The sequence below is a fragment of the Acinonyx jubatus genome, chromosome B2 (genome assembly GCF_027475565.1).
Source record: "Acinonyx jubatus isolate Ajub_Pintada_27869175 chromosome B2, VMU_Ajub_asm_v1.0, whole genome shotgun sequence".
In the NCBI taxonomy this organism is placed as follows: Eukaryota; Metazoa; Chordata; class Mammalia; order Carnivora; family Felidae; genus Acinonyx; species Acinonyx jubatus.
Window position 1 is genome coordinate 37,797,423 of NC_069385.1, and position 72,089 is coordinate 37,869,511.

The window sequence follows — 72,089 nt, forward strand, 5'->3', positions numbered from 1 at the left end:
ATTTTCACAATCTAGCCGTTGGTACTAGTGGCTGAAATAGAAGAAAGTAAAGCTCTCTAGTAGTGAAATCAAGGATGTTGTCATCCACACAATGATGACAGGCAGGAAAAATAGCTGGATATGAATTAAAAAGGAAGATTACAAGCTTTATGCTGAAAATTTTAATGAAATCTGTAAATGTTATCAATAGGTGACAATGTAGAAGCATAGAAGTCAGTATACCTGTATCACATGAATTTTAAGAAGATGAACTTTTATAGGATAAAAGAGCAACAAGTAGCTAAGAATATATATTTTCTTCCCAATCTCTTGGTATTTGGAAGTAGCTTCCACTTATCTTCACAATTCTCTTTTAAGCAGATACTTGTTAAGTGTTTGTTAAATGAATAAAGAATCATTACCGTCTCAATCCTAACCTCTTCCAGTCCCCCACACAGAAGTCCTCTGGATAATAGGAAGTAGCTAATGATACATTCCTAAATTCCTATTTTCTTAAGAAAGAGAGGAGCCTGCCATTTTAGAAGGACTTAAGACTGAAAAAAATGAATCTGGGCTTCCGCCATGGTGATGTGACCCTATTTTAATGCATTTTTCACTGATTAAGCATCTTTACCTTTGAAGGACCTATTTGACTGGGTGTTCTTTCCTTCAGTAGAAATAATTGTACTTCCCAGTTAGGCCTTGAAATGGAATTTCCTTCAAAGCTCTTTCCTGATGAGGACCTAGGTTTCCAGGGTGACCATTTCTCTCTCTCTCCCTCTCTTTTTTTTTAAAGAGAGAGAGTGAGTGGGGTGCCTGAGTGGCTCAGTAGGTTGAGCGTCCAACTTCGGCTCAGGTCATGATCTCAGGGTCTGTGAGTTCAAGCCCCGCGTCGCACTCTGTGCCGACAGCTCAGAGCCTGGAGCCTGTTTCGGATTCTGTGTCTCCCTCTCTCTCTGCCCCTCCCCGCTCATGCTCTGTCTCTCTCTCTGTCAAAAGTAAATAAACATTTTTAAAAATTTTAAAAAAAGAGAGAGAGAGAGAGAGAGAGTATGAGATGGGGGATGGGGCAGAGGGAGAGAGAGAATGTCAAGTAGGCTCCATGCTCAGCGGGCTCAATCCCACAACCCTGGGGTCATGACCTGAGCTAAAATCAAGAGTCAGACATTCAACCAACTGAGCCACTCAAGCACCTCCAGGGTGACCATTTCTAAAGTCAATTTCCTCTTTTTTAACTGACCCTTCAGTGAATCTTTGCAGATGATTTGGTCTACATTTTGCAACCCTACCACCAACCAACAGTTTTAATTTTCAGTCGCTATGCTACATGGGGCTACCTAACACATCCTTTTAACCCTATATATAAAGTTTATCTTTAGTAACTACTATTTCTCCCTTGAAATGTTGCTAAAGTACCAGGTGCAAAGATCTGTACTATTTGCTTACTGTTTGCTTATCTGTCTGCTTATCCTACTTTACTGAATCCTACATAATCAAGTTTCAACCTACCTCTCCCATCTCTATTCATACCACTTTCCTAGTAGGTAACTAAGGCCCAGCACACTGGCCTTCTTTATTTTCTTTGACAGCCAAACTTGCTTCTAGCTCTTTTACCTAGTCTAGTCTAGTGTTCTATGACTTGATCTTCCCAGGTTTGATTCCTTTTTATCACGAAGATCTCAGCTCAACTAACCCTGTTCAGAGAGACTTTCCTGATCACCTAAAGGAGCAAGTCAGCCACTTTTTATAGCACCATGAGGTTTAGATCTCTGTATCTCATTTATCACTACCTGTGGTGGGCTATGATTACCCTTCAAAAATGTTACCATCCTCATCCCCAAACCTGTGAATATGTTACCTTACAAGGCAAAAGAGACTCTACCTATGATTAAGAATAAGATGAGATTAAATTAAGAGATAGGGAGATTACCCTGGACTAAACAGGTGGGCCCAACACAATCACAAGGATCCTACAAGAGAGAAGCAGGAAGTTTAGGGTAAGAGATAGGAGATATTATGATGGGAGCAGAAATTAAAGTGTTACATTTTTGAAGATGGAGAAGGAGTCACAAGCCAAAGAATACAGGAGATATAGAGAAGCAGGAAAGGCTAAGGTATAGATTCTCTCCTAGATACCCCAGAGGAAACACAATGTAGTTGGTACCTTGATTTCAGCTCAAGGAAATCCATTTCAGACTTCTGACTTCTATAACTACAAGACAGTAAGTTTGTGTTGTTTTAAGTCACTAAGTTTGTGGTCATTTGATATACTGGCAATTGAAAACTAATACCCTGGGTTTTTCTTGTTTTATTCATTTGTTATTTGTTTATCATCTGTCTCCACTTTTTAGAATGTAAACCCTATAAGGACAAGAGCCCCATTATATATATATATATATTTATTTATTCCTGATCTGAGAGCAGTGTCTGGAATACAGGAAGAATTCATTAAAATTGAATTGAGTGAATAGTTGCTTTTTTGGTATACAAAAATTTGCAATTTGTGTACAAAAAAATTTTTTTCTTTCTCTAGATGTAAAAACTATGCTTTCTAAATGTGAAAGGAAAAAAAAAATCTTTAGCAGAGATAAAAGTGCATTGGCCATTCTAATCTCAATACCAGAGGACTCATACTTAAGAGTTTCCTACGGTAAGAATATGTTCCTTCTCATCCTGATTCAGCTTTCTTATAAAAAGGATGTCATCTACCTTGATATTTGTAATCCTTTGAAGGCACATGCTGTTGGATTTTGATTCAAGTCTTCAGATCTCCATGTAATTTATTAACTAAAGAGTTGACATATCTATCTTTAGAGCTATGAAGAGTGGTGGAACGTGAAAATTTCCTGGAAATACTGATTTTAAAATATGTTTCAACATTTCTGTTTCAGCATATATGTATAGGGACAATTTTGCTTTTATATTTGGGCTAATAGATTTATAGACTAACACACCACTTATGAACACCATTTATGGATTCATGAAATGAATCCTATTTATGAGATGGATTCATTAGACCATGTCAAAAACAATATTTCCAAGTATTCTTAACCACTGACATAATTTCCTCTAGGCCATATGTATCCAGAGCTTGGGCTGGTGGGTTACAGTGTTGAGAAGGCAGATATGACGTGAAGGACTCTAAGTTTAAAGGCTATCTTTTTTCATCTAGAAGATTTTCACTAGTTCTGTTCTCATAGATTCCTCTTATTTCTCACCAAAATCTTATTGTCATCAACTGATCTCAGTCTTGCCTATATGCAATGTTTATAACCTTCCCAATCCTGGTCAAGTAAGGATTATTGAGAAACAAAAACCTAATCTTAATTAGACTCTCAATGAGATATTCAAAATAGAACATAAAAAAGGCTATTTGGAAACTTATCAAACTTAAATATTATTAGAAACTGCATTCTGTTCCAAAAGCCTAAGTATAAGCAATACCTTTGGTAGACTTTAGGCTTAACTATAAAGAATCAATAACAAAGACATATTTGGGGGATACAATCATAATGTTATAGCTGTATTTTAAAAAAAATGATTGTGAAACAGGGGCACCCGACTCTTGATTTCAGCTTAGGTCATGATCCTATGGTAGGGGGATTGAGCCCCCTGTCGGGTCTGGGCTGAGTGTGGACCCTGTTTGGGATTCTCTCTCTCTCTCTGTCTCTGTCTCTCTCTTTCTGTTTCTCTTTCTCTCTCTCTCTCTCTCTCCTGCTGCCCCTCTCCCATGCTTGCATGCTCTCTCTCTTCAAAATAAAATTAATTTAAAAAAAGATTGTGAAACACAAATTTCAATCAACGACTATAAATACTAATTCTCTCTGATTTATCATTTCAGTCTATTATTTCATATTTGGTTAACTCGTCTATGGTCAAGATCTAGTTATTTACCCTTTTTTTTTCTACTTCTTATAGTTTAACTGAATAAAATCATAAGTAAAAAGAGAAGATATTTTGCACCACATTTGCTCAAAATCTATTCTAATTCATTAACTCCAATTTATCTTGGGGTAACACCTTTAATTTATCCTCTTAAGCCCAGGCCCATAAGCATCCTAACCTTTTACTCTCACAATCTCTGATCTTTATTGCTTTGGCTTCATACTAGGACTTTTTCCCTCTTTCTAGCCACTTCCCTTATGAACTCTGCCTGGCTCCCCCTCCTGCCTCTGCTTCTCTCTCTTTCTCCTTTTATTAATACCAGCTAAATCTCAATAAAGCAGTTACCAAAACAAACAAACAAAAACACAGTACTAGACAATTGTTTTCTTTCTTCTCAGGATCCAAATCTCAATAATTCAGCAGGCAAAAACTACAGTTGAATTCTCAGGATGATCCCAAAAGATGCTCCTCTTCAAGTCTCCCCATCTATTTTCACTGTGACACTGGCTCTTTCCTTTCAAAGAATGGTCAATTTATGACTTAAACTATCATAGTCACTCTCTTATGATTCAGAAACTTCTTGGCACATTATTTGATAACGTTTAATTCAAAATGCTTTCAGAGCACCTAGAAGGATTATTCACTTGCAAGTGGATGTATTAATTGGATTGTTTTAAAAAGAAAGTAAAGGGAAAAAGAGTGGAGCATGCACAGGCTTTGCTGGAATTTATGCTGGATTTTCAGGTAGTGTAAGGACTAAAAATGCCTGACAGAAATCTTTAGCTTTGTTGCATTCAATACAGACAAAAGAATTATTGCAGACAGTTAACTAATTAATTACTGTTACACTTTTTAATGGATTTATTGAGATAGAATTCATATACCATAAAACTTAACATTTTAAAGTGTATCAATGTTTTTTAGTATATACAGAATTGTGCAATCATCACCACAATCAAATTTAGAACATTTTTGTCACTCCAAAAAGAAACCCCATGCCCATTAACAATCATTCCCTATTTCCTCCCAACCACCCACCCCTCCTCCAAGTCTTGGCAACAACCAATTTAGTTCCTAGGCCTCTAGATTTGCCTATTCTAGACATTTCATACAAATGAACATATAATATGTGGTAGCCTTTATGACTGGCTCTTTTAACAGAGAATAATGTTTTCAAGGCTCATTCATATTATAGCATGTATCATTTCTTCATTCCTTTTCTTACAATTTATGTTCTCATACTAATTTTAGTTTCATAGAAAAATTGAATGGAAAGTACAGTGAGTTACCATACACTGCCTCTCTCACTCTCCAGTTTTCTCTATTACTAACAACTTGCATTAGTGTGGTACATTTGTTAAAATTCATACGTCATTATTGATACTTTTTTATTAACTAAAGTCCATAATTTACATTAGAGTTCACTCTTTGTAGTGTATATTCTATAAGTCTTGACAGATGTATAATGACATATATCCACCATTACATTATAATTCAGAAGTTTCATTGCCCTAAAAATTCACTGTGCTATACTTGTTCATACTTCCTTTGTTGTCACAAACCTTTGCCAACCTCTGATCTTTTTGTTCCCATAGTTTTGTCTCTTCCAGCAAAATATAAAAGTATTTGGCTGAAAATATTCCATGGGGTGATGGATATTTTCCATTGGTATGATATACTGCATTTCATTAATTAATTCATCGGTTGATTTATGTTTCCACTTTTTGGCTATTACAAATAATACCACTGTGAATAGTCATGTACAAGTATTTGTTTGAATGTATGCTTCTATTTGTCTTGACTGGAATGTTGGTTACATGGCAACTCTTTAATATTTTCAAAAACTGCTAGATAATTTTTCAAAGCAAATGTACCATTTTACAGTCCCACCAACAGTATACAAGAATCTTACTTTCTTCACATTCTCTCCAACACTTGATATTATTTTTTTTATTTAGCTATCTTAGTGGGTATGAAGTGATATTTCATTGTAGTTTTCATTTGCATTTTTCTAGTGGATAATAGTGTTGAGCATCTTTTCATGAGCTTCTAGGTCATTGTATATCTTCTTTAGAGAAATGTCGATTTGGATCCTTTGTTCATTGTTTACTTGGGTTATCCAACTTTATGTCATTGAACTGTAAGTATTATTTATGTATTCTTGATAAAAGCCTTATCAGATATACGATTTGCAAATATTTTTTCCCATTCTGTAGGTTGTCACTTCACTTTCTTGATGGTGTCCCTTGAGGCATAAATGTTTTTATTTTAATGATATCCGATTCATCTACTTATTATTATTATTATTATTATTATTATTATTATTATTATTGGTTGTGCTTTGGTAGTTAAAAGCCCAAAATTTGGAGTTAGACAAGTGTATTTCTCAATGTCAGGAACTTCACTTATTAGCTCTGTGAATTTGGGCATTTTACTTAACTTCCATAAGCCCCAATGTAATCCCCATCAAAATCCTGCCTAGTTTGTTGGGAAATAATCTGTCAGTGTAAGAGACAGTATCTATGGTTAATATGTGTGCTTAATGCTTCATGTTTTTGCTATTTTAAATGAGAAGCAATTTTTTTCTTTTTTCATTGTTACATTGTAGAACACTTTGTTGATCTACATTTGGCACTAATAGAAGAATGTAGAGGTCATACTGATAGAACAAGATAGAAGGAGGAAAGAGGATAAGGAGATAAATGAAGCAAAGGCCCTCAAATATAAATACTGTCGTCCTTTTTTTTTTTTACCCTATAAAGTACTGGACAATATATTTTTAGGTTAATTTATGGCAATCTCCTTAAGCATGGCAAACTGGAGATGATTATATAGTTGTAGAGGAAGCGGGAAGTTTATTATATGACAGACTAGAATATTTTGTTTAGTTAGGGACAAGGAGGACTAGTAAAGACCTTATTAGTCACTTTTATGATATCTCTGACTATTGACTGCCTTCATATATTAAACAAAAGATAATAACCAGTGTGTTTCATTTCCACTGAGGAAAAAAGCGGCAACAAGAATAGTATATTTCAAGAAAAAAAATTATTTTACATATTAAAAATAAATATTGATTATAAAATGATTAGAAATTAGAATAAATAATATAAAAGTTTTAAAATATTCTCTAATGAGGACTAAGATACCACAGTATGTAGAATCAGCTGCCTTTGTGGGTGGCTTAGGTACAGTGATAAGGCTGTGGCACCTTTTTCCATTGCTAAGGTTCCCCAACTCATTCACATTATAGTCAATGAAACTTCCGATAGTGGTTATATCTTTGAAGTGCAATAGTAACCCCAATTCAGTGACCAGAGCTGTTATCGCTAAATAAAAACAAAAGCAATTATACACACAAAAGCCTATATACATGTCATCTTATTTTCCATATTCTGTAATCCATTTACTTATAAAATATTCCTCATTGGAAAGCAGGTAAGAATAATTTTTTCATAATATATTTGTTAGGATCCCAAAAATATTTTTAATATAGAAATTCCTCCTGTGTCTAATGTATTTCGTTACAGTAGCCATGGAAAAACCTCCAAAAAGCGTTAGATTTTGTAGATTCAGCACATTTTAATTTTAGAATAAAAAAGACAGACAAGAACTTAATTTTTATCCATAGAACTTGGAGCTGAACATAGCATTTGGAGTTAAACAGCAGAAAAATCACTTCTCTAGAGTATGACTTCATAGCATTACTGTTTTATCCAGAAGAAGATAAATCATCTGTGTTATCTGATATTAACTGAATAGATGATTATTTTTGCTGCATAATTATACAAAGTAAAAGCACAAGTTTATAGCCACTGAATCTTTGTTGAGCTATTAGCCATTTTAGTGTATATGACTATTTAAGATGGCCATTATTGGGCAAAGCCATAATCTGTCTTCATTGCATAATAATCAGAAGAATTAATTAAGTTAAAATTTCAAACATAAAATATTTGACCTGAAACATTTAGGTGATTGATGAATGACATTTTTTTTCTCTTTAGATGAATTATCAGAATGTTCTTATATGTTTCTCATCTCATTAGCATTAATTTCATTTCTGATTGGCTTTCAGCATTCTTTTAAAAAAATGATGACACCTTTCATTTACAGTTACTTTTTTCCAGTAAAACTATAGCATACTCAGGACCTGTGGATTATAAATAATAGAAATAGAAACTTGTAGAACACTGTCTTCCCTTTCAATCTACATTATCTCCCTGGGAAAGGCAGGCTACCTGTATTTCTCAATCTCCTGCCTCCATGTTGCAGAAGCTAACTGCCAAGCAAATGCAGCTGAAAGGACAAGGACTCCCTTCTACACAACCCCAATTCATAGAGTGGAGATTCCACTCCAGGCATGGCAGACTAATAATAGTTTTCAATAGCTTTCATCCAGATCACTCACTGGGTAAAGGTTCCATGCCAGCAGATGCAAGTCCAAAAAACCAGAAGGTATCACTCTTTTCCAGAAAAGGGCTCTTAAAGCTGGGGTGTTACTATGAAGATCTCCACTCCTACCTCCCCACCTAACTTTCAGTGGTGCAGAAATTTTGCCTAGAGAGATAGGCAATCCACAAGAACAGAGAATTCTAAAGATCTGACCAAAGAACTAATTTTATTTGAAACATAGTATAAGGAAGTTCAAGCTTAATGGCACTCTCAAAAAGAATGGTGATTCTGGTGATAAGCAATTAAACAGAAGCTGAAAACTTCATGAAAACAAGACAAACTATGATCCAGATACTTTTCTCACACTGACATATCATATTCAAACTGTCAAAAATGAAAAAAACAGAGTATTTTTGAAAATGTCAACAGAGAAGCAATAGATCATATACAAGGGATCTTCAATGAAATTATCAACCTATGTCTCATTAAAAACCTTAGATGAGCAGGCAATGGGTTGATATATTCAAAGAGTTGAAAGAAAATCAACTCAGAATAAAATCTGTCCTTACAAATAAGGGAGAAATTAAGATATCCTCAGATAAACAAAAGTTGAGGGAGTTTGCTACCACTACACTTGCCCCACAGAAAAGGTTAAAGAACATGAAGATTAAAATGAAAGGAAAGTAATCAATTACTCAGAGCTATATAAAGAAATAAAATTTTTCAGTTAGGATAAATACATGCCTAATTATAAAAGCTAATATTATTGTAATTTATTTTGTAACTCTACTTTTAATTTTCTACATGAGTTAAAAGGTAAATTCACTAAAAAAATATGAATCTATGTTTTAGGGCCTACAGATATAACCTGTGGCATCAGTAATAAAAAGGGAAAACATGGAGCTATATAGAAACAGAGTATTTATATGCCCTTGAAGTTAAGTTGGTATAAATTCAAATTACAGTGTTATAACTAGGATGTTACATGTAATCTTCACGATAATGACAAAGAAAATATTTGTAGAATATACACAAAATGAAATAAAGGACTAGAAATATTTCAGCACCCAAAAAATGAAGTAAACACAAAATAAGTCAGTAATAGAGGAAATGACAGACCAAAAAAAAGCAATATGGCATATAGAACACAAATCGTAAAATGGCAGAAGTCCCTTCTTAGAACTGAGACCGCTATACTAATATCAGACAAATTAGACTTTTAAAAAAAGTTAAATAACAAAAAGAACATTATATACTAGCCTTTTAATAAAAGTTTTAATACAACAAGATATAACATAACTAATTAACATAACTCAAAATACACAAAGCAAAATTAACAGAATCAAAGGCAGAAATACTTCTAGAATAATAGTTGAATACCTTAATACTCCACTTTCAATAATGAATAGATCAACCAGACAGAAAATAAGTAAGGGAATAGAGAGTTTGAAAAACACAATAAGCCACATAGACCAAACATACATATAGAGAACACCCCATCCACCTACCACAAAATACACATACTTCTCAAGTGTACATGTGTATATTCTCCTGGAAAGACTATATATTAGGCAAAAACAAAAACAAAAACAAAAACCAAGTTTCAATAGATTTTAAAAGGTAAATATTATACAAAGTATTTTCTCTGCCCAAAAAAAGGATAAAGTTAGAAATAATAACAGAAGAAAAACTGAAAAAGTCACAAAAATTAAGGAATACACACTTAAACAACTGGTCAAAGAAGAAATCACAAGGGAATCAGAAAATACTTAGAGATGAATAAAAACAAAAATACAATATACTAAAACTTATGAGATATAGTAAAAGCAGTACCAGAGTAAAATTCCTAGCTGTAAATGCCTATGTTATAAAATAAGAAAGAAAGATGTCAAATTAGAAACCTAACTTTGCAACTTAAGGAACTAGGGAGGAAAAAAAAAAAGAGAGAGAGCAAACTGAGCCCAAAGATACCACAAGAAAGGAAATAAAGAATAGAAAAACTATAAAGAAAAATAATTAAAATAAAAAATTTGGTTCTTAAAAAAGATTAACAAAACTGACAAACCTTTAACTAGATAGACTAAAAGAAGAAGAGTCAAATTACAAAAATCAGAAATAAAATTCAGGACATTGTTATGAATTCTATAAACATAAAAATGTTTATAAGAGAGTACTATGAATAACTGAAACAAACAAAAAAAAAAAACACCTGGGTAACCCAGATGAAATGAAATTCCTACACACACAAAACATGCCAAGACTAAATCACAAAAAGTTAGAAAACCTAAATGGACCTATAACTAGTAAGAGGGTCAAATAAGTAATCAAAGTTTTCCAAAAAATCCAATCCCTGGACCTGATGGCTTCACTGGTGAGTTCTACCTAACATTTAAAGAAGTACTAACACCAATAATCCTCAAACTTTTTCAAAATATTAAAGAAGACAGAATACTTCCTAACTCATTCTATGAGATCAACATCACCCTGATACCAAAACCAGACAAAGACACCACAAGAAAACTGCAGATCAGTACCCCAAAAATCCTCAACATCATATTAGAAAACCAAATTCAGCAATATTAAAAGTATTATGCACTAGGGGCACCTGGGTGGCTCAGTTGGGTAACCATCCCACTCTTGATTTTGGCTCAGGTCACGATCTCATCGTTTGTAGGATCAAGCCCTGCATCGGGCTCTGCGCTCACAGTGCGAATGACAGAAAGAAAGAAAAAAAAAAGGGATGATCTTAATTGATGATGAAAAAGTATGTGATACAATTCAACAACTTTTCATGATAAAACATTCAACAAACTAGGAATAGAAGGGAAATACCTTAACATAATAAAAGCCATAAATGAACATTATACTCAGTGGTGAAAGATCAGAAATAAGACAAGGATGGAAAAAAAAGACAAGATGCCTGCACCTGCTTTTGCTACTTCTTTTCAACATAGTACTAGATGTTCTAGCCAAAGAAATTAGGCAAGAAATAGAATTAAAAGGCATACAAATTGAAAAAGAAAAAATAAAATTATCTTTACAGATATGATCTTATATCTAAAAAATCCTAAAGATGCCACCTCAAACCTGTTAGAACTAATAAATGAATTCAGAAAAATAGCAGGATACAAAGTCACATACAAAAATCAGTTACAATTCTATACGCTATCAATGAATAATCTGAAAAAGAAATTACAAAAACAATCATATTTATAATTGTATCAAAAAGAATACAATTGAACTTGACAAAGGAGGTGAAAAACTTGTGCACTGAAAACTGCAAAGCATTACTGAAGGAAATTAAAGAAAACATAAATAAATGGAAACACACCCCATGTTCATGGATTAAAATATTTAACGTTGTTACGATGTCAATACTACCCAAAGCAATCCACAGATTCAGTGCAATCCCTATCAAAATCCCAATGATGTTTTTTGCAGGAATAGAAAAACCCATCCTTAAATTCATATAGAATCTCAAGTGGCCCCAAGTAGCCAAAATGATATTGAAAAAGAACAAAGCTGGAAAACTCACACTAATTCAAAACTTAACACAAAACTGCAGTAAATAAAACAGTGTGGTACTAGCCTAAAGATAGACATATAGATTAATAAAACAGAATACAGCCCAGGAATAAACTCATATATGGTCAAATGATTTTCTTTTATGTTTAGTATTTTCACTAGTATTTTTCTTCTTTCAATTCCAGTCTAGTTAACGTACAGTGTTATATTAGTTTCAATTTTACACTATAGAGATTTAACAATTTTGTACATTATTCAGTGCTTATTATGATAAGTATACTCTTAATCCCCTTCACCTATTTCACCATCCCTCCACCCACCTCCTGTCTGGTAATCAGTTTGTTCTCTATAGTTAAGAATCTGTTCTTTGGTGTATCTTACTAACTTACTTAGTGTTATACCCTCTAGATCCATCCATGTTGTTGCAAACGGCAAGATTTCATTCTCTTTTATAGGCTGAGTAATATTCCATTATTATATATATATATATATATATATATATATATATATATATATATTTAATGGAATATATATATATTCAGATAATCACTTCATCTTCCTTATCAGTTCATCTATCAATAAATCTTTGGGCTGCTTCCAAAATTTGGCTATTGTAAATAATGCTGCAATAAACATACGGGTTCATATAACTTTTAGAATTAGTGTTTTCATATTCGTAAATACACAGTAGTGGAATTACTGGATCATATGGTAACTTTATTTTTTAATTTTTTGAGGAATCTCCATGCTGTTTTTCCATAGTGGCTGCATCAGTTTTCATTCCCACCAACAACACACAAGTGTTCTTTTTGCTCCATATCCTCATCAACACTTATTTTTTGTGTTTTTGATTTTAGCCATTCTGACAGATGTGAGACGATATCTCATTGTGTTTTTTTTTTTTCATTTCCCTGATGATTAGTGATGTTGAACATCTTTTTACATATCTGTTAGTCATCTGCCTGTCTTCTTTGGACAAATGACTGTTCGTGTTTTCTGCCCATTTTTAATTGGATTATTTGGATTTATTTATTTAATTTATTTTTTGGGTTGTGTTCTTTATATATTTTGGATGCTAACCTTTTATTGGTTATGTTATTTCCAAATAACTTCTCCCATATAGTTGGTTGTCTTTTAGTTTTGTTGTTTCCTTTGCTATGCAGAAGCTTTTTATTTTGATGTAGTCCCAATAGCTTATTTTTGCTTTTGTTTCCCTTGCCTCAGGAGACATCTAGAAACATGTTTCCATGGCCAATGACAGAGATATTACTTCCTGTGCTTTCATCTAGGATTTTTATGGTTTTAGGTCTCACACTTAGGTCTTTAATCCATTTCAAGTTCATTTTTGTGTACATTGTAAGAAAGTGGCCCAGTTTCATTCTTTTGCATGTACCTGTCTAGTTTTCCCAACACTACTTGTTGAAGAGACTGTCTTTTTCTATTGCATATTCTTGCCTCCTTTGTCACAGATTGACCATATTATTGTGGGTTCATTTCTGGGTTCTCTATTCTGTTCCATCGATCTATGTATTCATTTTTGGACCAGTACCATACTATTTTGATACTATACTTTGCAGTATATCTTGCATTTGGAATTGTGATACCTCCAGTTTTGTTCTTTCTCAAGATTTCTTTGGCTATTAGGTGTCTTTTGTGATTCCATACAGATTTTAGGATTATTTGTTCTAGTTCTGTGAAAAAAGGTGTTGGCATTTTGATAGGGATTGCATTAAATCTGTAGCTAGCTTTGGTTAGTACAAACATCTTAACAATATTTATTCTCCCAATCCAGGAACATGGAATATATTTCCATTTGTGTCATCTTCAATTTCTTTCATCAGTGTTTTATAGTTTTCAGATTATAGAGCTTTCACTTCTATGGTTAAGTTTATTCCCAGGCATTTTATTCTTTTTTGGTACAATTATAAATGGGACTGTTTTCTTACTTTTGCTTTCTGCTACGTCTTGATTTATAGAAATGCAATGGATTTCTGTATATTGATTTTGTATCCTGCAATGTGATTGAATTCATTTATAAATTCTAGTGGTTTTTTGAGGTCGTCTTCAGGGTTTTCTGTATATAGTATCATGTCACCTACAAATAGTGAAAATTTTACTTCTTCAATACTTATTTAGATAGTTTTTTATCTCTTTTTGTCTGAATGCTATGAATTGGATTTTCAGTACTGTTTATGTTGAGTAAAAATGATGAGAGTGGACATCCTTGTCTTGCTCCTGATTTTACGAGAAAAGTTCTCAGTTTCTCATAATTGAGTATGATGTTAGCTGTGGGTTTTTCATTTATGGTCTTTATTATGTTGAGATATGCTCCCTCTAAATCTAGTTTGTTGAGGGTTATTATCATAAGTGATGTTACACTTTGTCAAATGCTTTTTCTGCATCTATTGAGGTGATCATATGGCTTTTATCATTGTCTTGATGTGAATGTATCATGTTAATTGATTTGTGAATCTTGAACCACACTTGCATCCCATGAATAAATTCCACTTGATCCTGGTGAATGATTTTTTAAAAATATTTTTGGATTCAATTTGTTAATATTTTCTTGAGAACTTTAGCATCTACCTTTATCAGAGAGATTGGCCTGTAGTTATTTTTTTGTTTTGTCTTTATCTGGTTTTGGTATTATGGTAATGCTGGTCTCATAAAATGAATTTGGAAGCATTCCTTCCTCTTCTATTTTTTGAATAGTTTGAGAAGAATAGGTATTAACTCTTCTTAAACTGTTTGGTAAAATTCACCTGTGAAGTCGTCAGGTCCTGGACTTTTGTTGTTTAGAGTTTTTTTGGTTATGGATTCAATTTTATTGCTGGTAAGTGATCTGTTCATAATTTCAATTTCTTCCCATTGCAGTTTTGAGAGATTATATATTTCTAGCAATTTATCCATTTCTTCTAGGTTGTCCAATTTGTTGAAATATAGTTTTTCATAACATTCTTTTATAATCCTTTGTTATCTCTGTGGTATCAGTTTTTATTTATCTTTTCATTTTAGATTTTCAGTTCTCCTTCTCTCTCTCCCCAACCCTCTCTTTTGATGAGTTTGTCTAAAGGTCTATCAAATTTGTTGATCTTTACAAAAAGACAGCTTCTGAGGTGCCTGGGTTGCTGAGTTGGTTAAGTGTCTGACTCTTCGTTTCAGCTCAGGTCATGATCTCATGGTTTGTGATTTTGAGCCCCATGTTAGGTTCTGCACTGATAGTGCAGAGCCTGCTTGGGATTCTCTCTCTCCCCGCCCTCTCTGCTCCTCCTGCTGTCTCTCTCTCTCTCAAAATAAGTAAATGAACTTAAAAAAAAAAAAAAAACTCCTGATTTCATTGATCTGTTCTATTGTGGGGTTTTTACTGTTGTTGTTTAGTTTCTATTTCATTTCTTTCTGTTCTAATTGTTATTATTTCCTTCCTTAACTGGTTTTGGGTTTTGTTTTTTTTCTTTTTCTAGCTCCTGTAGGTGTAAGGTTAGGTTGTTTATTTGAGATTTTTCTTGCTTCTTGAGGCAGGACTGTAAACTTCCTTTAGTGTAAACTTGCCTCTTAGAACAGTTTTTATTGCATACCTAAGATTTTGGACTATTGTGTTTTCATTTTCATTTGTCTCCATGTATTTTTTTTTCATTTCTTCTTTGATTTCTTTGTTGACCCATTCACTCATTGTTTAGTAGCATGTTATTTAACCTCCATGTATTTGTGTTTTTTCCAGATTTTTTTCTTTTGGTTGATTTCTAGTTTATAGCACTGTGGTTGGAAAAGATGCATGGTATGACTTCAATCTTTTTAAATTCATTCATATTTGTTTTGTGGCATAACATATGATCTATTCTGGAGAATGTTCCATGTGCACTTGAAAAGAATGTATATTTTGCTGTTTTAGGATGGAATGTTCTGAATATATCTGCTAGATCCATCTGGTCCAATGTGTCATTCAAAGCCACTGTTTCCTTGTTGATTTTCTATTTGGATGATCTATCTATTGATGTAAGTGGAGAGTTAAAGTCCCCTACTATTATTGTATTACTATTAATTACTTCTTTAATGTTTGTTATTAGCTGCTTTACATATTTGGGTGCTTTCATGTTGGGTTCATAAATATTTATAATTGTTGCATTATCTCGTTGGTTTATTCTTCTTTGTCTCTTGTTACTCTTTGCTTTACAGTCTATTTTGCCCAATATAAATATTGACCCCCTAGCTTTCTTTCCACTGCCATTTGCATGATAAATTATTTTCCATCCTTTCACTTTCAATCTGCATGTGTCTTTAGGTGTGAAATGAGTTTCTTGTAGGCAACGTACAGATGGGTCTTGCTTTTCTATCTATTCCATCACCTTACGTCTTTTGAATGGAGCAGTTAGTCCATTTACATTCAAAGTCATTATTGATAGGTATATAGTTATTGCCATCTTTTTATTTGTTTTATGGTTGTTTTCATAGTTCTCTTTCTTTTATTGCTCTCTTCTCTCATGGCTTTCTGGCTTTCTTTACTGATATACTTGGGTTTCTTTCTCTTTATTTTTTGATATTTATTACTTGTTTTTGACTTGTGGTTACTATTAGATTTATGTATAACATCTTGTGCATAACCAATCTATACTAAATTGATGGGCATTAAGTTTGAACTGATTCTTTTCTCCTCTTCCCCAACCCCCACGTTTTAGGTTTATGGTGTCATAATTTACATCCTTTTATTTTGTAAATACCTTGACTCATCTTTATAGATATGCTTCATTTTACTGTTTTTGTGCTTCCAACTTTTCTTACTCCTACTTACAGTCTTTCCATTCCATTGAAAGAATCCCTTTTAACATTTCTTGTAGAGCTGGTTTAGTGGTCATGAATTCCTTTACCTTTTGTTTTTCTGGGCAATTCTTTATCTCTCCTTCTATTCTGAAAAATAGCCTTGCTGAATAGAGTATTCCTGGCTGTAGGGTTTTTTTTTCCTTCAGCACTTTGAATACATCATATGACTCCTTTCTGGCATGAAAAATTTCTGCTGAAAAATCAGCTGATAGCCTTATGGGGTTTCCCTTGTATGTAACTGCTTTATTTTCTCTTGATGCTTTAAAAATTCTCTTTCTCACTACATTTTCCCATTTGAATTACTATGTGTCTTGGTGTGGACCCCCTTGTTGGGGGCTCTCTTTGCCTGCTGGATCTGGATTTCTGTTTCATCCCCCAGATTCAGAAAGTTTTTAGGTATTATTTCTTCAAATAAAATTTTTGCCCCCCTTTCTCTTTTTTCCTTTTGGGATCCCTATAATGTAAATGCTATAACTCTTTATGATGTCACTGAGTTTCCTATGTTCGTTACTTATTATTTTTCCTATTGAGCTTGATTGCTTTCCATTACTCTGTCCTCTAGGTCGTTAAGCCATTCTTCTTCCTCTAGTCTACTATTTATTACCTCTAGTGTATATTTATTACACTAGTTATTGAGTTCTTCAAGTCTGATTGGTTCTTTTTCACGTTTTCTCGTTATTAAGGGTCTTACTGAGGTCCTGCACTCTTTTCTCAAGTTAAGTATCTTTATGACCATTGCTTAAAATTCTCCATGAGGCATAGTATTTATCTTTCTTTTATTTAGCTCTCTTCTATGAGTTTGTCCTGTTCTTTCATTTGGGACATACTCCTCTGTCTCATTTTGTGTAATTTTCTGTGTCTGTTACTATGTTTCCACATTTCTTTCTTAGGAAAGTCAGGTCTCTTGCTCTCGAAAGTAGTGGCTCTATGAACAAGAGATCCTGTGCTACCCTGAAGTGCAATGTCCCCTGTTCACCAGAAACTGGCACTGCAAGAGTGTCTCCTATGTGTCACCCTACTGTTGTGGCTGAAGCACATATGTCTTTAGTCCAGCTGTGTGCAATGATTCTCTTTGCCTCTTTTGTCCCTGTGTTGTTAATGGGCCAGTCCGGGGTCACTTTGGGCTTGAGGTGAGATCAGGCATTTGCCAGAGATGCAGTAGCACTGAACTACATGGCACTTTCTCTGTGTTGTCTCCTCAGAAGTTTTCACTGGTGGGTGGGGCTGCAGTCAGAACAGATGACTGCCCCCAGCTCACTGCTGGGGCCACAGTTGGTCTGGTGTGTGTGGTTATTTTCCCTTCTTCCTGGGGCAGGGGTCACTTCGGAGTGGTGCTGGCTCTTGTTAGGGTGCTGGCACACTGCCAGGCTTGTGGGACTTTGGATGAGCTCTAGCCAGGAGAGTATTAGAAGGAGCAGGTCTGTAGGGGAATGTGGAAGTAGGATGTGCATTGCTAGCAAGGTCAGAGCTGATCCTCTGTGTGAGGGAGCCTCTAGCTGCCTGGTAAAACTGTAGAGGTGGCTGGGTTGGAGGGGGTGGATCTGCAGAAGCACATGGGGGCAGAGCATGTTGTTAGCAAGCTAGGTGGAGAGTGTTCAAGTCATGCTGGGTCTCACAGGTGTCTGTGTATGTAGGTGGGAGGTGGCAGAGGGAAATGTCTCCTGCCAGCTCTTTTGTTCTTGAAGAAGTCTCCCAAGACTTTCTGCCCCTCCAGCACAAGCTCTGAGGTTAGTAAATAAATCTCCTTCCTATATACTCCAGGTGTTATCCAAATTGCTGACTCTATGCTGTATCCTAGCAGGGTTGTTGTTGTGCCATCTCTTTGTGCCTCAGTGCCTGGTGTGGGGGTCTGGTCCTCTCCCTTCTCCAACACCTTTCACGTACCTCCCTCTCATGGACTACCCCGTGGGTTCATTTGGCTCCCGACTGCAACTCTGCCCTTCCTATCCTCTTCAGTGTGGACTTTTCTCTACATCTACCTGTGAAGAATATGCTCTGCCAGTCTTCAGGTAATTTTCTGCATTATTTAACTGATGTGGGTGTTAACTAGTTGTATGCATGGGACAGGGGAGCTTGGGATCCTCCTACTCTGTTATCTTCTCTTGGTCAAATGATTTTTTACAGTGGTGCAAAAAGCATTCATTAGATAAAGGACAGTCTTTTCAACAAATGGTGTTTAGAAAACTGGATATCTACAGATAAAAGAATGAAGTTGAACCCTTAGCTAACACTATATACAAAAATTATTTTAAAATGATCAAGAACCTAAATGTAAGACCTAAACTATAAAACTCTTAGAAGAAAACATAGGGTATGGAGTTTTAGTTTTACAAGATGAAATTGTTATGAAGATGGATGGTGGTGATGGTTGTAGAACATTATGAATGTATTTAATACCACTGAACTCTCCACTTAAAAAGTGTTAAGATGGCAAGTTTTGTGTTATGTGTAGTTTGTAAAGACAAATTGAAAAAAATAATAAGTCCTTAATTTTTTTTTTAAAGAACAACTAGCTACATTGTAGATAATGGATCATAAGAAGGCAAGAACAGATATGGGAAACCAATTTTTATTTACTAGTGGGGTGTTACAGCACTCAAAAGGCTAAGCCATGAAGATGACTGTCCTATACACACAGAACTGTAATATATAGTTTTCATTGCCCTGACAATGTAAACTAGTTTGAATATGTTGGATATGGCTGGGTTTCAGAGAGCAAAAAGAAATGTACTCTCCTCTCAGTGGACTTAACTGGAGAAGGCAGTGGTAGACTAGAGAATCCCTATAGGTGGTTTTGGAAAATCTGTGCCTGGTTTCCTAAATGAAGCCCAAGGAGGTAGAAACCTCATGGAAAAGTCTCCCATTAAAAAAAGGGGGTGGGGGAGGGGGCAGAAACTATGGTTTCAGTAACATTTTAAAACACAACCAGCCCCACCTGCAAGTGTGGATAGCAATTGTTTCCCATATGGTCCCACATCATAATATCATGGCGCAGTAGAGATACCTGGAAATTATCCCGTGTTGGAAGGGAGATGGAGTCAGTCTTTGTGTTGGAAGGGATATGGAGTCAGTCTTGGCATCCATCAGTTAGGGAGTGATAGGTAAAATGTAGCAAATGTACATACAAAGAAACAGATCCTATAACAAGCAGAAACAAAGATGGATCTTAAAACGAGAGGGCTTAGAGAAAAATTAGGAAACACAGATCTACAATCTTACCATTCATATTCTACTCATCCTCTTCCTCCATAATTATCTACAGAAACTCTTTGAATGCTTGCTCTTTCATCTATTCATTCAAAAAATACTTAAGTCCCTACTGTGTACAGCCCTTGGGCTAATGTGCAGACTATTAAATGTTGAACAAGACATATTTTATTCCCGCAAGAAGCTTAAAATCTAGTAGGAGAGACAGAAAAGTATATAGACAATCACAATTAAATTGAGTAATTATTAGCATTTATTCATTCTTCTTCTTATCCTTTTCATCATCTCTCCAGGTGATATGTCAACTTAGTAACTGATACAAAGAAAAGACACACTTGGGAGGAACCATATTAGTGCCTAAGAACCCAGATGACTATAATGGCCTCTAAGTATGTCAACCAAGTGAGCAATGTCTTATACATTATCTCTTAGACAGCTGAAACTCATTAAATTTCTTGGGCAGTCCCATGAAATACGTCCTCCACCCAAACATGAACAACAGTAGGTCCTGACCTTAGTCAGAAAGCAGACAACCAAATGTCCTGTGTGCTATCCATCTGTGGTATTCACTAGGACAACAAGAACCACTTCAAAAAAACAATATGTGGCATTTGATAAAATAGAAGGTGCTGGAGGGAGAGGCGATCAGTTCGGTGAAATTAGATCCAGCTGTAAGCCACTCAGGCCAGGGCTATCTGTAAATCGGTTTTTTTTCCCTGCCCTGTACATTATAGCAATCTACTACAGATCACAAGAGCACAGGCAAAAGCCATATGTTTGGCATCATGTGAACAGCATCTGGTATTTTTTAAGATACAACTAAAAACGTTGAAAATACAATAAAACAACTGTCATTCACTTAATGCTTATGCTTATATCTTAGCTCACGGATAGTTTTATGACAAATAAACAGTTGTATGAAGTCTCAGTTTAGTCACCTTCCTTTATACATTTCTTTCCTGGGTGAATTACATTTTTGTCTCTTCTTTTGGCTTGGTCCAAGTGTAATTTGTATATGTGCATGTGTGCTACTGTAGATGGTGAAACATTGCTGTATAAGCAGAATGAAACTGTCTTTTAAGGTGGATTCGGCCAAGTAGTCTACGAAGTCATAAATATTATTTACACTCAATTCTGTTTACTAAAAGCCTGTAGGGGTCTGGCTAACATGTTTCATAATGTCTAGAATTCAGGCTTACATTGGAGTAGTAAGGGAAAAACACATGTGGTTGGCACTTGGGAAAGTGGACACGGGAAGTTTTGCTGGTCCTACTGAATTATATATGAACTATCATTCCAGATCAAATCTACTCATCTAGGCATTTCAACAAGTATACCTACTAAAAACTGATAGCCCCCAAAGCAGTTAATGTAAACCTCAAGAGTAGTTGGAAATCTCTTAATTATTGGTTTGGGAAGACTCTTAACCCCTTGCTAAAACAAATTAATGAAACTGACTAATTCACATCATCTTTGCAGTTGTCCATACAATAGTGCTGTTAGTCTTAAAATTCTCAGATAGAGACATGTTAACTTTTTAGATGCTGATTTAGAGAAGGATAAGTATACTAATCGTCTTTGAAAGCACTTAATATATTATTTTATATGGTGAAAATAGAAAAGTTGTAATAGGTTCTTCAGTGAGAAAACCAAGGTATAAATAAATAAATTAAATAAATAAATAGCTAGCAACTCTCCTATGTAGAATTTTCATATATTTTCCAAAATCAAGGCTACACTGAATATAAAACACCAAATTTGTATTTATTTGATTCCTCCAACTAGTTTTGCATACTTCAGAGTTCACTTTTTTTCACTGTGATTTACTTGGGAGAGTAGCCAGGATGTGGCCTGGTCTGGGATACATTGATTTCATATCTAAAAAAAGATGGGTACAGTTCACCAGGAGCTAGTACAAAAAAAAAAAAAAAAACACAAAGAAAGAAAGAAATTAGTTAGAATAGGTTCTCAATGGAAAGTAGAAAGAATTTATTTGTAAAGAAGAAAAAAATCAGAAAATCATTTTCTTAGTTTGTCTACTTCATAAGTAAAATTAAGGATAGTCTGGACTTAATCTTTCACTGGATACTAAATTCAGTTTATTTCTAAATAAATCACTTAGTCATTTGAAAAGATATAAATTATCTGTAGCAAATTATAAATAATTATTTTAAAAATAATGATTATAGTTAATATTACTAAATAGACTAAATTCCAAAAGGCCTATTCCATTCAAGTGGAGAATGTCATTTTTAATCTTGTTGGTTCCCACTTTTGTGCTCCATTTTATTTATACATAGCCATAATACTTACCGAGATGAAGTATAATTATTTCTAGACTATGAATTCTTTCAGTATCAAGGCCATGTTTTATTCATGTTTGTACTCCTAGTATCTACCTGGAAGAAGCCAAGGGTGGGGGAGGAAGGGGGGTATTGAAAGAATAAATTATTTTAAAACAAAAGGAAAAGCCAATTTGGAGACTTTTCTCTATGTAAACTATCCAATTGATTTAAAAATATAAATACTAGCCTGATTAAAAAAGTCTTGCCTATCTGGGAAGCATAAGCCCATTAAAACATCAGAAGCACAGTGTACAGGAATGTGTATACACTGACACAGTATACAGTATATAGTAATGGATCCAAAAAAACAGTGGAAATTGACTAAAGGAATTGATGACCATTATGTTCTGACCATTATGTTCTATACGGTCATATAGTACAAGGCCTATGCTGCTTTAACTCAAACATCCTCTGCTAGTCTGAGGAGAGGATGAGGCATTGCAATAGATTGATAACACTGACATCATTAACTTCAAGGGGATTTTCTCCTTCCATTGATATATACTGGATATTTATTTTATAGCTGGGAAAGAGTGAAACAACCTGATGGAAACAGATACCACAAGTAAGAAGGAAAATCTTTGTTTCTTATCCAGCCACACAAACTGAATTTGAGTGAGCTCTTATTATTAAAGGGTGTAAGACCAATCAAAAATAATTGAACTTAATGCAAATCATGTGTGTAGTAAAAAAAAAAAATCAAATTGTATAGAATGGTTTAAAATTATAAATTACTCCTTCTAATATTGAATCTCACTCGCAAGGTACAATCACTTTTATATTACTAAAACCCTGTATTTCGAAGAAATGCATTTATAAGGATTTTAGGAATTATCAATTGAATTTTGGTTATATGAAAGTTTAGCTTATTTACAAAACTATCTCTTCTCTTCATTCCCAGTATGGGAAGTGTGTGGGATGGCCACTGGGGAGCTAAGAAGGTCGGGGTGGGAAGGTGCCATGAGTGGAGTATGAAGGAGATGGCAGCAAATGCAACATTTTGAGGTGATGCCAAATTAGAAACTTGGCCAACTGCCCAAAGATATCAATACAAAGGGCAAATCAGAGGAAAAGATCTTGGAGCAAAATCAACAGAATGGAGGCAGTCAAGAGAAAAGAGATGCAATGGTGGGGAAGGGCAGAGAAGGATGCAGTTTTTGCACCCACTATATCTCCCTGGCAACTCTTAAAGAGCTCGTGCCACACAAGAAGCCTGCAGAGATGGTCTCCTGAATGGTGGCCATCAGAACTGGCATTTAGAAAGCCAGCTAAAAAAACTAAAGTAAGCCCTTAAAAGATATTTGTTTAAATCATTTCAATTTTGCAATAATCTGTAAAAAGTAAAATGTTGAAACATTGTGAAGTCTATACCAATTAATAAGCCATCCCAATGAAACTTAACATTTGAAAGCCCAGGGGCATGAATGCAAATGGAGGCAAACATACTAAATTCTGTATATTCACAAGTTACAAATCAAGGCAACTTTTAAATAAAATATATTCTATCTTCCTACTTTGACAAATATAACTTTGTAACAGAAAGATAAACGGATAAAGTTATGATTTTTTATATATGATTGAAATTCAGCAAAATAACAGAATTAAATTTAATAAGTATTATGTTGTGTCAGTGATCTGTAAATGTACTAATAAAACTGTATATTTCATAAACTATTTTTTTAAATCATTTTTTACCGTCATTTCAGCAAAATGCTACATTACTCTATTTGAGACTTTTAGTCTGTATTATTTTGAAAGTAATCACTTAAGAATTAAAAATAAGGTGCACCTGGGTCACTCAGTTATTTAAGCATCTGACTTCCACTCAGGGAGTTCGAGCCCTGCATTGGGCCTTGCATCTACAGCACAGAGCCTGCTTCAGATCCTCTGTCTTCCTCTTTTTCTGCCTCTCTCTCTCAAAACAAAACAAATATATTTTTTTAAATAAAATAAATTTTTAAATTTTTAAAAAGAATTAAAAATAAAATGCAATCATAAATGTGTACAAAATATGAATATTTTTAATAAAAATGTTAATCAAGGTAATTTAAAAAATAAAAATATTAAAATTATCATCCATGCACATTTTCAAAAAATATTCTTCTAAAGTATTCAACATCTACTGAATGTGAAGGGCAAGGTGCAAATTATATTTCATATGAAAATATTAAATATATTTAAATTATGCTGAAATTTTACTTTGGGAAATTATAATTAAATGCATTAAATATTTTAATAAAAATGAAACTATTAGCGATTCTAACACTCAGCATTAATCTAATTATATCTGACATCATGCTTTAGGGATATTACATGTATACCTACATGTATAGAAATTTAAGTGAAATATGAATTGTTAAATATTACATACTTCTGTTGCCTCATGCAAATGTTGTAAAATACCATGCTAATTTGTGAGTACCCCAGAATCAAACTGAAACACAAAAACAGCTAAAAGAAAATATATATGTATATATATAATTTTACAACTGGTAAATATATATATGTTTTGACAGCTAAAACAGCTAAAAGAAAAAAAATATATATATAATTTTACAACTGGTAAATATATATATGTTTTGTACTACTGGCTAACAAGAATTGATTTCATTCATGCCTTCTAAGAAAAGATTTAAGAAGTTAATTTATCTAATTACCTAAATGCTTTTTCCACTTGTATATGAGATAGAGGTATTAGCTAATGCTACTGTGATAATCATAATGCAATATATAAGTTCATCACTTATGGTATACACTGTATACCTTATAAATATTATATGTCAGTTATAGCTCAATAAAGCTGGAGAAAAAAACCTTTCCCACACAAATGAAGCCATATCCATCTCCAAAGAATAGAAGTACAATCCACAAACTCACCACATTTAGATTCAGTCACCTTTTGTTTCAGGAACACAGGGGATGGGGGGGAGTGGAAAAGCTCCTCCCTGTGGCCTGAAAGATAGTCTGGACAGTGGATGTTCTGGATGTTCAAAGTTCGTAAGGTTTCAGGTGCAGGATATTTAAGCTCTATCAGAGCTGGACACTGAATCATGAGTAACAGTGGTGCTCACATGTACTTTAATAAATTGTACCTGTGTGTTTGGGATATCTAGTCATCAACCAGATCTCTAAGGAAGTGTGAGACCCCTAAGGGTGGTGCTGCCAGCAACAGAAGTGACTTAAATGATACTAAAAAGTCCTAAGAGAACATATAGAGAATTAATATCTAGATCTACTAACAGTGACTCTTAAAGGTTTCGATGTTATTGTTATCATTATGTCAGAACAAACTAAAAAAACAAAAGTAAGTTTAGGAAATTAATAAATCCAACAAACCCTATACTTCAAATTCATGATACAGGCATCATGTCTGTGGAGGCCACTACTATATATATACCTGTATACAAAGTGCACCATACTTGGTGCATAACAGGAGCTTAATAAATATTTATTAACAAAATATTTTGTACCTAGTATGCATTATGTGATCAGGTAGATTTAAGACAGTGGGTGCCCACTGCTCATGTCCTCAAGGGGACACCTGAGACCAGATTCACATGCCAGAGTAGAATTTGCCAACTTTTTCATCAGTTCTTTCCATGACCTTTGTGACAGCCCAATCTAAAGCAACCTGCTGCCATGACCAACATTAGAGACAACAGCAGGGCCATTGCTCATCACCAAGATCATAAGTATGTTTCAGCATTAAATAAGTACCAGATCTGAGGTCTCATTACTTTTGAATTCAATACACAATTTGAGGACAGCCAGTGAATCTGGAGGATGTGTTTCAGTACTAGAACAGCCTTATTCCAGCTTCAGCTTAAACTTTGGCTCCTTCTCTGCCTCTATTCCCAAGCTTAAATCAACTGCCAGTCTCTGTTCCAAACTGGAGTTGTGCCATAGCCTTTCCCCTGATGATGAGTCATTTCACCAGTTACTTTAGGGGTTGGTGGCATAACCCATGAACTCAATCTAAAGGGTGGGTCATTTGGAATGGGTAATAAAACTAGGTTTAGTTCATCAGCTGCCAAGCTTTGACTAAAATATTTAAATACATCCATCCAAACTTTGGACAATTTATAGGGACTTTATAAAAAGAAAGTGAAATTTTTTTTAAGTTACAGTAAAATGAAACACATTTTTGAAAAATGTCTACTTTTATAACTGTCAAAGATGATAGTCTTCACAGAATTATACTTTAATTCTTTTGATTTTTCTTTCTCCAGAATAATCACACTTAAACAGATTCCCAGCCTAGGTAATTACATGAATATGTCGACTCAATGACAGCATGGAGTTTTTACCAATTATGAGTAAATAACGTATTTATACAACTGGAAGTGATTTACAACAAATTTGACTTATCAAGCAATACTGAGTTTAACGCTGATAAATATTACTAAAATGTTGGATGGAATTCAGACCACATTGGTTGGAATAAACCAGTGTAGGTTTCAGAGGAAGCAGAGCAGCATAATAAAAATCAAGAGCATTAAATTCACCTAAAAGGCCAACCTGACGGCACTCGGGGCCAGTCTCTTTCTTTTACTTCCAAAGCATGTATTATGTGGATCTCAGTCTCAAGTATTAGCAAAATCCCCTCTAGTGTTCTTCCAATAAACTTACTCATTTTCCATGAAGGACCACACTGTAAGAGAAAGGTAAGGTCTCCACCTCATAGTTTAAGATTTAATCTTAGGAGCACCTGGGTGGCTCAGTTGGTTAAGCGTCTGACTTTGGCTCAGGTCATGATCTTGCAGTCTGTGAGTCCGAGCCCCGCATCAGGCTCTGTGCTGGCAGCTCAGAACCTGGAACCTGCTTCAGATTGTGTCTCCCTCTCTCTCTGCCCCTCCCCTGCTCACACTCTCTCTCAAAAATAAATAAATATTTTTTTTAAAAAAAGATTTAATCTTAAAGTTTTCCAACAAAAAAAACTGTTTCCTGGAATTGTGGGAACCTGCACTGTGAGTTTCATGCATTTGGGGCTCCTCGGAGACAGAGGCTTTTACTTGTATAATCCATGTTCCGCACAGAGAGGAGTTGGTACAAAACTGGTGCTCTTGAGCTTGAGTGGATTTGTTACTATAACAGATTCATTTTCAGCATTAATTTTATTTTTTTATATCAGTAAGAGTTAACATGGGATGTGCAACCAGCATAAAAAGCCAAACACTTAAGTGCTAATTATTTTTCAAAGAAAAAATTTTTTTCATTGAGATACAACAAAATAATGTAAGATGTTTCTTCTGCACTTAATATAAAACCAACTTCTTTAAGTTTCTGTATACAATGTGTGTCCATTTATAATGTTAGTAGCTAACCTCTCCTGTTGTTTATTTATTCAGACTTATACAGATTCCCTTTTCCTCTGAGGAGTGTAATTATGAGAATCAGGAATAATATTTTCAAATTGTCACATAAATATTTCTGACATTCCACACTCTATGGATTTTGTACACACACAACTCTGACCTTCTTCTGGACTTTAGGATCATACTTCCAAGGTAAAATTAATTACTATTCCCTGTTTTATGCACCCAATGTGCATTGTGCAATATATCACGGCAAGGAATCCTTAAACACTATGATAAAATATCTCATCATTATAGCTTTATTTTATTCAAGGATAGTGTTTAAGACCAGTACATTTTTGTTGCTTTGTTTTCATCTATAGCAATTGAAGTAAATTTAATGTTAGAAAGAAACTCAAGGGACATTTTAACTTTAATGGTCCTTGCATGTGGGGTTATAGCTAAGTGTAAAACCACTAAAGTGAAGTTTGTGTACGATGGTTTTATGGCATCATAACAATGACTGTGAACTGTATCCATGCTGGAAAACTCCACAAGTGATCATTCATCTTGTGCTCTTCAGCAGGAAAGTACTAAATGGATACATAAGAGTTGTATCTAGGTATAGAATCACTAGCAACCCGCTGACAAATGCTTACACACCAAGAAATACAAAAGAACCAGAAACAAGCACCTATCATCTATGCATACCTATTCCTACCTTTTTTCCAACAGGTTAACAATTAGATGCATTTTGGGAGAAAAGTTAAATTTCTGTTTTCTTTGAACCAAAAGATGATATAATTTGCAGTGCTCAGACCTAAGGCTGCTGGGTACAGCCAAGACTATAGCTAATTTGGGGTTTCAAAGATGGGAGAGTATCCCTTGGTTTTCATACCACTTCCCCCTTTGAAAGAGTTGTTAAGCAAATGTTTACCTTGTCATCATGTATAACTTGGGCAATATGTTCTGAGTATTATGGGATTGTGTGCTCCCCACTGTGGGTTATTCACAAAATTTCCTGAAGTTATTGTGCAAAGCAAGTTACTGTGAAGGTTCTCCAAGGTTCTGGCTGACTTATGTTTGGAATAAGTCTTTTGTTGTTATTTGCTTTCTGACAGAGGGACTGGAAATTGTCTGGACTTTGGAACTGACTTTGTGATGTTTGGATAGTGCTCTAAAAGTGAGTGGTGTGTTAGCATGTGGTTTACTTATGCAAAACAAATCAAAACTTAAAGTACATTTCTTAAAATTATAAGTGTTTTTGAGAAGAATTCCTAGCAATCCCAATTTTGTGGTACAACAGACTCACTGGCTAAAATATCTGGCAAGGTACTTAACTGTAACCTTCTTCAACCTGAGTTTAGCAATGCTGCAGAAGCTCTTACTAGGTTTGTTTGTCCCTCCCTCCCTATCTCCACATATTACAAAAGAATGGTTTATTAAGAGCCACATCTTAAAACTTAAGTAGACAGTGATACCAATTGCCTACTAACAATGTTTTACCAAGGTTTAAAAAAGGTTTTTAAAAAGCTGCAACTCAAAACTAGTTCAATTCCATAGCAACTAACTGTGGACATTTTCTTTTACAATAGGAGGCTAGGGAGAAGATGAATTGATAAATATGTAAAGCAGTGAACAGTTCATTGGGGATGCACGTTTTCATAAAAGGACACATCCCTTCTCCTTACATTGTATTTCTGTAGCCATCTATATAACGTTAGTTGAAAAATAGCAATATAAATGGGAAACTATTTATTAATAGAAGTCTGGGTCAAAGGCTCTCCTCTCCCCAAGTCACATGTCCCCTCTTTCTGCACAGACCCTGCATCGTTTTTTTTTATCTTAGATTCTCTTCAAATCCTAGAATCTAAAGATAAAATAAAATTTAATTAATTTAATTGATATACTGCTGAGTTCCTTCACCTACAAAAACAGATCACCCTTACCTATGTGTGCACATAGGTTAAACTGTACATTTCGATTAATTAATCTCATGGGGGCTTTGTCAAAATAAGAACCAGTGCATCAAACCACAGCCCCATCCTAGACACACAGAAGTATCAGGGTGCTCCCATCAGCACGAGGCACTCTGTACTCTTCTATCAATCAGTGGCACTTTACTCATCATGTAAAATACTTCCCTACTGCCAATTCCTATGATTAAGTATTATGTGCCTTTAAAGTATTTTAATGAAGCTAAAAACATGATTTGTATGACAGAATTAGCCACAGAAATTTGGACAGTGGACATTCCCAAGAAATGCCCAGTTCCAAGACCTCAACTGCAGTATTTACTCTGGTTCTGCTCTCTTAGTGGGTCTCCAACTTCTGCTATCAACTCTATTACTATTAGTGGGAGATCTGACTGGCTCCTGAGTCACTACCTCTGAACATCAAGAACAGGAATAACAAGAGTGGTCTACTATTATAGCAATAAATACAAACATAGAGATAGTTGGAAACCAAGTCTGGAATATGTTGACCTTGAAAGAACATCATTTTGTTTCAGGAGCAAGGTACAATGCCTAGCACACTTATCTACCAAGGTCCCAAGCATTGATCCAGGATATGAAAGCCACTATTAAGGTATAATTTTTTTCAGCTATATATGCAGGGATAGACAGCTATCAGTTTGTGTGGACCAGAAAACCTTCTCTCTTCTGCACCGTTTCTATTTCCATTCATTCATTCACTGATTCACTCACTCATTCCCAGCATCATGCCAGACTCTTAAGCACAACCAAATCAAAACTAAGTTAACATTGCAGATACTTCCAGTTTCAAGACATGCATGTTTATTGATAGCTTCTGATGAGCCACAACAGTTTGAGACTTTTCCAGTGCCAGTCAAGGATACAATGAGACCTAATTCTATAGGCTCCTGTATAAGATATACCTGATCAGAATATTTTAAATTTCCTAGGCTGGGTAAATTAGAAAAAACTGGCCCCTTCATGTGCCTCCTCAAGGGAGTGAAGGATAATCTATCAATGAATGGGAATAAGAAGGCCCTTTATAAAGCCTATAAATAGAAAAACGAAGAGTGAGAGAAAAAAGGGAAAAATCAGAAAGCAGTGGGATGGAAAAAAACAAGAGATCGGAGAGGTAAATGGGCTAGAAACAAGAGAAGTAAAGTAGAAAAGAAAAGAGGGCTTGAGGCAAAAGAAGTGAAGAGCTATGAGGTCCAAGATAGGCACTCGCCAACTGTTGCACTGAAATGAGAAGAAAGGAGGAATATGTGGGACAGCAAGGATGGGATTGACAAAAGAGTGAGGGGCAGAGAGCATCTAATTTCTCAGCAATTACACCAGTAGTACCTAATCCAGATTGCCCTCATCATTGTGGACTATTGTAATAACTTCCAGGTATCTTGTTGACCCATGTTCCCGTTAGTTTCTCCTCTACCCAGAATCAGAAAGATCCCTATAAAAGGTAAATTGTGATCACATCACTTCCCTGCTCAGATCAATCCAATGTACCCTCTCTTCCCACTCAGAAAGAATAAATTTCAAAAAAAAAAAAAAAATCAGAATCCTCGCTATAGCTTCAGAGGGCACACATTATGTGAACTAACTCACATCTCCTTCAGCATGCTGTAAGGCTTTCTTTCTGTTCCTTGTATACATTAGGTTTATTTCTTCTTTGGGGCCTTTGTGCTTTGTGTTGGAACTCTCTCTTACCAGCTCAGCTCAAGACTGACTCCTTTTCATACTATAGGTCACAGTTCAAAAGTCACTTTCGCTGGGTCTAACTCATAGATAAAACTCAATGAATGTCTGCTAAATGAATGAATGAGGATAATGAAAACTTCAGCATAACATTAATAATCAAAGAATCTGGGGAGCAAAAAAAGGACTTGGTCAGTGGAAATGCCTGTTTCTCCAGATGATATTAGGAATATCTTGTAGAAGACATTTATATTCATCTAGAGCACAGAAATAGTGCCAATGCATGGAATAAACAGGAATATAAGTTCCAGATTAATAACTTCCTAAAAATTAGTTTATACATCATTTGTAATGAGCTATTCACATAGCAGCTAATCTATAAAGGTGTTAAAGAAATAGATGAATTATATATTATATACATGGAGTTGACTTTGTTATTTAAATTTCCAAGTGGGGTCAGTTATAATGATTTGACTTATTAAGAATTTACAGTAGACTCTTATCTCACAGCATACATATCCTAAGGTTGAGACTTATTTGTTCTCAGGACATTTGTACTGTTCACTCTCTGAGCTATCAGTTTTCACCTAGTGCTGACGAATATAAGCTGAGTTGCTATGAAGATGCAAACTGGATTATCCAGGAAGCAAAACTCCCAAGCCATGTCCACACCTGTCTTTTCTTACTTGACCTATATTCAAGTAGCTTGCTTTACTACTCTGACATTGCCCAGCTACCTGAATAGAATCTCAGATATGATGGAAACCAAAAGAAAATTCTTCCAAATAAATTTCACCGTCTTATATCTAAGCCCATTACTGGTTCAGTTTTAAAGAGTCTGCTGTTAGTAAATGATATGCTCCCTATTTAGAATTGCATCAGCCTTTTAAAAACATCTACTTCCTATGCATTTTTACTAGTTCTTTCTACAGTAATTGAAATAGTATTGATCCAGGATATGAAAGCCACTATTGATGGCTTTATGATGACCATTATTTTGGATCATATTTTTTATTAAACTCTTATTAATCTAATGACTTTGTTTTCTCACCTGTGTACTTTTGCATATGCTATTCTTCCTATGGAGAATCCCATAATCCACCCCACTGTCCCCCACCCTACTATCTTCTACTGTTTCCTCTGTGCTCAGCCTTTTTGACTCAGGAAGAAGTTTTAGCTAATCTTTGAAAATTTCCTCAGTCACCTAAATCAGAGAGTCATCTATCCTTTAGATCCCACAGCAATTAAGGCCAAGACCACTAATCAGCAAGTGAGGTAGCTAATCTCCAAAGATGACCTCTAAAAATGCCTCCACTACCTACCTGCTGTTCCTCAGGTGGAGGTGGAATTTATTCTCCCCACTTCATCCTACTATCACAGGCTGGTCCTAAAACTGCCTAGATCAGGGGCGCCTGGGTGGCTCAGTCGGTTAAGCCGCCGACTTCGGCTCAGGTCATGATCTCGCGGTCCGTGAGTTCGAGCCCCGCGTCGGGCTCTGTGCTGACAGCTCAAAGCCTGGAGCCTATTTCAGATTCTGTGTCTCCCTCTCTCTCTGACCCTCCCCCGTTCATGCTCTATCTTTCTCTGTCTCAAAAATAAATAAACGTTAAAAAAAAAAAAAACTGCCTAGATCAATAGAATGGGGTGAAAATGGATATGCTGGTACTTCTGATCCCAGGACGTAAGAGTACTAAAAATGTCTACTTCTTGATACTTGGAGACCTAATGCATGATGTGAGGAAATCACACGGGAAAAAAGAGACCACATAAAGATGTTCTGGAGGATGAGACATGGGAACATCCTAGCCCAGCTATCACCTGACTGCAATGGTATGACAGACTTCAAGTGAAACCAGAAGAACTGCCCAGGTGAGCCCCAGTCAATCCATAGAATCATGAGAAATAATAAAATTAATAGCTATTGTCTTATATCATTTTAGGGTGATTTGTTATGTAGCAATAACCAAAATAGTCAATCATGTTAGCAGCACAGATTTTTATGACTGAAATGGCTTCAAATATTAGTAAATTGTCCTGTGTCATGAGTTATTCTCTGTTATTTGCTCAAGCCATAATCTTCTTAAGGGTAAGGAATGTGTTTTAATGCTTTTTATGTCCCTCACTCTCCAGCACAGTGCCCTAAAAATTGTATGTACTGATTATTATCTTGTTCACAGACTAAGTACTTTAGAAGCCCATCTCATTTCTTTTGGCTCTTGGAAGTTTTAGAATAAAGCTAATTTTATTGTGAAATTATTTCTATACACACACACACACACACACACACACACACACACACCTTTGAGGACTATATTATTAACAAATTTTCAGAATCTAAAACATGATTTTGATATTATTTATATCTTGCACCTTTATTATTTTTCATATGTGAAGAAGCACTGTTACATAATTATTCAACTATAATAATATAAGAACAAAATTATTTTAAGGCCTCCCTTAGAAGACAAGAAAAATTACTCAGCTGAATCTAAAATAGAGTAACATCTAAAATTCCAAATGATTAAGAGTAACATTTTATTTTATTACTCAGGGGCATAGAATCTATATTACCAGTAATATCCCAAAGCACTTTAGAAGACTTATGTGAGTAACAATGAAATGATTGCATTTCCAGAAAAGACACGTAGCAATCATACTGCTGGTTCTTTCTGCACTTCAGTGATTCAATCTCTTGGCTAGATGTTTTAACTTTTGCATCACTGGAGGTTTGTCCAAAATATATTTTAAATAACCACATACCTTCAGAGCCTCATTCTTAAAGCTTTCGAGAATATTTGGCCAGTTCAATGATCTCAGTGGCTAAATATCTTTAGCTATACAGTTTTGCACCTACATCACATATCATTTGGGGGAACAAGTACTATGTACACCTGATAATCTGACCACATTTATTTCCTATTTTAAAATTGTTGGGGCACCTGGGTGGCTCAGTCAGTTGAGCATCCGACTTCGACGCAGGTCATGATCTCACAGCTCGTGAGTTCGAGCCCCACATCGGGCTCTGTGCGGATAGCTCAGAGCCTGGAGCCTGCTTTAGAGTCTGTGTCTCCCTCTCTCTCTGCCCCTAACCCACTCACATTCTGTCTCTGTCTCTCTCAAAAATAAATAAACATTAAAAAAAATTTTTTTAATTGTTACAAGTATACTGGTCATTTAATTTAAAGGCTTACCTTCATCTAGGATCACAGATGGTGTTAGAAGGAGCATAAAAAACACAATTTTGACAATATAATTTGAGATGTTAAGTGTCAAAACTATAAACATGGAATATAAATTAAAATTAAATTTAAAGACATTTGAAACCACATATTTATGTAATAGTCTTCATATTTATAAGCTGGTCCTCAGAGTACATGAATTTTCTACACTTCCTCCTGGACATAATCTAGGTTTCCTCTGGCCACACAGTCTGAGAAAGCCAATAGGATCAAAAACAGTAACAAATGTCCTGAGTCAGTATTCAGACAACTGAAAGAGCTCCAGCCCAACATGTTAAGGTTTTTAACTTTATGGTTTAATACATTTTTTTTTTTTTTGTAGAATCAATGGGTTATACAAAACACCTCTTCTGCCAGACACCTACCTAATATATGCTTCTCCTTCCTTGACGGTGCTCAGAGAGACAAAGTGCCAAAAACAATAAAATACTTGGGAATAAAATTAGCCATGGAAGTGAAAGACCTGAATACTGAAAACAATAAAACATTGATGAAATACACTGAAGGCACAAATAAAAACATATCCCATGTTCTTGGATTGGAAGAATATTGTCAAAATGTCCATACTATCCAATGTAATCTATAGATTCAACATGATATCTATCAAAATCTCAATGGCACTTTCCACAGAAATACAATAAACTATCCTAAAATTTGTATGGAACCACAAGAAATCCCAAAGAGCCAAAGCAATCCTGAGAATGAAGAACAAAGCTGGAGGCATCACACTTCCCGATTTCAAGCTATATTAATCAAAACAGTATGGTACTGGTATAAAAAGATGTACACAGACCAGTAAAACAGAAGAGAGAGCCTAGATGTATGGCCAACTAAGTTTGACAAGAGCACCAAGAACACACAAGCGGAAAAAAAGCTCTCTCTTCAATAAATGGTGCTGGGAAAATTGGATATCCACATGTAAAAGAATGAAACTGGATCTCTATCTTACATCATACAAAAATTAACTTGAAATGGCTTAAAGACATAAATGTAAGACCCGAAACCATAAAACTCCTAGAAGAAAACATAGGGGAAAAGAACCTTGGCATTGGTGGTCTTGGCAATGATTTCTTAGATAAAACACCAAAAGTACAGACAACAAAAAGCTAAAATAAACAAGTATAACTCCACCAAACTAAAGAGCTTCTGCATGGCAATAAAACCTTCAATAAAAAGCAACCTATAGGATGGGAGAACATATTTGAAAATCATATATCTGATATATCCAAAATATATTAAGCTCATACAACTCAATAGCAAAAAACAAAAAAACAAAAAAACAAAAAACAAAAAACAAATAAAACGTTTAAAAAATGGGCAAAGGACTTACACAGACATTTTTCCAAAGACATACAAATGACCAGTAGAAAGAGTCCAAATGTCCATCGACTGATAAATGGATAAAGAAAATGTGGCATATATATATACAATGGAATATTACTCAGTGATCAAAAAGAATGAAATCTTGCCATTTGCAACAACGTGGATGGAACTGGGGTGTATTATGCTAAGTGAAATAAGTTAGAGAAAGACAAGTATCATGATTTGACTCATATGTAGAATTTAAGAAACAAAACAGAGGAGTATGGGGGAAGGGAAGGGAAAATAAGACAAAAACAGAGGAGTCAAACCATAAGAGACTCAAATACAGAGAACAAACAGTATTACTGGAGGGGAGATGAGTGGGGGATGGACTAAATGGGTGATGGGCATTAAGGAGGGGACTTGTTGAGATTAGCACTGGGTATTATATGTAAGTGATGAATCACTAAATTCTACTCCTGAAACCATTACTACACAATGTTAACTAACTTGGATTTAAATTAAAAAAAAAAAAAAAGTTACCAAAAGGTATATGAAAAGATGCTTAACATCATTAGTCATCAGGAAAACATGAAACAAAGGCACAATGAGATAGCACCTGAAATCTGTTAGGATTGCTATTATCAACATGACAAGAAATAACAAATGTTGGGGAAGATGTGGATAAAAGGGAACCTTTATATACTGTTGGTGGAAACATAAATTGATTCAACCATTAAGGACCCTCCAAAAAATGAAAATTGAACTACCATATAAGGATCCAGCATTCCCACTCCTAAGTATATATCTGAAAGGAACTGAAATCAGTATCTCAAACAGATATCTGCACACACATGCTCATTGCAACATTATTCACAATGGCCAAAGTACAGAATCAACCTAAATGCCCTTCAATGGATGAATGGATAAAGAAAATGTATATGTGTACACCACAAATACTGTATGGTGTCAGTTACGTGTGGAATCTTAAAAAAAAAAAACAAAAGGAAAAGGAAAAAAAGCCAACCCAATTAATAGAAACAGAAATATAATGGTGGCTACTGGGGAATGTTGAGGGGAGGGGGAAATAGGGTGGTGCAGATCAAGAGTACAAATTTTCAGTTATAAGTTCTGGAGTAGCTTGGTTGCTCAGTCGGTTGAGCATCCAACTCCTGATTTTGGCTCAGGTCATGATCCCAGGGTTGTGGGATCGAGCCCTGCATCAGGCTACATGCTGAGAGCGGAGGTGGAGCCTGCTGAAGATTCTGTATGTCTTTCTTTCTCTGGCCCTCTCCCCTGCTCATGCACATTCTTTCTTAAAAAAAAAAAAAAAAAAAAAAAGAAAAAAAAGAATAAGTTCTAAAGATCTAATGTACAGCTTATGACTATGGTTAATAATATGGTTATTAATGACTATGGTTAATAATACAGTATTATATACTTGAAAGTTGCTGAAAGTAGATCTTACACATTCTCACCCAAAGGAAAACAAAGTTAACTATGTGTGGTGTTGTAGGACAAGTTTCAAGTAAATAGGATGAAAAGCTTCTCTGCTGATAAAAGTTCCACCCTTTCTGTTTCTTCTTTGTTCCTCTAGTATGGAACACAAAGGTGATATATGGAGATGCAGCAGCTATTTTGAAACTATGAAGATATACATAAAGAAAGGCCTTCACCCCAAAGATTAAAAGATACAATCCAAGACCCTGATGAAACATTTAAGCCACTGCAGGAGTCCTAAACTGCCACTTCCCCTTTTTGCCTAGGCTGTTGTATTTGGGATTTCCATAACCTGTATCTTAACTTCCCCCAAAGTTCTCTAGATCATGGTTTAAATCATCAGTATCTACTCCTAATTAAAACTAAAAGTTGAAATGACTTAGACACTAGAGATTTTATATAATTTATTTTCCTTTCGTTAGTTCTCTCGGATCTAGTATCTCCTGTTTATTTCAAAACTGTGAAAGTTGTATGTAATTACTTCATATTTGAACACTGCAACAGCTTTCAAAGTAGTTTCACTGTATCTATTTTCTCTTAACCCACTCATGGTTACTAAAATAATCTTTAAAAAAAAACCCACAACATTTCTTTTCTTTACTTATAACCCCACACAAAGAACCTCACTACCTCCTGTCCCCTGCACTGACTCTAAATTCCTGATGGTTCACTTCTCCCACGATTTGGAAGTCTTTCAAACAATCTCTTCAATCTCAACATACATGCCCCTGCACTCTAATCGTGAGCTCATGTTATGGTTTATTTCTTCCTCCTTGTCCATACCATTCTCTACGTGTTTTCCGCCAACTTTCAACCTTCCATTATCCTTTTCCACCAAGTCTGAATTTGGTGCCCCCTACCAAAAAAACAAAAATTAAAACAAAAACAAAAAAACTCTCAGGAAGTTTTTCTGATTCAAATCCTTTACATTACCTCTGTGATTACTATGACCTTGGTTTACAAAAAAAAAAAACAAAAAAGCAAATATTTAAGCAAACTCTATAGTAAAAACCCTCATATAGATAGTTATAGGGTATTCTTGAATGCAGGGATATTGTTTCTCTTTCATTCTACTTGAGTGCTTAGCACACAGCAAGTACTAAAATAAATGAACATGCCCAACATGATTATTTGAGGACATGGTATACATTTACAAATTCAGAAACTATTCATAAGATGACACTCAAAGTTACTCGATTTCAAAAATAACCTACACAGGCATAATACTTAATTTAATGCACTTAAAATCTAAACTGACCAAAAATGTACATATATCACTGAAAATAAGTTAAGCGTTTATTACAATTAGCTATGTTCTTTCCTTCTGGAAAACCTAAGCAGTCTAGTTACAAAAATCTAAGAACATCTAATTTTCATAGCAGAGGGTACTCTGCACAAAATTACAGGGTTAGGAGCATTTAATCAACTTACTGATCTGATTGTCTCACCAACCTACCCCTTTGATCCCCCAATTGCTCTATACTGGGATTTGTAGCTAAGTATATTGTACTTATAAGTACATGATATTTATCGGTGTAATAAATACTATATGACAATTTTGAAAATAGATACTTTAACAGTTTAACATAACTAAAACTTCAGTAAGTTTTCTAAAATAATTAAAAATCTTGTATAGTCTTGAAAATTGGCATCATTTCATTAGCCAAACTATTCATGCAAAGAAATTACTGAAAGATATGTATTCTTTTTATATCACGGGCTTCATAATATAAAGAGTGAACTTTTTGAAAACAACTATAGAATAAAACTTTATAAGAGAAAAAATTATTTTCAGGTCTTTGATTTCATCTTATAATACAAATCAAATGTAACTATACTATATATTAATTAGACTGCATTGTTTTTCCCTGCATAGTAAAGATTAAAATAGCACACTCAATCCCAACTTTATTTTCAAATTTGAATTTTTAGTATTTGCTTTACAACTGCAAAGTCTTAAAATTTAATGTTATTAGGAATCAAAATGAATGTTTTCCTTATTTAAGTCTTGGCAGCCTTAACTCTCAAGGCCTGGAGATAAAATTTGATTTAAAAGCCCACTAAGGACAAACTGCTTAATCAGAAATCTGGACTTCACAATTAAGGAATTTCATCACTCACAAAATATGAGGGGGAAAAACTCATATGGCCACAAAACATAAAAATACTCATTTTCATTTAATGTTTTGTGGATCAGAGTGAAGGAGAAAACAGGGATTTTTTTTCCTGCTTTACTAGTTATTAAAATCCCTAAATGGTAGCTTTAGAATATCTGTTCATCATAAACACTTATTTTTAAACACAGGTTAACATTATTTTTCTTCACACTGTGGTATCCTAGTGTGGTTTAACCCCAACTCATATAAATTTCTGAAAATGTACAATTAGGTCACTATTCCATTTTAATCATCTCTAGCCCCTAAGTTTATAGTATTTAAAGTACAATTAGGCCAGTCGATTGGAGTTCATTATAATGCTACCATCCCCAATAGTCTGTGGTTCTACTTGAAAATTAAGAAATATAAAAATTCCAGTCACTTCACAACCAGGTCTTAGACTCACTGAGACCTTTTCCTTCAGTCTTTTTGTTTACATGAAAATTGCCCACCACAGGCAATTTTGAGCATGATTATAAGCATCAAGTCACTTCTCTCTGAATGTTTTCTGATTTGTGATTTACGAGAATAATTTTATTATTTTTTTTTTAATTTTTTTTCAACGTTTATTTATTTTTGGGGGGACAGAGAGAGACAGAGCATGAACGGGGGAGGGGCAGAGAGAGAGGGAGACACAGAATCGGAAACAGGCTCCAGGCTCTGAGCCATCAGCCCAGTGCCCGACGCGGGGCTCGAACTCCCGGACCGTGAGATCGTGACCTGGCTGAAGTCGGACGCTTAACCGACTGCGCCACCCAGACGCCCCTACGAGAATAATTTTAAATAACATCTATTTTACAGGCTTTTAGTAAGGACTAAATACCTTCACCATAATGCAGATGGGTTGTCTTCTGACCTGTTTTTATTCAGTCATGATTTGTCTAGGTATTAAATTTATATATCCCATACTATTTCAATACTTCTCCTCCTTCAAGCTTCTCCAACCTGGTTGGGTGGGTGAAAAATATATGGAGGGGAACAAGAAACAAATTTCCTTCATTCAAGTTTTCTTTGACATATAAAAAAGTGAATAATTTTAACGTGGAGCCTGCTTGGGATTCTGTCTCCCTCTCTTTCCGCTCCTTGCCTGCTTGCTCTCCCTTTCTCAAAAATAAATAAATATTTAAAAAAATAAACAATTTTATTCACCCATTCACAAGAGCAGATTTTGAAGAGAGAAGCAACCTTGATAGAAAAATTAAATTTAGAATCAATGAAGGGTAAGAACAGCTCCAAACATAGAGGGGTCAATGTGGTCATAAGAATTAGGATGCCTAAAAGCTCCACCCAGGAAAAGAAGAGCTATTAAACACTGAAAGAAAAAAAAATGGTGGTGACACTACTCTGGAAAGTGAAAGCAGCAGAAATTTTAGCCAATTTCATAAATAAGAAAAAGAAAATCTGAAGAAAAACTTTAGAAGCTTTCTGAGTGAAATGCTTAGAAAACCCTGCGCTGTGCCTTCAAGAAAGACTAGAGTTACCATCTGCATTATTCTTCAAAACCTTTGCAAACAGATATCTATTCCTTTGAATGTGACACAGCAAAGACTAGGCTAAGTGGTCAATTTTAAGTGACTTCCATTACTCATCCATTCATCAAATGTGTAACTGAGTGCCCAATTGATGCAGTCACCACAATAGTACATTTTGCACGGCTACCATCTAGAATTCTAGATCTCAGATTTAGTACCAGGTGACTCTAGGAAGCACCACAGAACTACATATAGAATGGATTTTCACCATGCCTGTCAAATACTTGGGGGTCAGTATGCAATGGATTGAATGCAAGACAAATAACTGTGTACCATTACAGTTCCTGGTACAGCATCATAAAGGAAAGAGACATTATTAAAATGAGTACAACTTGAGAACGTTCTTTTTAGTGATGAATATAGAAAAGCAAATCAACACTATTATCTGTGTATTATCTGTTTATTATCTGTGTATCAAGAAACTCCCTTGAGAAATTACAAATTAGACATGAATTTTAATCCAATTTGCATAGATACAAGAAATCTTAAACTTGAGTTACTTTTGGATGGGTGAGACAAGGTTGATGAGAGATATATTTGGATGAGTTCAAACACTTTGCCCTAATCTGTTGCCAGAGGCCAGATTCTTTAAGGATCTGGCTGCTACTATTGGACTTAGAACAAGCTTTGGAGCCAATGGTACAAGCTAATTGCTACCAGAAACTTGACGATATGTTGGAAAATATCATGCTGAGGAAGAGAACACAACTGAGTCACAGCTAGGTCATGCCACTAAAATTGGCCAGGGAGGTCAAGAAAAATACCAATTTTTAAGTTTTCAAATGGGTTGTAAACTCAAATGTTTACAGAGGTGCAGTAGTTAACATAAATAAGTAAAGAAGGCCTGATTAACTGGGGTAAACAAAGAAAAGAATGTTGTCATCTAAGAGAAGCTACTATTTAGGTCCTACTGACTGTGGATGTATTATTGTCATACTGCACAATTTTTCAAAGAAAAAAAAAGCCAGAAGTTTAATTTGCATGTGAAATTTAATTTTTAAATATTATTAATTCAATTAAAAAAAAACAAAACTATGTGTGTCAAACAAAACTTCTGTGCAAGCCAAATATAGTACCTGAACCACCAGTTAGTTTATGGTCTCTTGTTATTCCACCCCATTATATAATGGTGGTCAGCTGATGAAATCCCTCCACCATGAACATAATCACTTCCCTGGCTGGTCTAGTTGATATGAACTCAACAATCAAATACCAGATACTCTCCATTTGGCCGTATACTGTCTTTAGGCAGTGCTGCTGTTCATTAAAGAAAGAGATCTCAGTGCCTATGCGTCCACAAAGAATCCTCAAGTTGAGACTTAACAGACATAAGCCATTTTTCTTTTAAAATACATTTCTTTTAAAAAAAAATTTTTTTTATGTTTATTTGTTTCTGAGACAGAAAGAGACAGAGCATTAGCTGGGGAGGGGCAGAGAGAGAGGGAGACACAGAACTCGAACCAGGCTCCAGGCTCTGAGCTGTCAGCACAGAGCCCGACGCGGGGCTCGAACTCACAAACCGTGAGATCATGACCTGAGCCGAAGTCCGTCCTCAACCAACTGAGCCTCCCAGGCGCCCCTAAAATACATTTCTATGTTAACTAGAAGGATTTTTAAAATAAAATTTAAGTATGCAGGCCAAAACTATCCCAATTTCACCAAGATATACCTTTGAAACAACATCTATCTTCTAACAGTTTCCTCTCCTTATTATATGTAGCTTTAGATAAATGAAGAAGAGTGTGAATCTTAACTCTGAAAAGCTTGTTTTCAGCACAATACTAAAGAAAATCAGGGGAAAAAATAGAAATGAAGAGAACATAAGAAAAAACAACTAAATGCAACAGATCTAAGAAAAGTTATCAATAACTTTTATGGTCTTTTATGGAAACAAAATAAAAGATATTAGGGAGCTCAGAAATGCTATAATCACAGCAGTTCATGGACTTCAGACAACATGGGTTAAGGCTCTGATACGTCCAAATAGAACATTCTCCATATTAGCTCTCTCAGAAACCAGTCTATTTTTTTTATTTTTATTTTTGAAGAGTTAGAAGGAATGTCAGAAACTATTGTCTTCAAATCCTTAATTTTACAGAGAGAGATACTGAAACTACTTTGCTTAAGTGTAGTTAATGGCAGAATCCAGATGATCATCTAGATTTCTTAAAACATGTGGCAATGTTCTTTCTTTTGGATTATTTTTGGAGTTCGGTAAGGTCATAATATATATAAAGATGCATTATCTGGCCATAAGTAACTGCTCATTGAAAATCCAGTCCTCTTGGAAATTAAATAAAAATCTGTACATCAGCTTTGAGGAATCAAATAATGAGAAGCTCTTGCCCTAGAAGACCTTATATTCTACTTGGCAAAATCAGAAATGAATATAAAATGACAATTAAAAATATAAACTGAAATACAATTTAAGACAGCATGACACTATCACAAGGCAAGTATTTCCCAAATCACATACAAAATATTGAATCTAGCCTTTTAAAAATTGTATCTCCATTAATAAAAACATCTGCTCTTGTAGCATTTTTTACTGGACAAATTTTATTTTTTTTTGTTTCAAACTTTAAATATGATAAAATATAAACAAGATACAGTATCTACAAATGAAAGAATTTCTTGAGCTTAATGAATAAAGCTTTGTCATCCAAGAGCCGTGTTCCTCTGCCTCACTTTTCTACGGTGCATATTAGCTATGAAACCACAGAGCACTGAGTTCACTGCCTTCACACAGGATAGACCAGTCAGCATGAATTTTTACTTAGACACAAAAGTATCTGATCAAAAACATCTTAGAGCCAAAAAATGCATTTTAAAAAGAGATAAATGAAAGTCAGAATTTGTACAAACACTTAAAACGATTTCAAAGACAAACCGATGATTTTGCCAACTTTCTTAGAACAATTAACAAAATAATGATTAGACAGTCTTTTAAAATTTCTAAACAATAGATATTTGCATTTCCTTAAGCACTCTTACTCATGAAAATATTGGCTTAACAATTATGAGCTAAGTAATTTAACATACAACTTCAGTATGAAAAGTAGTCTTTCTCACATGAGTTTTGTTAAAAATACCTTCCTACATATTAGTTTCATATTAATTTAAATTTACTAACCACCGTTTCTGGATGGCTTATAATTACAATGACCAACTGTGTCAGTGTGCCTGTGGATGAAGAGTTTCCTGGGATTGGCGATCTACAGTGCTGAACTGGAACAGCTTGGCAAACTGGGACAGGTGGTCACACTCACTTAAGTTTATGGCCAGTGTTCCTTCTGAGAACAAAAAACCACTAGATAAAATACAAAAGCCATTTATATGAAGACAAATAAGATCTGCTCAGAAGAAATAGAAGGACTAAGACTGCAGGAGGGAGAACATTAAGAAAAGTGAGCTAGTATTTGCAGCCAATTTTACCCTATAGCCATCTGCCAACTCTAACAAAGAAAGCAGGCTAAGACTCCAGGCTGAAATAGCAGAGCTTTTGATGGAGACCTAGAACCTTTAATCAGAAGGTCAGTTTTTCCTTCAGAGCATTTATAGAATTCTGGTGCCTATGTGGAAAAGACTCTGAAAAGTAAAGCAGAGTTTTTGGCATTCTGACATGTCAAAGTCTTAGCATTCAGTACATGCAAGAAGAGGAGCTACTAAAAAAACATATTAAGTTCCCAGTAAAAATACCTGGAAGGCCACGGGCAAACAAGAGGTGACCGAATCTCTTCTGAACAACAACACAGCCATGGATTAGCATAGTCACTGATTAGATTAAGGTGATCAGCCATCACTCTGTCTGCACGGTGCAGGAGAGAATGACCCTTCTGTGGAGAATAACTTATTTTTTCAAACTAAATATCCAGCATTTGGGCCAAATTTATTAGGCATGCCAAAAGACAAAACTACGTGAACAAAACCCAAGAGAAAAAACAAAGAGAACAAGAGGAAAAAAATTCAGATAACCCAAATATTGGAATTCACCGACAATTACCTTAAAATACAATTAATATGTCGGGGAGCCTGGATGGCTCAGCTCAGTCAGTGAAGCATCTGACTCTGGCTCAGGTCATGATCTCACAGTTTGTGAGTTCAAGTCCCTCATCAGGCTCACTGCTGTCAGTGAGGAGTGTGCTTGGGATCCTGTCCTCTCTGCTCCTCCCCCACTGCCTCTTTCTCTCCCTCTCTGAGTAAAATAAACTTCTATATATATACTATGCAGTATATATATAATTAATATGTCCAAGACAACAGAGGAAAGAATGGATAAAAAATATTAAAAGTTTCAATAGATGAACCAAATGCATTTAAGAGAGAAAAAAGGTCTGTAATATAGATCTCATCTGATGTGTGTGTGAGCAGATGAAATAGAGAAGACAAATTAGTAAACCTGGGACAAGTGAACAAAAATATCCAAACTCAAGGACAGAGAAAAAAAATTAATGTAAAAAACACAGGAGTCTAAGAGAGACAAGTGGCATAGTCAGAAGTCTAATAAGACATAATTGGAATCCCAGAAGAGGAAAAAGAAAATGGACAGAACCAATATCAGAAAAGATAATGACTAAGAATCTTCCAAAACTGATGAAAGACACCACGTATTTTCAGAAACATCAAGCAAAATAAAAAGGAAAGCAAATGAACAAAGAAAACAAACCTAGGGAAAGTAATCACAGTAACATTGCTGAAAACCAGAAAGGAAACCCTTTGCTAACAGAAAGAAAGAAAGACATATTAAGTCTTCTGAATTTCTCAAAACAAAACAAAATGATGGAAGCCTGAAAATATCGAATAATTTTTAAAGTGCTATAACAGCTAATCTAGAATTCTATATCTAATGAAAATATCTTTCAAATTTAAAGTTGAAATTTTTTTCACAAAAACAAAGAATTTATTACTAAGACACTAAAGAAAATATTAAAGAGTTTTTCAGGGAGTTCTTATATTCTAGATTATCTTCATCTTTTCTTATTCAGGTGTGAGGGATGGGTGGCATATAAATATAAGACACAGAAGACAAACCAATGAATTTCTCCTATTCTTCTATCTTCATTATGTCTTGCTTCTGGCTTACTTCAGTCTCTAACTCTCATGAAATGTTGGGAGTTATAATTGTTACCAAGATAGTAAAATTTCTACCTATAACAAAAAACCTCCCAGAAGAGGTGCCAAACCCACATGACACTCACGCGCCTCTACTCACTCTTACCTCTACCAATTCCCTTCATCCCATCCTACTCCCCAGGTTGTGTGCACAGCACGCAAGCACATACCTCTTTTGGTCTTGTATTTTCCTGCAGGTTAGCAATATCATGGTCTGTAACGATGGAGCAAAAACCTCCAGGCTTCTCCAAATACTCGATTAGAATCCTAGTTTGCCCTTCAATTGGAGAAGTTTAATCTTAGCCCACTCTCCTAGAAGTTTCCATGACTTAAAAGTTGGGGTGAGGTAGAAAATTTGTATATAGAAACCTAATATAGACACTGTAAGAATAAGTCCAGACTATTTGAAAGTCTTCTCAGGAAGTGATAGTGGGCCTAACTGCAATATTATGCTCATCTGTCATCATATAAGAAACAGAAAAGATGAGAAAATCTCATTTTTTTAAAATATGAATGCTTCATGAATTTGCATGTCACCCTTGAGTAGGGCCATGCTAATCTTCTCTGTATTATTCCAATTTTAATACAGGTGCTGCCAAAGCAAGCACAAGGGAAAACCTCATTTTTAAAAAATCTTAAATATTAACTCCAAATACATTAGTTTTAGTTGTCCTGGATCCAATATTCCCTAATCTAGCTCTTAAAGACAAGTGACAAATGAGATTTTGATATTACATACATTTACAGAACTCTTCAGCATGAATTATTCTAGTTGCATGTTTTTTCAATTTTATACATTCTTATGAAAAATCTTAATATTGATCTATAATTTATCCTCATATTTAACATAGTTTTATGTTAAAAATGTGTATTTATATTGCAAATAATATGTTGAAGCCTTGGCACATTAATGCTTTAGAAGTATTAACTTATTAAATTTTATTTATGTTGAACTAAGAATTCACAAGGCTTTCTGTTCAAGACCGACCACACACACACACAATCTTTCCCTCCTTAGACTCCATTAAAATAAGAAAATATAAAAAGGTATAAACCAAAATTGAAGAGATAAGATACAGACATTCAAAAGTTCAGGAAACTTCTAGATGCAAAGAGTGCTGAGGCAGAGCCTAAGAAGTTACAGGTAACAATAAAAGATGCTGCAGCAGAAGCAGCTGACCTGCTGAGGCAGAACTTCGGCCTCTCCTGAGTGCAGACAGCCATGTACAATGGAGGAAGAGACTTAAGGGCAATAACAAAATGATTTAACTGGTGATCTGTATGTGGGACAGTCCATTCCCCGAAGTTTATCCTGGGGGGGGGGGGGGGGGGAGGAAGTGTGGAAGGGATTTTTCTCTAAAGAAATTAAATAAATTATACAGAGGATTAGGCCACTAGGATGGCTGTACACACCTCATCCATATATAAGGAGACTCTGAAAAATATAAAGAAAACACCAGACTAGCTAGAAACTTGGGACAAAAAAAATAATAATAATAATAATACAGTGATGAGTACACTGGGTTTTCTTTTTCCCATTTCTACCCTAGACTGGATATTAGAGAAGCTGGCAACTCAGAAAACACCAATAAGCACAAACAAAAGAGGGAAAACTGAAAAGCCCTCTAAAAAGCTACTCTCTCTAACCAAAAGACAAGAAAAGGGGTATCCAAGCAAGACAAAATTGAAGACAATAACCAATCTATTCCAGCCAAATACAACAGATAAAAACTGTAGCCTCCACTTCTCACTCCCTTCAGCAACAGTCAAGTAGACAGCCTAGACTTCTACTCTTGCCAGAATATAACGTAGCATTCCAAACCCTGCTACCAGGGTGATGTCAGAGAAGACCAAGTGAGAAGCTAGTAATTTCAGTTCATCTTGAGCCCAAAATTTCATCTACAACTAGCACTAACAAGGAACCCCATCCTCTCCTTGTTGGTGAGGTATCAGAAACCTACTGGAGAGGCAGGACCCTTACCACTCATCATGGAAGCACACCCTCACAGTCAGCGAAGACCAGAAGTCTGGTATTTCATTCTCATGCTGTAGGAAAAAAAAAACTCTATCCCTTCCCCATTGGGTGGTATCAGAGACTAGTAAAGTTGGAACTTTTCATCACTGCTCAAGGGTAACACGGCTACCGTCCCACCAGAGGAATACAAGTGAATAGCAATAATAAAATACCTCTCCCCCTCCCAATCAGGATGGTATCAGCAAAGACCCAGTGGGGAGCCTAAACTCCCACCTCTACCCAGCAATAACAACAGACAGCTCCTTCCTTCACCATCATGGGCTATCAACAGTGGCTAAGTGAAGAACCTGGACTTTTACTTCCACCAGCAGTAACAAGGCAGTATCAGGTTTTATCCACCAGAAGGGTGCCAAAAAAGTCCTGTTTTAAATAAGATCCAGTCTTGTAACATAATACCCCAAATGTCCAAGTTTCAATTAAAAAAGCACACAGAATACCAAGAATCAACAGATCACAAACTGAATGATAGAAAACAAATGTCAACACCAAGATGGCACAGATGTTAGAATTATCAAACAAGAATTTCAAAGCAGCCATCATAAAAATTCTTGAATAATTACAAACATACTTAAATGAAAAAAAAAATATGAAGTCTCAGGAAAGATATATAAGATAAAGAAGAAACAAGTGAAACTTTGAGAACTATAAAGTTTAATAACCAAAAAAACCCTCAATGAGTCAACAGTAGAATGGGGAAACAGAAGAAATAAGCAGTGAATTTGAAGACAGAACATAGAAATTACCCAATCTGAACAGAGAAACAGACATTCCCCCCTTCCCAAGAAAAGGCCTCAGGAATTTATGGAACTTAAAAAAAATCTTACATTTGTGTCATTAGACACCCACAAAATAAGATGGGGCTAAAAAGTATTCAAAAACATAATGGCTGAAAATTTCCCAAATTTGGCAGAAAAACATTCCCAGAGTAACCTCCAGATAGGATATATGCAAAGGCATCCATGCCAAAGCACATGGTATCAAACTTCTAAAATATGACAAGAAAACTCTTAAAAGTAGCCAAAGATACAAAGCATTAATTACAGATTTTTTTCATCAAAGAGTATATAAGCCAAAAGGAAATGATACAGTATTTTTCAAGTACAAAAGAACAGTCAAACCAGAATTCTCTATCCAGTGAAAATATGCTTCAAGAATGATGGGAAAATCACATCCTAAGACATTCAAACAGGGGGGTGCCTGGGTGGCTCAGTCAGTTAAGAGTCTGACTTTGGCTCAAGTCATGATCTCCTGGTTTGTGAGTTCCAGCCCTGTGTTGGGTTCTGTGCTGGCAGCTCAGAGCCTGGAGCCAGGAGCCTGCTTCAGATTCTGTGTCTCCCTCTCTCTCTGCCCCTTTCCACTCATTCTCTCTCTCTCTCCCAAAAATAAAATATTTTAAAAAATTGAAAAAAAAGACATTCAAAGAAAATTTGTCACCAGAGACCTACCCTAAAAGAATGACAAAAGGAAGTTCTCTAAACACAAAGAAAATGATAAAAAAGTGAAATCTACAAGACAATGATGAAGAAATCAAAGATGTAAATAAACAGAGACTTTCCATACCATATCAATGGGTTGGAACATTTAACATAGTTAAGATGCCAAGTCTTCCCCAGACTGATTCACAGGTTTAATCCAATTCCTATCAAAATTCTGGCAAGATTTTTTTTTTTTTTTTGTAGATACAAACGAAATCATTCTAAAATTTATATGGAAAGGCAAAGGAACAGAAGAGCCAAAAAAATTTTTTTTTGTTTTACCAGTTTCAACAAGCATTCAAGTCTTTATTTCAGATAGCCATTTAAAAACATGGACAGCTTCACGAATCTGCATGTCACCCCTGTGCAGTGGCCATGCTAATCTTCTTTGTATCGTTCCAATTTTAGTATGTGTGCTGCCAAAGTGAGCATGAGCCAAAACAATTCTGACCAAAAATTATGTGAGAGCAATCACTCCAGATGATTTCAAGACTGATTATATGGCCACAGTAATAAAGACTATGTGTTATTGGTGGAACAACTGAGACAAATTAATGGAATAGAGAACTCAGGACCAGCCCACACAAGTATGGCCAACAGATCTGTGACAAAACTGCAAAAGAATGGAGGAAATACAGTATTTTCAAAATAATGGTGCTGAAATAATATCTACAGACAAAAAATTAAATCTTGACCTAAACCTCACACCTCATACAAAAATTAACTCAAAATACATCAGAAATTAAAACATAAACTATAAAACTTGTAAAAAAAAATAATAATATAGGAGAAAATCTTTAGGACCAAGGTCTTGGGAAAGACTCCTTCAACATTACACCAATACCATGAAAAGGCAGAGGGTGAGAGGGTGAGGGGAACCCAATTAAGTTGGAATTCATCAAAATCAAAAACTGTTAGGGCACCTGGGTGGCTCAGTCAGTTAAGAATTTGACTCTTGATTTCAGCTCAGGTCATGATCTCACAGGTCCGTGAGAATAAGCCCAGCATTGGGCTCTGCTAGGTTTATTCCACAAAGAGCCTGCTTGGGATTCTCTCTCTCCTTCTCTCTCTGCCCCTCCCCGGTTCAAACTCTCAAAATAAATGGATAAACATTAAAAAAAAAAAAGCTGTTGATCTATAAAAGACCCTGTTAAGAGGGTAAAAAGCAACAGAAAATATTGCAAACCACATATCTGACAAATGACCCATACCTACAAAAACAAAAGTTCTCTCAGAATTCAACGTTGAAAAAAAATCCAAGTAGAAAGTAGCCAAAAGAAATGAAGAAACATTTTACCAAAGAAAAAAAATGGATGAGAAAGAAACATATGAAAATATGTGCAATATCATTAGCCATTAGGGAAATGGAAAAAACCATGAGACACACTCTCATCAAAACAACTTAAAATAAAAAATAACAATACAAATATTTATGAGAATGTGAAGAAACTGGACCTCTCATAAACTGATCGGAATATAAAATGGTACAGCCATTCTGGAAAATAGTTTGGCCATTTCTTTTTTAAAAAATAAACAAACGCACCATTCAACCTAGCAATCACACTCCTGGGCATTTATACCAAAGAAATGAAAAGTTCTATCTGTATAAAAACTTGTACACATTGGTTCATAGCAGCTTTACTTGTAATAGCCAAAACCTGGAAATAATCAAAATGCCCTACAATGGGTGAATAGCTGCACAAACTGTGGTACATAAATACCATAGAATACGACTAAGTAACAAAAATGAACTGATATATGCAGCAACTTGAATGGATCTCAAGGAAGTTATGCTGAGTGAAAAAAATAAATAAATACTCAAAAGTCATAGCCTGTATGATTCCATCAAAATGACAAAATTATAGAAACAGAGAAGAGATTGGTGACTGTCAGGGCTTAGGGACTGGAGGGGAGGAGTGTCCATAGAAGGCTAGGCGTAAGTATAAAAGGACATCATGGGGGTGCCTGGGTGGCTCAGTCGGTTGAGCATCTGTGACTGCGGCTCAGGTCATGATCTCACTTTTGTGAGTTCAAGCCCCGCGTCAAGCTCTGTGCTGATGGCTCAGAGCCTAGAGCCTGCTTTGGATTCTGTGTCTCCCTCTCTCTCTGGCCCTCCCCTGCTTGCACTCTGTCTCTGTCTCTCAAAAAGTTAAACATTAAAAAAAACTTTTAAATGAAAAAAAAAAAAAGGATAGCATGAAGGAGAACTTTCTGGTAATGAAACAGTTCTGTATCTTGACTGCAGCAGCAGTTACACAAATCTACATATGATAAAATGGTACAGAATCACACCCACACTATGCTAATATCAAATTCCTGGTTTTGATTGTCATACTTCAATATTTAAGATATAACCATTGGCAAAAACCTGGATGTAGAGTACATGGGGACCTCTCTGTACTATCTTTGCAACTTCATATTGCAATCTATAATTATTCCAAAATAAAAAGTTAAAAATAACTATCAGGTGATACACAAGAACTTCTAACAGATTCCTTAGAGGAAATAAAACACCTATCTATTAAATCTACTTAAAGAAAATAAGTTTGCTCTGTTATTTTTTTGGCTCAGGAAGAGAGACAGGTTTTGAAAACACCTCACTGATATTTTCAGTTGAGAAATGTCATTAATAGTGTAAAGTAAAAACTGCATTGCTTACATGAAGGCATTAAAAAGTTAAAAATCAGTGTTAAAATGTACTGAGATTCACTGCACATTGTCTTTAGAAATGAAATTGATTCCATAGTTAATTGTAACAAAATCTAAATCCATATAAATTTAATTCTAAAATCACATCTCTTCAAACTACTTTATATAGTAAAATGTTATTTTTGTTATGTAAAACATTTGCAATACCAATAAAGTGGAAGTAAAATGAGGCCACTTAAAGTGAATGAAATGATTCCTCAAAAAAAAAAAAAGTTATACAGTCCTAGGTGTTAGAAATATTCCAATATCAGTAAAAAATATATAAATACACACAGTCCACAACTAGCCAATATTTTAATATACAATTTAGCTGATATATAAAAAGTGCTTTCAAGATCTGTTACCACCTAAAATAATACATCATATAATTTTCAAAAATGGTTCTTTGACTTCTAACCTCTGCTCTTCTTTAGAATTACCTGTGAGGGGGAAAAAATGAAGATTCATATTATACACAAGGCAAATAAAACAATTCCTCAACAAAATGTTAAATCATCCTATGTGTATAATATGCAAGATTCTGAATTTGTAAAATACAATTTAGAAGGTGATTAGGGAATTTTTTGCCTTATAATGGTCCTAGACTTCCCTACAATAGTCTACTTCTCTCAAAAAATGTGAAACATGCAATTCTCAAAATTTGGTTTTATAGTCACTTCTGAATGTCAATTTCTTCAAACGTAAGCCAAAAGTAGCCAGATTAATGGCTCCCAACTTGAGGTTTGTAGGCAATTTAGTAATCCAGGGAGTTAAAGAATGTTCCAAAAGTCGAAAATCCTATTATAAATCAAGCATTTAACAACTATAAAGCAATACAAATCCACTGTAACACCAAATTTCTTACATTTGAGCTGGAATCATATCAATTTAGAGACCAAGACTAGTCATCTTATGCTAAAAAGCTCATTAGATAGACAATTTTCAAAACATATAGCCCATGAGAAAATAAAATTAGATCTCTAGCTGTAAAAGACAGGAAGCATTAGACCAAAATATATCCAAAAATTTTTTAAAGAATTTACCTACTTATAGGTAAGTACACCTATAATTAATAAAAACAAACTATAAATTTTAAATGTGCACATAACTCTTCAAGCCCTTAAGCTTTGCTTTTCACCTGTAGAAAAAGACTTATATTCACTTTAATAGTCTAGAAACTTATTGGAATATAAGATAATTGAAAGCCCATAAAAAAGTATCAGGGCATGTACATTTCTAAGCTTCCACAGACGCCACCAAGTAGGTCTATATCCCAGGCCAGTAACTTCTCTGGTTCTACACATTAGTACCACAAAAGAAAGTACAACATACTCAAATTTACAAAATGCTGAGTATATTATACACTCAAATCTTTAAAATACTAAGTTAAATAGAGTTCAACAAGTTTCTTTACTGCTGCATCTCATAAGCTTTTGTAACTTTACATAAATACAGTTACATAAAGATGATAACACTGTGGGAAACTGGATAAAAGGTACATGGGAACTCTATTATTTTTGCATCTGTGAGTCTATAATAATTTCAAAATAAAAAAACATTAAACAAGTCTACCAAGAGGTAGACTGTCAAAAATAAGTCTTTCTCCCACATCATCCCCCAGTCAATCATGGTTGTCAATTTCTTGCGTAGTATTACAGAAACAACCTTTATATAAAATATTGTGACTATTCAAAGAGATATAGTATGTCATCTAAATTTATCTGACCCCCAAAGCATTTTATGATGGGGCATCTACTAACATCAAATGAAAATAGTGATCTTGGGATATATTTGGGAAAAAACTACCCTAGGCATCATACTCTTACATTGTATAGAAATGCCAGTAAGACACAATCCTCTCTGTTTATATTAGTGATTTGATTCATAAGTCATTTGAATGCCAAAGTTAGAAAAACAAATAATTAGGAAAATTTTAAGTGATCATGAAGTTCTCATAAATTTCGAGGTGATAAACCCCGTCAACTATATACGGCCTACTATTAAATCATACAGATTAGCAGCCAAACATTTATCTTCCCCTAAGTAATGATAAAGCAGTGGCCACGAATCTTTCCATCAGAAATCCACAATATAAACATATAGAAAAAGAAAATCTGGGGCGCCTGGGTGGTGCAGTCGGTTAAGCATCCTACTTCATCCAGGTCACGATCTCGCGGTCCGTGGGTTCGAGCCCCGCGTCAGGCTCTGGGCTGATGGCTCACAGCCTGGAGCCTGTTTCCGATTCTGTGTCTCCCTCTCTCTCTGCCCCTCCCCCGTTCATGCTCTGTCTCTCTCTGTCCCAAAAATAAATAAACGTTGGAAAAAAAAAAAAATTAAAAAAAAAAAAAAAGAAAATCTAACTCCATAATTAAAACCCATTAACATAAAAAGCCAAACATCCCTCTGTGGTAGGCAGCTGCCTAGGCTGCCATGTACCTAGGCAAGTGTCACACCACTAGGAGAAGTGGTGACATAACCGGTTGGCATTCTGGGCCTGGTTCATGCCAACTCTGTTGTTAACTATACCGGGATGCCAGCATAATCAAAAAAAAAAAAAAAAAAAAAAAAGCCAAGCATCAACTCAGTCAACAAAGCTGAATAAGGAATCCAAATCAGACAGAAGGGATACACTAGAGGATATTTTTTAAGTTAATTCTTGCTCAAGTAAAGCAAGTCAGATTTTACCTTTGCTGCAGCCTGTACATGCTCCTTTTTAATGACGCCACACTTATTCTCAAAAGCACTCATCCTGGTCTCTTCTGCTAAACGCTGAACAAACAGTAAACAATTCAGGTGCACCTTGAAAGAGAAAATTCAAAAGGGCTTTTAAACTCAAACACTGATACTCTGAAATAATGGTTTTTAAAAATAAGATTCCAAAATTTAATGTTGTAATATTTACTAGTATAAGTTAATTCACTAACACAAAATTCAATTTAATATAAGTCCAACTTAAATTCAACACAAAAGAGACTTAGTCATTGCAATACATGAAACAAGGCTATATAAGGCTGAGCAAAGGCCAGAGATGATACCATTTATTGTAAAGCATAATTACAAAGTTTATGTAGGATTCTATTAAGTAGCAAATATTCTTCCTTCCAGTTCCAAATAAATTTGAATTGATAATGGAATTTCCCAAAAATTTTAAATCAAAAGGTATCAACAATTATATTTAAAGCTAATCATCTCTCATGCTATAATCCAAGGGCTTAAGATATTTTAATCAGATATTTAATTTGAAATATCTATTCAAAAACATGTTAGAGGCACCTGGGTAGCTCAATTGGTTAAGAGTCCAACTCTTATTGCAGCTTAGTTCATGATCTCATGGTTCTTGAGTTCAAGCCCCACATCCAGCTCTGCACTGACAGCATGGAACCTGCTTGGGATTCTGTCTCCCTCTCTCTCTGCCCCTCCCCTACTTGTTCTCTACCTCTCTCTCTCAAAAACAAGTAAACATTTTTTTAAAAGGCTAATAATTGAAATATTAAAAGTTTACTGAAAAGTATATATATAAAGGTCAAGTTACTTGTCATCCAACATATCAAAATAATCATATCTACTACTACTAATCTTTAAGGCTCTTTTTAAGACATTAAAATAGATAACATAAGCAGATAAATATTAATCATTTAGGTACAGCTAGATAATATCTTTAATATATTGGTCATTTATATAATATTATATGCTCTTTGCAGTAGAACAATACTCATCTAATATTTACTATCTTGTGTACTGCACACAACCACTCCTCCACAGTTCACTAAACATTAAATAACTAGATAATGTGGTGTTTTAAATTTAAATATTATACAGAAATCTTTAGTAGCTGGTTTTAGACGTTTAAGAATGTGTTAGTGATATTTGGAAAAAATAGAGGAGATTGGGAATTTAAATTTAATGAGATAAAGAACCTATGGAAAGAGATAGTCCTTTGGTACTTTTTTTTGATGTGCTGTCTTAATTCTCACAAGAACTCTAGGGTAAAGCACCCAATTCTGATTCTTTACGTAATGCCCTGTCATTCAGTTCTTTTTTAAACTTCTAATGATAGCCCATTTCCTTCTGCAGCAAAAACATTCCATAATAGGGCACAATTTCCTGTTAATCTAGATTTCCTACTTCTAAATATATAATAGCTTCCAGATATGCCCAGGATAAATTCCTTAATACTAACCCCATTTGACTAGGCTGTTCCAGTTTCATCTCTCACCATTCTCAGCTCACAGTTCTATAGTAAGTCTTTTGAAATTCTTTTGGTATTCAAATACAACCTTGCCTACTGGCATCCTACTAGTTTGTAGACTTCTCTGAAAAGTCCAACTACCCCCAATATGTAAGGTTATGCACCCTGAACTTCTCACAACTGTACACACTACATACATTATGCAGCAATTTCTCACCTGTCTTCCTCAATGTACTATATAAGGGGAAGAATTATGTCTAATTTCCCCAACATTGTATCCTCAGTGATCTTAGCCATTTACACACACACACACACACACACACACACACACACACACACAAGGTAGTCAACAATTAGATCTGTCCATCTCTCCACAAATTAGGCAAAAAAAATTTTTTAGTCAATCTGCAATGAACCACACTCTGTTTTGGAGAACTGATGGGTGTCAGAGAGAAGGGGAATGGGGGGATTGGAAAATGGGTGAAGAAGTATAGGAGATACAGGCTTCCAGTTATGGAATGAATAAGTCACTGGAATGAATAAGTCACTGGAATGAACAAGTCATGGGAATAAAAAGTACAGCTCAAGAAATATAGTCAATGTATTGTAACAGCGTTGTATGGTGACAGATGGTAGCTACATCTGTGGTGAGCAGAGCATACACACTTGTTGAATCACTGTGTTGTGCATCAACTATACTTCACTTTTGAAAAAATGAAAAGGCAAAAAACAAAAATTCCCAAACTGCTCTGAGATTTAGTTCACCCTATTAACCTATGTGGAAAGACCTGCCTTATAAACATGAGCCACAGGTACTGAGACAAATTAATATTACTTTTTTTAATGTCACAGAATTTTTTTTTAAAGCAACCTAATCCTCTGTCATAAAACAGTTAACTGAGTGGTGCCACTCAAATGCACTAAGGTTTAAATTAAAATGGTCCTAACAAAAACAAATTTTAAGGTATCCCACAAGGCACTCAAACTTCAAAATGACCATTCTATCAAAAATTTACTTGGGAAAAAAAGTCAGTTTGCTTGAAAGATAAAGCGAAAGATAATTTACAAAGAAATATCCATTCCTTTACAGTGTCAATTGGCCAAAAGACTGGGCCAGCCTGATTTCCTCCTCCCTTCATCATAGCACTTTTCAATTTTACACAAACCATAAGCATCCAGATATTTGCACAGCATTACTAGTGAGAAATCTGAAAAACAACTAATCCATGAGAAAGCTGAACAATTTATTCAGATTAATAGATGTACTCACCAGTACTGGACATGGGGATATACAATCAAGTCATAAATTAAAACAACAAAAAGCCAGTGCAGAAGAACTATGAAATAACACAAAGACTTTATGAGTAAAATGTTATAAATAATAATCAACCCACATTAATTACCATGCATTCCCAACACTAGTTGCATACTCATAATACTCAAAGTATTATACCAAAGAGTAGGAATACAAAAAGTTCCCAATTCAAAGTCCCCATCCAATGAGAGAACCAAACCTATACGAAATTAAAGACAAACATTTGTCCATAGATGATACAAAAAGATAAAGTTGGTCCTAAGGTTAAGGAGGACTCAGGAAGTGGCTGGCATTTGAACTAGATTTTGAAACTGGGAGTTTACCAAGTAGAGTGAGGACATCTTCAGGTAGAAGAAATACTATATACAAAAGACAACCTTACAAAAGACAACAATACTATATACAAAAGACAAACCTATATACAAAGTAGATTGGTTTTGAGGCTCCTGGCTGTGCTCAGTTGGTGGAGTGTGCAACTCTTGATCTTGGGGTTGTAAATTTGAGCCCCACGTTGAATGTAGAGATTATTTAAAAATAAAAACTTTAAAAAAAAAAAGTGGATTAGTTTTCTTTTAAAGATAATGGGAGACAAAAAGCATATGTATGGTTCCTTATTCTTAAGAAGATGCATACCACACTGGGAGTCAAAACTGACATATGAAACTTAGAGAACAGTGCCAGAGTCTCAATAGCTAAACTGTAATCACTGCTATCAAAGTTCAGAAAAAAACAGATCAAAACTGACCACCATAATTGTAGAAAAGTTTATGGATGACGGGGGACACTTGCTGGATAAGATTACAAAGTGTCAAAAGCAAGCAGAAAACCATAGGCAAAGAAACCAAGGTGATGGATGGCATATACAAGACAGTGACAGAGAACCAACACAAGCCAAAGACAAGCATACAACCTAGGAACAGATGCCAACAGAAGCCTCCTTTCCTCTACCACTGCAACTGCGTGACATTTCCCTTGTCTCCTACAGCACCTGGATCCCAATCCACAATAGAGCCCACCTGTCCATGGATCACTTTGAGGCAGGCAGCTCAGGGAGGGATATGGGAGGACTCTGACTACTTGAGAAATTTCTGCCAAATAATCTGCTCCAGTTTGTAATCTCATAGATATTCTGGAGCAGGTACATTTCCTCCCCCTCCAATTAGAAACCCAGCACCAATGAAAACTCCAGAATAAATTCTTAAAAATGTTCTGCAGATCACTTTATTTAATCCAGCTCATTATGTTATTTTGCCATTGGGGGAGAGGGGCATTCAAAATTGTATACATAAGATGACTCTTGAAAAAGATAGATTTTTTTTTTAATACAGTACTGTAAATGCATTTTCTCTTATGACTTTCTTAACATTTTCTTTTCTCTATCTTACTTTATTGTAAGCATACAGTATGTAATACATATACAAAAAATGTGTTAATCAACTGTTTTATGTTACCAGTAAGGCTCTGGTCAACAAGAGACTATTAGTAGTTAAGTTCTTGCAGAGTCAAAGTTATACATGGATTTTCAACTTTGGGGGGGTGGGAGGGGTCATTCAAGGGTCAACTGTATTGTCTTTTCTTACAGGGTCTCGAAAGGGATAAAAAAGAAGGGCAGGAGATATCAGAAGGGCTACTTTTCCCAGAAGAAAAAAAAAAAGCTATTTTGGCTTCAGAAACCAAATAATGGAAAAGTGAAGACAATTCTATAGTACTCTAGCAAATACAGAAACGCTGTACTTGCAGGCAACAGATGGGAAGGCAGTTAGTGAATTCGGGAAGGCTACAGAGAAGAGTTGAAAACACCCAAGGTAGCTTAAGAACAGATAGATGACGCATTCTGAAGACATTCTCCAAGCCATATATCCTGGCTACCCACAATTCTTTACCTTGACTTCCTGGAAATTAGGTGCCCACTTACAATGGCTCCTTTACTCAAAAAGCTCGTGACAAAAGGGAGGAAGTGCCTCTTTTGGCTTAAACCTAGGGAAAGAGTGTTTATTCTGCTAGAAAACAATATGCTCCAGGCATACAACATAAAAACTCTCAATTTATTTCAAGATAGAAATATTACACAGTGGTTTTGGTTATGGTGAGCATTATGCTGCAGGATTATGAGTAAGATAAACAAGTTTTACTGGTTTGCCTTGAAAACTCAACTAAGAGGTGCTCTATTTGTCTAGGAAAATAAATTCACAGTTGAAAGCACACTGCTTACAAGTAAACTTAGATCAGTGTTCTTTAATAAGTAAGCTAAAGTAGAGGAAATAGGGAAATATGTCTGGTTAACTAAGTAAAAATGGGGGTAAGGGAGAAAGGCAAGGAAGGAGGTACACATTTAAAAGCCATGTCAGTAATACCCTTTACAAGAGATAAATATAACCCAGCCTCAATTCCAGATTTTTTTTTAACTGTATCTTTCATACCTTTCTCAAGTACACTTAAGCGCAGTACCAGACTGTGCTCTGGAAAAGTGATATGTAAAAGCCAAAAGCAGAAATTAACGTTAGTTTTCGTAAGATGATGTGGCTAATAGCCTCCCGTAAAAAAGGTCCGGATATTTATATTTCACCGGGCCCCGGGACAACTAAGCGTCATACGAACTGACCAGCCAAACCGGAGCAAACCTGCCCTAGTCATTGCTGGAAACGCCTTAAACGGAGGCCTGAAAGAGCTGGGGTGGCGAAATAAAACCTGGGGTTTATTTCCTTTACCTTTCCTTGCCCCACTCCCACCCAAAAAAGGGACAGAATCTCACCAGTAAGTCGCCACTTGTCTCTAGACGAAGGTGAGGCTTCTGTCGCTTGAAGACGCGCTTAAGAAAGCCCCGGGGGGCCTTCCGTTTTATCTTCTTTCTCTGGGAGACTGTGGTCGAGGGCGCCATTCTCTCCCTCAGGCACTAGCCGCCTTCGCTACCAAGATCCTCCTGGCACCGCACTGAAATTCACACCCGAACGGACTGCAGGAAGCACCCAGCCGCTGGGACACTCCTTCAGGCCCGATACCCCAGCCCGAACGTTTGAATCCGCCGCCAAAGGAGTTCGCCCGGCGCTCGGTAGTGACGTAGGCTTGGCGCAAGCCCCGCCCCCGGAGGCGCCAGGGTAGAAAACACCCTCCTCGGTGGGGGCCCAGGGATGTCATTAAAGGGCCAGGCTTCCGTTCTTCGATTTTTGTGTAATATCAGCGGTTTAGAACTATTTCTCCTGTGTTTCACAGAAGTGTTGAGAAATTATGGAAAATGATTGTATGCCAAGGCAATTACACTTACTGAACCTAATACCAGCGGACTGAGAAGTAGATGAATAAATGTTTGTGATGTTTTATCAGGATTCCTGAAGAAACAATGCTTTCCTAACAAGACATGATTTTCTGATATTAATGCCTAACAATTTACACATTTACATAATTTCATTTGATCTTACTTGAGGTCTTTTATGACTCTAGCTTTTCTTTACAAATGCTGCTCCTTTTCATTTTAAGGCCCCTGCACTTAACCTTGCAATAAATTCAGGTGTAGTTTAAGTGCTACCTCATTGAAATCCTTGCTATTTCTTCCAATTAACTTTTTTATCTTCTGTGCTACAGGACACTAGTCCCTAAACTTTATTGTGCATCAGTGAAGCACCACTCTCAGGGGTTCTGATTCAATAGATCTGGATGGGACTTGAGAATTTGCATTTCTAACTAATCAGGCCATGTTGGCACTGCTAGTCTGAGGACCACACTGAGAACACTGTGATTTTCATTGTAATTACCTCTAATACTATACCTGTAGTAATTATTGTGATTTCCGTATCCACACAGTTGATCGTTCCACTATCTGGCCTCCCATTTCTAAGGCCTTCTCTCTGCCGATGATGCTATCTTTCACCCTATCATCCAGTCACACCTGCAGTCATACATTAGGCCATGTCATCACCAAATACTATACCTTTCCATATTCACAATTCAGTTGTCTCACTCTTCAACCTCATCTATCTTTTCAACTCATTCCTGCCAGTATCCCAACTCCAACAATTCTTAGACGACACTGGGCTAGTAGTCCTCTTTCTTTCTATTCCTACCAGACCCCAAACCCTACTCTTCTCCTTATCCTCCCTCCTACAGTCCATTGTGCATTATTATAATATTCCCTTACACTTTGCCTTAGCTCTGTAGCCATTATTTTTCCCTTTATACTCACCTGACAAACCTCCATCCCTGTTTAAATTACAATCTCAATCTATTCTGTGCTTGCATCTGTGAATTGATATTGGCTTAATTAAAATACACAAGACAGGTCTGTGTTGGGTCTTAATTTAAATTCATGACCATTCAAGTGGGTTTTAAGTATTTCCGGGAGTCTTTTGCTCTTTCTGAAGTCTTTTCATTCACCCATTCTTTTCCTCAAACCTCCCTTCACTCCTATCCCATCCTCACCCTCAGTTGATAACATTGCTTCACTCACAAAACCGAACCATCCCATTGAGACTTTCCACATAATCCCACCACCATATCTATCCATCAATCTCCACTTTATCCCACTGATGAACCATCTGTGACCACTCCACTTGGGCCCTAGATCCCTGTCCTCTCCCTTTCTTAAGGACATTCTCTGGCAATTCTCCCTTCTTCTACTTCATGAATTTGCCTTCTTTGTTGATTTTTTTTTCCATCTGTACACACACATTCTGTAATATCTCTAGCCTTTTAATATCCCTTTTTAGATCCTATTTTTAGCCACTGTCCTTTCACAGAAAAACTAGAAAGCATTGGCTACATTTGATGTCTCCAGTTCCCTTTCCTCCATTCTCTCTTGAAGCCACTGCAAGTCGAAGTTTTATACCCATCTCTGTAGCAAATTTGTTTTGGTCAACATAATTAATAACACTTTAAAATTCAATGGTCAATTCTGAAACTTCAGTTTATTTGACAAACAAGGAATATTTGTTGGGTTTTATGATTCTTTCTTCCAGGAAACATTTTCTTTAATTTGATGCTATTCTCTTTTGGTTTTCCTCCTACCTCATGGCCCTTCATTCTCCATTTCTGGTTTCTCCTTGTGTACTTTGTCTCAAAATACTGAAGCACAGGGCTCAGTCCTAAATTTCTCTATCTACACTCTCCCTATGTGATCTTATCCAGTATTTTTACTTTAAATACCAAATTTACATCTCCAGCTAATTCTCTTTCCCAGACATGTATATCCAATTCTCCACCAGACTGGAATTTTAGTCATCTTAATTTAACATACCCAAAATTAGCTCTTGATATGCCCCTATATTCCAAATATCCTCACACTAACTTACCTATCACAGCTGATGACACTTTCATTTTTCCAATTACTAAAGCCAAAATCTTGGAATCATCCTTAGCTCCTCTCTTTCTCTCACCCCACATTCAATCTTTCATCAAATTTCATCAGCTCTATTTGCAATATCTGATAACTTTTGGCCAAGTCACCATGATCTATCACTTGGATTATTGCAACACCCTCCTGACTATGTCTCAGGCTGCTGTTTTCCTTAACAGAAGAGCCAGATTTAACTCAGATTATGTTACTCTTTTCAAACCCCTTCCATTTCCATCAAAATAAAAGTTTCTACAATGACTTATGAGGTCTTACCTGCCTTTCAAGTACAAATACACTTACAAATGCACAACTAACTCTGACTTTACTTACCACAATTAAGCAACTCAAGCTTCTCTAACTGTATTAGCATTCTTGATAGCCTTCAGGCACACCTGAAATCCATCAAATATACCAAACACTCCTCCATCAAGTATTTGCATTTACTATTCCCTCTGCCAAGAATACTTTTTCCTCATTTATCTGCAGAAGTGTCTCCATCACTTCCTTCAAGAGTCTGCTCTGACAAGTATCAGAGACACCTCCTATTTAAAATAGAAACTCCAGGGGTGCCTGGGTGTCTCAGTCGGTTGAGCATCCAACTCTTGATTTTGGCTCAGGGCATGATCCCAGGGTCTTGGGATCAGGCTTCACGTTGGGTTCCAAACTAAGCATACAGCCTACTTAAGATTGTCTCTCTCTCCCTCTGCCCCTCTCCCCTGTGTGTGCACGCTCTTGCGCTTTCTCTCTCACACGTGTGTGTGTGCTCAAATAAAAAAAAATAGAACCCCCCCACATGTAAACACATAAAAACCTAGACACACCCATACACATATGCACAGACACAAAACCAACAGTGTGCAAAAGCTGACTTATCCTCCCAGAACTTTGTTCAATGACATGATGTTGGTAACCAAAAGTATTTACACCGTGGGAATTGGCAAATGTACAAATCAGGGTTTTGGGTTTTTTTTTTTTTTTTTTTTTTTAGTTTTTGTTTTTCTGGAAAGGAAGTTGTTAAACGTTTACCAACATAATACTGCACATATCCCTGCTGATCTAAATATACTAACACTGTCTGTGGTTTATTTTTGTCAACAGCACTTTCCACTAACTAATATTTGCTTCTGTATATAGAAAAATGTTATAGTAGCTTTATTTATGATAGAAATAATTGGAGAAAGTATTCATAAAGAGAGGAATGGAAATATCTATTGTCATATGTATTAGTTTCCTAGCATTACTGTAACAAATTACCACAAATTTAATGCTTCAAACAATACAACTTTCCATCTTTCAGTATTGCAGGTCAGAAGTCCTAAAATCAGTGTCAGAGTGCTTTCTTCTTTCAGGAGGCTCTAGGGGAGGGTCTGTTTCCTTGCCTTTTCTAACTTGTAGAGGCCATTTCTGTTCTGCCCAAGGCCCCTTCCTCCACCTTTAAAGCACATCACTCTAACTTCTGTTTTGATAAGCACATCTTTTTCAGACTCTAATCTGCCTGACTCCTCCTAAGAACCCTTGTTATCACAATTGGTCTACCCAGATAATCCTGGATAATCTTCTCATCTCAAGATCCTTAACTATGATCACATCTGTAAAGTCTCTTTTGCCAAGTAAGGTAACATTTTCAGATTGTGGAGATTAGGACATAGATATCTTTAGGGGTGGCATTATTCTGCCTACTACATGATCTCTTCCTGGACTTGATTCTACAGAACTGTTCAACAGAACTTTCTTCAGTGACAGATATGGTCTATATCTGCTCTGTCCAACACAATAGCAATATGTGGCTATTGAGCATTTGAAATACGGCTACTATGATTAACAATATTAATTTTATTTAAATATAATTTACATTTACATTTACTAGCCACATGTCACTAGTAGCTACCATTTTGGACAGTGCAGTTAGAGCAAACTAACAAGTAATTTTCTGTGATACTTTGGTAGGTGAGTGGAAGCCAAGAAACAGGATTCAAAAAGGAATTTCAATTTATCTGCATTTTTCATACTTTCTATAACGAAAACACTTTGTTATTAAATTTTTACACATTTTAAGAATATTGAAGTAAAGTATAAGGGTAATAATTTATGTATTTATCCCTGTAATGAAACATAGGGCTCAATTAATTAGATAGGTTTCAATTAATTAGAACTCTAGCCCATACAGCTAGAATCTTCCCCCAAAACTGAAAATGTCTTGAGTGATGACAGCCCTAAGTCCAAATTCAGGGTAAGTAAAAGGGAATCTAGATAGAAAGACCAAGATCTGGACAGGAGTAGCATTGACGCCAGAAGGATAGATACATCACCTTCTTTATCCCAACCAGTCCTTCTAATGTAAACTTTGCCTTCATTTGAAAACCACAGACCTCTTTGACACTGCTGTTTACTTTGATGTTTACAATAATAAAATTTGTTCGAAGAAAATTATTTAGAGATCCCCCACCATGCTACTCTAAGGCATTAGTGTATATAAAAAACAATTAAAAATTTTGAGAATTTTTGCCTTTTTTTGATGATGACAACTGTTGATATCTGCTAAGGTCATTTTTAAATAGGGTTGCATTTTTTTTTTTCAGAATCTACCTTAAGAAAATTATCCTAAATATAAAATCCATTTTATGCACAGAGATTTTAAAAATATTTTTTAAAACATGTTTGATGTGTATACATTTGGGCACATCCATCCAGCTGTGGCCATATTAGAAATAACATTTATGAAAGATTTAAGCCTAAAAGAAGGTTATTTTATTTTATTTTTTTTAAATGTTCATTTATTTTTGAGAGAGAGAGAGAGAGAGAGAGAGAGAGAGCCCGAGTTGGGGAGGGGCAGAGAGGGAGGGAGACACAGAATCCAAAGCAGGCTCTGGGCTCTGAGCTGTCAGCACAGAGCCCAACGTGGGGCTTGAACTCACGAGCTGTGAGACCATGACCTGAGTCGAAGTCAGACGCTTAACCGACTGAGCCACCCAGGTACCCCCAAGAAAGTGATTTTAATGGCAAGTGGGAGAAAAATACCTGTATACCAAGTTAAAAATAATATGACTCCAAGAATACTGAAAACACGTACATACACACACACACACACACACACACACACACACACACACACTACATTGGGAAGAAATATACCAAAAATGAACTTAGTTTTACATAATGGGAATATAGATAATATTTTTTATTATTTTAAATGTCCAGTTTTCTACAATAAACTTACTTAAAAAAAGAAATGATGAGATATTTCATATTTTAGCTAATTGATTTTATATAGTTGAAAATGTTTACAGAATAAATTTCATTTAAATATTTCCCTAAGAAAACTATTTACATTAGAAAAACTTTAAAAAACAATTGATAATACTTTCTGATATTCAACAGAATCTTGGAAAATAATTTGATTTTGCTTTTCATATATTGTACTAATGCACACATATGAAGTCTGTTACTACATAATGTATTCCTCTGAATTAACATTTTTGAATATTTTTTTAAGTTAATTTATTTTGAGAGAGAAGTTGTGAGCAGGGGGGGGGCAGAGAGAGAGAATCTGAAGCAGGCCCCACACTGTCAGCATGGAGCCTGATGCAGGGCTCAAACTCATAAACCGTGAGATCATGACCTGAGCTTTGAAATAGGATACCATATTCCAAAACAAATGGACTTTGCTAGGAAATATTAAGTGGAAATAAAAATCAAAACTTGGGGCAAAAACTACATTGCTAACATAATTTTTCTATGACCCCTGTTTTTACACTAAGAACAACTGCCACTAGCACATGATTTGGAATAAAACAGGGCAAAAGAGAAATACTTAAATTTAAAAATTTTACTCAGCTGGTAACATCAAATCATCAGGATTTTTTTTTCCTCTTAATTTAGTGACTTCAGGAAGTTTTCAAATTGACACTGCTGTCCACAGATAAATTATTAAGGATTCTGTGAGAAAATGATATACATCAATTGGCTAATTGTCAAGAAAAGAAGAGTAAACCAAGTACTTCTTTACAGGTAAAAGTTTTTTGTCTTCTATCCCTAGAACAGTCACATTTTTCTGGTGGGAAAAAAAAAAGAATTTTTAAGCAAATGTGAAAAATTCCAACATAATTTATTATTTAGCAATTTTTATTAGAAAGTAAGGGGGAAGGGTGCCTGTGCCTGGGTGGCTCAGTTGGTTAAGCATTCAACTCTTGATTTGAACTCAGGTCTTGATCTAAGGATCTGTGAGTTCAAGCCCCACATTGGGTTCTGCCCTGACAGCGCTGGGCCTCCTTGGGATTCTTTCTCTCCCTGCTCTCTCTGCCCCTGCCCTGTTCACATTCTCTCTCTCTCTCTCTCAAAATAAGTAAACTTAAAAAAAGAAAGAAAGAAAGAAAGAAAGAAAGAAAGAAAGAAAGAAAGAAAGAAAGAAAGGGAGAGAGAGAGAGAAAGAAAGAAAGAAAGAAAGAAAGAAAGAAAGAAAGAAAGAAAGAAAGAAAAGAGAGAAAGGAGGGAGGGAAAACTAGGATGAAGTGAAAGAAATAATACACCTCCCTTCTTCCACTTCAGGCTTCTCCTTTGGGATCAGGCATAGGACTGGGAGAAAGAAGCTTAATATTGGGTAAAAGTTTAAAATTTTTATTATTTCTCTGGACTGAATTGTAATGATGGGTAATTATGAGACTAGGCTAGATTTTTTTCTCATCAAAATAGAGGGTTTTTGAGTTTATTACCAAAGAGAGGCAGTAAAATCCTGAGATTTCCATTTAAGAATAAAGGAACAGGTTTGGAGGGAAACAGGAGGAAGAATAAAGTTAGTTTCTGCTTACACTCCATCAAGTCTTTCTTGTTCAATAATCTTAAGTCATTTACCCCCCAAAAATGATAAAAATAACTATAATTTGTGCTTACCATGTACTCAGAACTGCTCTCAATACCAAACACACGTGTGCTCATTTAATCTTCTCTAGAATTCTAGAGGTAATTACTATTGTTATCCTCACTTACAGAGAAGGAAAGAGAGACCCAGAAATAACTTTCTAAAATTTACACATTTAGTGGAGATGACATGCGATTTATCACAGCAAAAACCTGGGAACAACATAAAATGTCCAGTTAATTAAACATAGTCTGTCCATGGACAGCCATGCACTCACTTAAAGCAATGATTTTAAACACCAGGTAGAAATATGTAAAACTATATCTTAATATGGTCAAGGAAAACAGTTAAAATATTCTATTACTGGTGGTTTAGTTTATACATATTTTGTTAAAAATAAAGTTTACAAAAAATGGCTAGAACAAAAATCACAAAGTGTGAATGAAGGGTATTAATTTTGAGGGTGATTTTTTCCCTCTGTAATTCCCATTTATTTTAAGTGGTAACATTGCATCTCTATAGAAAGAATAAATTAATAAAATGGAAAAAGTAATCCACTTGAAACTTTTTATCAAAACTAGTCAAGTAGTTTATGTTTTAACATTTGACTTAAGCTAGGTTTTTAGTATTATGAGACTAGAAATGACAATAACAAAATTGTCTTATTCAATATTGAAAATTAAGTTTTAGTATGGCCATATACTTAAAGTTGATCTTCCATGAGCACATCTGTGTTTGAGCAAGAACAAAAGAGGAAGCAGAAGTGTGATACATACCCCATTTCCTTAATACACATACCACATCACATCTATTCCTTTGAAGAGAACTCTGACACGTGATGACACCAAAATGTACATTGAGGTAGAAAATGCTACCTGTATTTGGGCTACAATGTGCCCAGCTAAAAATCAAGGAATGTATAATAACTGGAAACCTTTGACACAGAAGGTTTTAGTGAGAGCCAATATAATTTGAAATTAGAAGGGGTTTTGAAGTCAAATAAACTAGAATCTGAGTACAGGTCTATCTTAGCTTTGAGACCTTAAACAAGTGGCTTACTCTCTCTAACCATGATTTATACTATCTGAAAAGGGGGAAATACCTAATATTATGACTAGAGTATACATTTGTCCATATAATATATAACTGTATAGTATAGTTTTGGCTGCCTTCCTATTTTGGCAGGAAATAATTGTTGTGAGTGTTATAAAGCTGTCATCACACTATGTGACACATGTTTCTGTTTCCATCAAGCGCTCCTATTATAATTTGTTATTATGTTCTGCAAGTTATCTTCTGACCAAATATTAATCATTCAATTCTACGATTAGTTCAATTATCATACACCAAACATAAAGATGTAGTTTTTGTGTTTTTTGTTTTTAAGTAGACTCTGCACCCAATGAGACGCTGGAACTCAGGACCCTGAGATTAGGAGTCACATGCTCTACTGACTGAGCCAGATAGGAGCCCCCATAACGATGTATTTAAAAAAAAATTTTTTTTTGCATTTGACTACAAGCGGGTAATGAAAACAGTATCCTTGTAATATCCTCCAAAACCCAAGCTTCTATTCTTTCTACCCATCTACCTCTGTACATAAATTTCTAATGCAAAATTAGGGAACATGTAAAGAAACTAAAAAGCAGCAGCAAGTACAAGAGAAGTAATAGATATCTGAAGTAGATCCTCAAAAACACCAGATAAAAAAATAATGGACGATAGAATATAAAATAAATACGTTTAATTTTTTCAATTAGAAACTAAGTCGTTACAAAAAATTAAGCCAGCCATATTTTTCAAAAATAATATGGACGATTAATAAATTTAAAGAGTATTATTTCAAATTAAATGATTCATTATACAAGGGATTAGAAACAGTAAAATAGGAAAGTAGTGACTTGTAAATTGAGGAAATTACAAAGTGATGGAAAATATGAAAGAGAATTTTTTAAATAAGGAGGAAAAAAAATTGGAGTTCAGGAGGAAAGCATAGACAGAATGGAAGAAAAGAAATATTCAACAAATAATGGCTAGTATTTTCCAGAACTGAATTTTTTTACTTTCAAGCAACATTATACATCTCAAGCAGGATAAACAAAATAAAATCCGTGCCTTGAAACAAGTTAGAAAAATTCCTGGATACCACTGACAAAGGAAATATGTTACATGCATCTAAAGATTCACCACAGCCTTCAAAAGATGAAAAACAAACTGAGGATATAAGTAACTATAGTTTGTTAGAGAAGTCAAAAGATAATGGAATAACAACTTCAAACTACTTAAGCTAATTAGACTTAACATAGAATTTTATACCTAAACTATCATTCCATAATGAGGGCAATATAAAAGACATTTTCAAACAAAAAAACGATCGTTACCCTCAATAGGTTTTACAGAGACAATGTCTAAAGCATGCCTTTCAGGAAAAAAAGAAATTCAAAACAGAAAAAAGAAATTGGATGATTACACAAGTGAGTAAATCTAAGCAAAGACTAATTCTGTAAGATAATAATAATATTCAATCTGGGAGAATTTGAGGGAAGTTAAATCCTCAACAATGGTGACACCTGAGGTAGGAGGAAGAATGGTCAGAATGAAAATAGTGTGATGTTCTTCTATTTGGGTGAATAAAAGTAAAAATAATGGTAACTATATTAAGTATGTATATAAAATATTAAAGGATTAAAAAAGGAATAGAAGATATAACTTCCACCAAAAAAAAAAAAAAGCAGAGAATCTGGGAGGCAGGAGTCAAGATGCGGAACAGCATGGAAGCTTTTTGTGTGTCTTGCATCCATGAAATACAGCCAGACCAACACTAAACCATCCTACACACCTAGAAAACTGATTGGAGGATTAACACAACAATCTGCACAACCTGAACCACAGAATTCAGCAGGTACGCCGCGCGAAGAGCTGAACTTGGGGAGCAAGAAAACCTGAAAGGTAGGGAACTGCTTTTGTGGGCGGAGAGAGGACAGAGACTGGGGTTGGGGGGAACATACAGGAAAAGCACCCCTCCCCAAAAACAGCTGGAGAGAAAGTGGAAAATTGGAAACAGCCACAGGGACTGAACTAAAAAGGGAGAAAGGAGAAAGGAGAGGGTTTAAATTCCATTAAGACTGTAAACAAGGGGAGCGCAAAGGCTGCAACTCCGCAGCTCGATACCTGGCGGTGCTCTGGTGGGAAGAGCAAATCCCCAGGAACAGAGTGGGGTCAGGGAGGTTCTCGGACCACATGGGGAAAAGCAGTTCCACTGCTGGAAGGACATTTGGTAGAGACTGTTGAAGCCACCTGGTCCCAGCAGAGCCCGGAAGGCAGCCACATTCACTGGTTCTGGGGCAAGGTCATTACGGGTGAAGCCTGGTGCCAGATGTGTGTTTTGATTTTCCATAATCCCTGAAATGCTGCAGCTACACTGTCTCGTGAACATTTTCTGGGACAGGCTGGCACCTGGCTGCAGTCTCGGGGCACCGGGAACAACAGGGTCCAGGTGGGCATTCCTGGGTGCAGCCGATATTCAGCCATTGCTCATTCGGCCATTGCTCAGTGAGACTCTCCCACAGAGGGGTGGAACAGGTCACAGCCGCAGTCCATCAGAAATTAGGGGCCGGGAAAAACAGCCGCATCTGAGACAAAACTTGTGAGAGAGGTACTGCCTAGGGCCTGGTCACGGAGACTGAAAAAGCAGGGAGTAGACAAGAGCTGAAGACAGAGGACGGGTGCGCGATTGCTGATCTGGGAGAACAGACTGGGTAGCTGGGTGGCACCATTTTCACAGCTCCTGTGCATGCGCATACACACCTACAAGTTCCGCAACAATCCACCCCAGAGGGCTAGCAGTGCCGTCTAGTGGTCTAGTGGAGAGAGAGCTGTTACACCAAGCCCCGCCCAACTGGGCCAACTTTGCTTTTCAAGAACACAAGTTTCACTGTGGGCTTAATTTATGGACTATAAAGAGATACATAGACTGACTTCTAGGGGAAAACAAAGCAATTTCAGTCCTACTTCAATCTGTTAGCAGGTTCATCTATTCAGTTTTCTTTCTTTTTTTTCTTTTCTTTTTTCTTTTTTTTTCTTTCACAATTCTTTTCTTTTTCTTGAACACAAAAAGAAAAAAATCATTTTTATTTTCAACTTTTATTAAACATATCTTTCTTTAATTTTTATTACTATATTTTTTACTTTTGTGTAAATTTTTTGCAAATTCTACTTTACTTCCATCACTTTATTTCAGTCTACTGAAATA

General features: G+C 35.5%; 1 protein-coding gene, 2 long non-coding RNA genes and 2 other non-coding genes across 5 annotated transcripts; 1 reads left to right on the plus strand and 4 right to left on the minus strand.

Moving 5' to 3' along the window:
- Positions 1-2,511: 2,511 nt before the first annotated feature.
- On the plus strand, positions 2,512-33,097 carry LOC113598692 (uncharacterized). Its single transcript, XR_003419361.2, has 4 exons — positions 2,512-2,629; positions 27,497-27,655; positions 29,038-29,136; positions 32,886-33,097. It is a non-coding gene; the product is annotated as an uncharacterized LOC113598692 (long non-coding RNA).
- On the minus strand, positions 15,071-32,506 carry LOC113598475 (uncharacterized). Its single transcript, XR_008298347.1, has 3 exons — positions 23,938-32,506; positions 22,117-22,202; positions 15,071-21,712 (listed from the first exon to the last, which is right to left on the minus strand). It is a non-coding gene; the product is annotated as an uncharacterized LOC113598475 (long non-coding RNA).
- Positions 33,098-46,456: 13,359 nt separating the features above from the next.
- On the minus strand, positions 46,457-46,562 carry LOC113598935 (U6 spliceosomal RNA). The gene has a single exon (XR_003419702.1). It is a non-coding gene; the product is annotated as a U6 spliceosomal RNA (small nuclear RNA).
- A 3,227-nt stretch (positions 46,563-49,789) lies between these two features.
- LOC113598931 (U6 spliceosomal RNA) lies at positions 49,790-49,896 on the minus strand. The gene has a single exon (XR_003419699.1). It is a non-coding gene; the product is annotated as a U6 spliceosomal RNA (small nuclear RNA).
- Positions 49,897-52,448: 2,552 nt separating this feature from the next.
- Positions 52,449-60,697, minus strand: CENPW (centromere protein W). Its single transcript, XM_015084319.3, has 3 exons — positions 60,409-60,697; positions 54,838-54,951; positions 52,449-52,592 (listed from the first exon to the last, which is right to left on the minus strand). Exons 1-3 carry the CDS (start codon positions 60,532-60,534, stop codon positions 52,566-52,568), a joined length of 267 nt encoding a protein of 88 aa, XP_014939805.1. The 5' UTR covers positions 60,535-60,697; the 3' UTR covers positions 52,449-52,565.
- Between the last annotated feature and the right edge of the window lie 11,392 nt (positions 60,698-72,089).

Bases quoted from the DNA above. Each gene is read 5' to 3' on its own strand.
- CENPW (XM_015084319.3), bottom strand. From the start codon at position 60,534: ATGGCGCCCTCGACCACAGTCTCCCAGAGAAAGAAGATAAAACGGAAG. The intron at 54,952-60,408 runs GTGAGATTCTGT...TTCTCTTTCAAG, and splicing joins AGACAAGTGGCGACTTACTG to GTGCACCTGAATTGTTTACT. The intron at 52,593-54,837 runs GTAAAATCTGAC...TCCCCCTCACAG, and splicing joins ATGTACAGGCTGCAGCAAAG to GTAATTCTAAAGAAGAGCAG.